At 42.5% G+C, this 72,089-nt stretch overlaps 2 long non-coding RNA genes across 2 annotated transcripts; both read left to right on the top strand.

The window, feature by feature from the left end:
* Positions 1 to 19,218: 19,218 nt before the first annotated feature.
* On the top strand, positions 19,219 to 27,601 carry LOC146892647 (uncharacterized). Its single transcript, XR_015004145.2, has 3 exons — positions 19,219 to 19,336; positions 23,664 to 23,755; positions 24,488 to 27,601. It is a non-coding gene; the product is annotated as an uncharacterized LOC146892647 (long non-coding RNA).
* A 3,079-nt stretch (positions 27,602 to 30,680) lies between these two features.
* LOC148120703 (uncharacterized) lies at positions 30,681 to 36,705 on the top strand. Its single transcript, XR_015739113.1, has 2 exons — positions 30,681 to 31,179; positions 31,531 to 36,705. It is a non-coding gene; the product is annotated as an uncharacterized LOC148120703 (long non-coding RNA).
* The last annotated feature ends 35,384 nt before the right edge of the window (positions 36,706 to 72,089 follow it).

Raw genomic sequence — 72,089 nt, 5'->3', positions numbered from 1 at the left:
TTCTGTCCCTAGAGGTCACCAATTTTTTGTTTAATGAGTCTTCCAGAAGTATTTAATAATTTTATCTATCTAATCTATCATCTATTTTGCAGTGCTTTCTACAAACTAGGCAAGCACACTACCTCTGAGATTCTACCCTAGCCTTTGTTTTTCTTTTTACTGAAAATAGATTCTTTTCTCACATAATATATTCTGATTAGGGTTTCCCCTCCCTCTACTTCTCCCAGTTCCTCCCCACCTCTCCTCCCATCCAAATCCACTTCATTTCTGCCCCTTTCTGTCCCTGGTGCAGACTCATGCAGGCCCTGGACATGCTGCCTTGGTCTCTGTGAGTTCATATGACCTTTGGTCATGTTGCTTTAGAGAATTTTATTTTCTTAGTGTCCTCCATCCCCTCTGGCTCTTACATTCCTTCTGCCTCCTCTTCTACGGGGTTCCTAGCTCATTTAATACATTCTTTAGCTCAGTGCTTCTCAAACTTTCTAATGATACTTTATAACTGTAATTTTGTTACTGTTGTGAATCATAATGTTAAGTATCTGATATGCAGCCCCCACAGGCATTGTGACCCATAGGTTGAGAATCGCTTCAACCCATGTGTACATGCTTCCTTAAATGCATACACATATATGCATACAGTGACAAACCCAGTCCATTTTTTTAAATCATTTGTTGGAGAGCTGGCTAGTCTGAAGTATATAGGTAGACTTGTTCTTTATAAAACAGCAAAGCATTTTAAGTTATAAATACTTGCAGAGGACCTGCCCCAGTCCCCAGTGGGGACTTTGAGGGGACTAGAGCCATGGTTTTGTGCTTCACAGTGTGTTCTCCGCCTGCAGCGGATGCAAAGTCACTTCCCAGCACCCATGTCATGCAGTTCACAAGTGCCTGGAAGTCTAGTTTCAGGTGGATTCAACAACTCAGGACATTGTGAGTACCCACACTCATATACAGATGTTCCACACAGACACATCTGCATAATTAAAGATAGAATATATATTTAAAAACATCACTTTAAAAAATAAGCACTTTTGGATTCTTCCTCCATTTTTCACTATAATGGGCACTCTCAGATTTCCCCTCAGTCTTTCGCTATAATGCTGTGATATGGATATCTTTGTAAGCACAAAGACACCTCCATATTTGAAATACCTGTTGTAGGAGTACTATGTTAGAAACACGCATAATTTTAATAGCAAATGCCTTGTGCTAATTACTCTCAGTATGGCAAAGTTGGAAAGGGGCTAGTTCCCTGAACACTGCTCAGGCCAGTGTGTTCCAAGCTCGTTGAACTTTGCTGAACCTGGGGTAGCCACAGTCCTATTGGTGGAGGCTGCTCATTTGTTTCCCAGCTCCCCAGACCCAAAAGGCTTAGTTTTCTCTAAACTGCCTTTTGCTTTTTGTTGGACAAAGTAATTTTGGGTGTTCATGAAGACCTTTTGGGTGGTCTTGGCCCATCAAACCACATTAACCTGAAAGGAATTCACAGGTTTTCATCCTCGGTGGATCTCTTTTCCAAAACAGCATATATTTAGACCTAAATTTTGAAGTCAAGATACCTTAAAAACACACACACACACACACACACACACACACACACACATATATATATATATATTTAGTTTAGTATCCTGTACAATGAAATGTCTCTCTGTACTTAGCTCATTCATAGCCAAAAATTCAAAGAAAACACAATAGTATACATAATTTAGACTCTTTGTGCATATTTCATCTTTATGTGGCTTATTATTCTTTACTCCTTTAATCTATGACTGTCTGCACTCTGTCTTTCTAAAGACTTTGTTTTATTTTTTTAAAACCATTTAGTTTTTATTTTTAAAAAAAGTCTATATTCCTTTTTTTCTCTCTACCAAGCCTACATACATTTGTCCAACATTGTAACCCATTTAGAGGTCCTTTTCATCTGAATTTGTCTTTATTGTGTATCTGAAATCCTTTTCTGACAAAATGCATTTGGAAGTGGTAAGTGGTGTGACCATGACAGTCCAGGATGATGGCTCCATCTGTCTCTGCCTTCAATATGGTGAAGGTACCTTATTACCAGCTCTGGGACTGCCAGGTGGGAACTACACCCACCACCTCAACTCTGGTAAATAGTTGACCCATGCTACCACAAACTAACTTACAGCATGCTGTCCACAAACCCCATTCAAGTACTCAGCCTCCCAAATGAGCCAGAGGTGTTTGTGCAACTTGAACAAATCAGGAAGCCACCATTTCTTAAAGAAACCACACAGTTTTTTTTGTCAATCAGGAAGACCTCTTTTAAAGGAGTGGTGGCAACCCTGCTCGCTGCCAGCAAACAGAGCCCATCTGAAAAACAATGAGGTTACAAAGAAACTATGCTTGGATCCCATTTCTGTGGGTCTCAACGCCCCCTTTTTAAAGCTTTTTTTGGGGGGTCTTATTTGAATTCATGCCCCAGATGGTGGGCGCCATTCTGTTGGTAGAGGCTGCTCATTCGTTTCCAAGCTTCCCAGACTTGAAATGATCACACAGAAACTATATTAATTGCAATACTGTTTGGCCAATAGTGTAAGCATATTTCTAGCTAGCTCTTATATCTTAAATTAACCCATTTCTATTAATCTGTGCATCACTATGAGGCTCATGGTTTACCAGTAAAGTTCCATCTGCTGGCTTTCTCCTCTGGTGGCTACATGGCTTATCCTTTACTCCACCCACTCTCTCTATATGTATATCTCTTCCAGCCTGTCTATATTTTGTTAAGCCGTTGTCCAAAAGCAGCTTCTTTATTAACCAATGGCAATAAAACATATTAACAGCATACGGAGGGAAATTCCACATCACAGTCTTTCAGATTAATGTTTTTATCTATATTTCTTCCACATGGATGTTTAACATTTCCTGTAAACTGAGTCTCATTTTTTAATTTTTGTTTCATTATTTACTTATTCACATAGCTGCATTTATCAAGATATCTCTTCATAATTCTCACATAGAAGTAAGAGAGAGAGAGAGAGAGAGAGAGAGAGAGAGAGAGAGAGAGAGAGAATCAATAGTCAGCCTGCCAAAGTGAAAATTAATCAAAAGTCAAACATCTCATCGTGATCAACAGCATTATATTTTCCTTGGTTCCTTTTCAAGTCCTGTCTCTGTCAGTTCTCTCTAAGCAAACCTAACTACAATCATATAAGTGAGTTGCATCTCCTAGAACAGATCACAGAATCTGCTTGACCTACACAGACTATGGCAGGCCATTCTTTCTGCCTGAAACAGATTTTCAGTCTTGACCTGAGACATGTTTGTATTTCGTGCAAAACAACTGATTTAGCCACTCTTTATGAGGTTTCTCTGCTTGCCATCCTCCCTGCCCTCATCATTTATGCCTCATTTCCCACCAGTCTCAGTGGTTCAAGCCACACTCTGCAAGTCAGGTGATGAAATCTTGCTTCTGTTATTCCTTTGCCTCATGACTAACCTTGGACTTCAGATCCTTGACTGTAAAATAGGTCAGCAGAAATTCCCAGGAGGACTGTTTTTAGAATTAAATGAGCTAATATTTGTAAAAGCATCAAACAATGCCAGTGCTAAAATAGTACAGGACACACTGAATGCTCTTATAAACTAAGTATAAGCATGCTGAGGTTGAGCCCAGCACCAGGCTCAGCAGCAGAGTACCCCTCCAGGAGGCAGTTCAACTCAGTTTAGCTGTCACTGTACTTCCTTATTTTTTTTTTTTAGCTCTCAGATGTCTCAGAAGACCAGGCCAAATTTCAGCATATGGTACATGATCATTTTGCTCAATTGTAAATAAAGACTTTCCTTCCTAAATCCCTAATTTTAGTTTAAATATACCATAAAATGCAAAATAGAGTTAAGAAAGATTTCCAAAACAAAACAAGGTAAGGATGTATGTTGTCTATAACATAAGTAAGTATAAAGTCTATGTTTGATTGCTAAATAAATACTGAGGAAAATAAGTAGAGTAGAATTAAAGGAAAGGTTTTGGGAGGATTTCTACTGCAGAAGTCAGGTAGAGAAAGAATGTAGATGGCAGAAATCCTTCAGGAGAGTATTCCAAAAAGGGCTAATACCTCCCACCAGGGACCCCTTGGAGGTCCCTGAATCTTAGGTAACTTCACCCACAATCTTACCAAACATACTGGAATGTACCCACAGCCAATATAACTCAGGGGCAAAATATTTTCTAACTTGGCTTTTGAAATGATTCCTATGTTAATAACTCCTTTGATTCATAATTGGTTACAATTTTTATATAATTATATTTCTAAATAATGAAATTATTTTAATTATTTTATAATTGACTAATGATTTCCTTCAGCAGTCACTAGGCACCCATGAGAAAATTTAAGTTAAAAACATCCACAAATTAGTTCCACTGTAATGAGATGTTTGTGAATATTAAATTTAATAACTAATGAAGTTGATGTCTCCGCATATTTTTAAGTTCATATATTACAACGTTCAATGAAAACTAAGCATTTCTTTGTTTCCTTTCCCTCTGGGTGCTGAAACACTCTTGGGCCTTTACCGAGACACTATTCCTGTAGAGCCATGATCACAGGTAGGGCATGCCTGCTTGCTCCAAGGCCTGGAGGCAAGTGCAATCAAGTTTTACGCTGAATATGGCAAACTCATTGTCTTTGCTGAAGCCAAGAATCTATGTGGAGGATTAGTTGGATACATACTTCTTAAGGGAAGCAGCCGTCTTTATAAGTAAAGGCCTGTTACAAGAAAAAACAAACCTATTTAGGCTGGGGAGTGTGGGGGACATGTTACCTGTTCTCATCGCTTGCCAAGAACGCCATGCCCTCATTTCATCTCAGCTCCAGACACCAAGGCTGGCATCTAAACCACTGTTTTCTACCTGGGCACCATGGTGAGCACCTGTCATCCCAGCAATGGAGGGCTGAGAGAGAAGATTCTGGATCCAAGGCCTGCCTGGCCTTCCCAGCAAGGCTCAGTTTCAAATAACAACAACAGAACAGCAAATATCTATCAAACATAATAAATATATGTGATCGCAAAGTTAGTTTTCACATCTTCTACAAGTTAATTGTTCTAGCATTTTGAAGTCACTTAGAGGTTTTGCTCTTTTTTCTTCCATTGTCATTGGGTGAGACAATGCTTGTCATCCCTATCCTTGGTACTGAGGCTGAGAAAAGGTTCTTTCCAGGTTCTGGGAAAAGAACGTCTGCGTGGAATATCTGACCTGAACATAGTTATGAGTCTTGGCAGGACCATATACATATGTGTGTATGTATATATATTTGGCCTTATGATGGAGGGATCAAGTAGATGTTTTACCCACCTCTCGGGGAAGACATTGAGACTCATATTATGGTGTTTACTGGAATTCTGTAAATCTGGGAACCTGAAGTCATGTGTATACTCTTCTCATTTCCAGAGAAATGAGGAAAACAGCCCAGGTGAGAAGAAAACATCAGTATGCTCTACAAAGACACAGGTAAGCCATGGTCTAAAACCTACCATTGATTTCGTGCCCAATTCTTGCTACACTTAAGATTTGCATAACCCTGGGGAGTTTTGGGGGGAAAACCAGAATTCCAGCCCTGAAGCCAAGCCAAGTGTCCAATGACTAGAGACTGGGAAAGCTGCCTTTCCAGTGCAATCTAGTTTCTGTTTCCCAATGGCATGGAAAGGACAGACGTGTTCTGTTCTGTTCTGAAGTCCTGGAACCTACTCTTAGTGATTAAGTCATTACGTGTGAGGACTGAAGGGCTAACGGGAGTTTAGTCCGCAGTAAATGTGGTGTGATTTGTATAATGAAACACGGCCCTTCTTTAATTACTTACCTCACTTCTTGTGAGCATTCTCAAGTCAATGGTTTTACTTAGGAGCATGTCTAGCAGAGTGATATTGCTGAGAAATGCTTCCCAAAACCTCTTGCCCACACCTAAACAGCAACTCATTAAAAACAATGAATGGTATTTCACAATCAGAGTGGGTGTACTCCATTTCACCAATATGTAAATAAAGGAGTGGCCGGGTGAGACAAAAGGGACTTCAAGAAAGCCTACCCCATGTCCTGGGACACTGTGCGGAACCAAAGGTGCTTGGTTTGGATCAACAGAAAGACAAGGGATTCTTTTTCTGGGAGTCACCCATGTCCAGAGGGATATCAGAATGTGGACTTCACAGCTAATTCTGTGTGGAGTTATTATTCCAGCCCTCCTTCCCCCGCAACCCGCCCCCAAACAAAACCAAACCCAAACCACGCACGCACGCACACTGTCCCAGAAACTGAGAGAAGACAAATGTTGCACTTGGGTCTTAGGTCTTGACTTCTGGCTCACCGTTCTGGTGTGAAAGCTCAGTAAATCAGCATGGCCCCGGGGAGCAGACCCACAGATCCAAGGAGACAAACAGGGATCCATGGAGACAAAGAGGGATCCAAGGAGACAAACAGGGATCCAAGGAGACAAACAGGGACCTGGCAAGGAGAGAAAAAGAATGGTTATAGCAATTCAAACGTCAGCGGCTAGCACCGGGTTTTGGGTTTTCTTTAAAATGGGAGTCCCACCCGGGCAAATTCTGCCTGCCCTGCAAGGCTTTCTGCAGATGGTGTCCCATAGGGCTCTGCAAACAGCCCTGTTGTTTTGCAGTTCACCCTCCCTGCTGCTGGTCCATGCCTGTGATGCTCTCTGCCTTTTCTGACAATTCCAGAATCTGGGCCAAGGCTGTGTCTCTCTTTACTGGCAGATTTGCTAACTCCAAAGGAACCTAATTAACACTGTCTTCCTAATTGTGCATCATGTCCTTGAGCAAGGGACTTAACCTCATTGAGGCCTGGTCTCCTCAGTTGCCAAGTGGAGTTAATAATAGGACTTGGCTCACAGGGCGTTTAGAATTCCCTGAAATCATCCACTTACTTCTCCTGTGTCTAAAACACTTTACCGAGGACCTGTGTGCTGTGTACACTGTGCTAGATGGTAGGGGTACAACTTAGTAAAAAAGGACACAAAGCTCTGACTACACAGAACTTACATTCCAGTGGGTAAGACAGACAAAAACCAGCAAAAGACTAGAGTAATGCTGGGCGGTGACACAGTCTAAAATGCAGGAAGCCTGGTTAGGGCACAAAGGGCAACAGGGAGCTTATTTGCAATAGGATAATTATCAAAGCCATCTTTGAGCAGGAGGCAGATCAACAAAGATCTGCTTGCCTAGTAACTAGGACATCTATATTACTTCCCAGGTTCTCGGCTTCAAGACGTTAATGGGTGCTTAGAACTATGGAAGGTGAGAACTATGGAAAGGTCTTTATTTTATTTTTCAGATGTATCTCCGAGAAACGTTCTGTTTTATTTTTAAATTTTTAATCTACATCTTTATTTATTTATTTATTCATTCATTTATTTATTTATTGTAGGCATAGATGTATGGGCATAGGCAATTGGCATGGCGTGCATATGGAGGTCACAGGATAACTCATGGGCATCAGGTCTTTGGTTCTTTCTTTCTATCATGTGCATCCTGGGGACCCAACTCCACTGGTCAGGACAGGTTGCAACTGCCTTTGCCTGCTGAGGCATCTTGCCAGCCACGACTAAGCGATATTTTAAAGTACCATCTTCGGCCACAAAACATAACTGTTTTTCTTTTAATTATTATATCTCATTAACACAATTCTTCATGCTACCTTACTACTCAAAGGAAGGCCAAAAACGGACATTTTGATTGTTGGTCTCTTAAGCCCACAGATAACCTCAGTACTTCAGAAGGGCACAGATAACCTCAGTACTTCAGAGGGGCACAGTCACTGTCTTTTCCAGACAGATTAGGGAAGGAAGCAATGAGGAGGGACAAGGGGAGTATTTAGTAGATGCCACCTTGCATCACCCGGCAGCACAGGTCTCCCACTGGCAGGGAGGTAAGCATCGATAATGTCGGAGCATTCGTTCAAGCTGCTCAAGAATATTGATCCTGCACAGAAGAGAGTTCTGTTAGGACAATTCTTCTAAAGCGTTTCTTTTGTACATTGGCTCCATGTTCAAAATCTTGGGAAAACATTGTGAACTTAATTTCTGTGCTAGAGATTTGCAGCCTTAGTAATCAGTTAGATTAAAGGGCCCGAGAAACTCTGCAACCGGGGAATCTAATGAGGCTTAATCACCCCAAACTTTCTTGACTATAGAACCCCTCTCTTCTTTGAAGCTTATATCTCTGAACTTTTCAAAATGCTACAAGAAAGGAAGGCTGAAAAACTGAATGAAGTCACAGCATCTAAGAATGCTAGAATCTTCCACACAGTATGGGGAGTGGGCTCTCAGCAAAGAGGGCGTGAATGACTGGATGTAGCACCTGTCGGTTCTGTAGGAAGTTTACACTCGAACATTTATGAAAGTGTTCCCATGTAAAGTATCATGGAGACACTGACATTTTACAAAGATTCCAGCATTTCTTTTCAAGGAGCTTATCTAGAAATTGTTCTTCCAGAGGATATTTTAAAGTACAGCGTCCGAACCATGTCAAGATATGCCCATTGTGAAGTTTGCTCAAGCCAATCTCAGAAAGCATTCAGCTTCAGCAGACGTGAACAGCGCTTTACCAAATGCGGGCAGCATTCGGGAGACCCCGCTGTATCGTCCCTTCCTTGTTCTCTGGACGCCAGCATCTTCTCTCCACCGAGGGGGAGAGGCGCGCTTATTGACTGCCTGCTCGGAACTGGATGTGACATGTAGCTTCTCGTGCGGTGCCAAGGTGCACACCCTTGGAAGTGTGTCATGTGTGTAAATCTTATCTGTCATGTCTGTTATCTGATGGGAGAAGGTTAAGAAGCGCTGAACCAGCGCAAACCCCATGTTTTACACTTGAGAACACGGAGGCCTAGAGAGGTAACAGAACATGCCTGGGTCTCTCAAGTGCAAGAAACTCAGAGCTAAGATCCAGGTGTCCTATTCCCTGGCTCAGGACAGCCCGGCCTCTTCTCACGCACCCGTTTTGGGTCAGCGCCCCTAAAAGCAGAGCTTAAGAAGAAAATGATAACTTAGCTCTAATGGGGTGAACATTACACTCCTGTCCATCTAGGATTCTTTTTTTTTCAGTCCTTAGAACGACTAAGGCTCCAGAGTGGGTCATTCTGCTCTTAAACTGGGAGATGTCCACCAAGCATTGTGTTTTTTCTTTTTCTTCTTAATTTTACTTTAGCTGAACTTTTTAGGAACAGGTTTTATTATTTGACAATCTCATATATGAATACAAATCATCTTGTTCATATTCACCCCTCTTCCCTTTCTTCTCTTCCCCCTTAACGTATCCCCTCCCATCTCCCTGTCTTTTCCTTATCCTTATACAACTCATTGAGTGCAATCAGTGCTGCCCATTGGAATGCTAGCAGATTTGTTGGTTTGATGTTGGACATGTGACAGTAGTTGTAGTGGGTTCATGAGTGTGATCGCCGTGTCTGGTCCAGACAACATCATTGATGGCACTTTTTCCCATCTTTCAGATCTTACGTTCTTTGTACTTCCTCTTCTAAAATGAACCATGGTCTTTGGCAAGGGAGTTGATACAAATGTCCCATATAGGGGCTAACACTCCACAGTCCACTATGTTTCTGTCTTACTTGCATAAGATACAATGACTTATTAAAACAATTCCAAACGTCCCAGTTGACTGGACGCCTAAGAACTTTGCAATGCAGCAGGTGTTACCTCCTACTCCTCGAAGTATGTGTACCTTGCCAAAGCATCCAGAAAAATACCACTTTCCCATATGGCCTCAGTAACCTACAGGAGATCAGTGTAGTGATGTCTACCATCTCTGCGTAGGTTAGATCTTTAAGGGTCACACAGCAGGGAGAAACAAATGCATCCCCGAGACAACACTGTGAATGTGGTAAGCTATTGCTCATCCGTCTGCACGCCAACAATTCCAGCTCCTTCAGGGCTTTTTGATTTGTTTTGCTTTAGTTTTTGTTTGTTTGCTTGTTTGTTTTGTGGTACTGAGGACAAATCAATTCTAGGCAAGTATATTGGTTGTTTAGATAAATTACATATAATATATATAATTATATAGGTAAATTATATTTATATACTATATGGACATGTATTTACTTTCTCTAGTAAAAACCAGCTATAGTAGGGGGTGCTATTTGGCTAAATATACAGCAGTACTGATCCCCCTAAACATTTAGCTGTCCATGAGCCACTCTGACAAACTCTATGAGGATGTTTTGAGTATGCCCTCCCCTACATAATGTTTGTCTACAAGGCAATCCGCCATTGCCTGGAGATAGAGTCTTTTGCTATTCTGTGTTGAACAATAGGTGTAGGAGGATTTCCCCCAACCTTTGCAACCATAATTGTGTGCATCTAGGGATTCAGTACAGTTCTAAGATATTCTCAGAACTCTACTTCCTACCTGTTGACCCGCTCACAGATCAGAATAAGCTTTGATCTGAGACCCAAAAGTGTTTGGAAGATTCCTCTTCCCCCAGGATACAGTTATCTTTGCAAACACCTATTGCTTCCATTTGTGAAGAACTGGGTGAATCATAGCAAGATGCTTGCCATAAGGTCCCAGTGCTTTATTAAACGGGATAAACCAACACTTCTGTATTCAGTGGATCCTGAACCTAAGGATTGACTCAGATCTGGAAACAGCAAGAGATCCTAATTTTCTGTTGTGATGGCTGTTCCCTGCTTTCTGCTCATCCATTCTCAATCTTATTTAATCTTATATAGAGGGCAAATGTTCTATGTGTATATGTATATGTTCATGTATGTGTGATGTATAGGTGTGTACTTTGTGTGTGTAATGTTCACGTTAAGTGTCATCTTAGTTGGGGTTTCTACTGCTGCAATGAATCACCGTGACCAAAAAGCAAATTGGAGAGGGAAAGGTTTACTAGGTTTATACTTCCACATTGCTGCTTGTCACAAAAGGAAGTCAGGACAGGAACTCAAGCAGGGCAGGAGCTGATGCAGAGGCCATGGAGGAGTGCTGCTTACTGGCTTGCTCCACATGACTTGTTCAGCCTTTCTTCTTTCTTTTTCGGGGGAGGGATGGCTTTTTATTTGGTTTTTCAAGGCAGAATTTCTCAGTATAGCAGTCCTGGCTATTATAGAACTCACTTTGTAGAACAGGCTGGACTCCAACTCATAGAGATCTGCCTGCCTCTATCTCCTGAGTGCTGGAGTTAAAGACATGTGCCACCACTTCCCGGCTTCAGCCTGCTTTCTTATAGACCCCAGGACCACCAGCCCAGGGATGGCACCATCCTCCATCAATCACGAACTAAGAAAATGCTTTACAGCTGGATCTCATGGAGACATTTTCTCATTTGAGGCTCTCTTCTCTCTGATCACTCTAGCTCACATCAGGTTAATATAAAACCAGACAGTACAAGTGTCTCCCTCAATTATCTCCCTCCCTCACCACTTTATTATTTACTTTTATATTTATTTTTTGAGACAGTATCTCAGTGGATCAGGGATGCACCAATTTGGCTATAATAGGTAGTTAACAAACCCCTTAAGATCTTCGTGTCGTCTGCTTCCCAACCTCGGGGTTACAGACATGTTTTACCATACCCAGATTTTTACATGGTTGCTAGGAATCAAAACTCAGGTCCTCATGCTTGTATGCCAAGCTTTTGACCAGTTCCTAAATAAATAGCTTTATTGCCACAGTCTTTCCTGTCCTTAGAAACTGCACGTCTCATTAGGTGTTTTCATTGACTCATTAGGTCAGACTTCTCTGGGTAACAACGTCGCTGGCAATATTCACAGGCAAATGGTTCCCCATGCTGGAGCATTATCACCAGGCTCTACTGTCCAGTCCCCTATTAGCCTCCCTGATGCTGGAAGCCAGTTTCCGGAACTGTGTCTTCTATTCTCAGCCCCAACCTAGAGACAACAGCCTCTGCGAAGCTTCTCGGTGGATCTAGAACCCACCCTTCCCAGAGTACTTCTTTTCACCTTGGTAAATGGGGGAAGAGTCATCTGATGGGTTTTCCAGTCTTATGCAACTAACACATTCATTTTTCTGACTCTTAATCCCTTGCTCTGCAGCAGCTCTACAAGCTCCCAAGCAGATTGGCGTCTCCATCACATTTAATGCAACTGATCACGCTCCTAGTCAGACTAGCTTGACTAATGCAGTTTTGACAACTGCTCTCCAACCCTCCTCCTTTGCTGTGCACCCTCGTGTCCCATTCCCTGTGCTCCTACTGGGATGCACTGACATGCTGACCAGCTCTTGGACCGCTTTTGGCCTATAGTACTTCCCCTCTGTTAACAGGCCTGGTACTTCCCAGTAAGCTGATATTTGACCCTAATTATAGGGCTGGTGGCCTGAAGGGAATATGATTGGCTGATCTAAGAACAGCAAGCATTAGATCAAATGGTTTCCCTCTGTGTATTAATTTTGAGAAATGGAGGGAGGATTATCCTCCTAGGGGGTCATTTATGTAGACTAAGGGGGTTCAGGAATTCTGAAATCTGGGATTCAAGGTTTTCCAGTGCATCCCAAGTCTGAGGGTGTTGCTTTTTTTTTTTTAATTAAGGGATATTTGCTTAAACTGAGGGTTGTCTGTTGCGGAGTTCTGCATTATTAACAACCAGGCTCTATTTTTTTGGCTCTGTCTGCTGCCTGGCTGTAGGAGGTGCAAGCTCTAAGTGACATCAAAGTTATTCTCTGCTGCTTTAAATTGCTTGTTAACCTGAACCTGGCATTTTCTTCCTTGTACGAACCGATGACACATGACAGCAGTCTCCCCATGTTATCCTCTTAAGGTGATTGTTTGTTCCACCTCTCAAATGTCAGAGATGCTGCATTAGCCAATGCATCACCTACTTGCAGACTGGTCCACCCCAAGTGAGACTCATGCCACTGAAGCATGCTAAATACAGTGAACAATTGGACCAATGCTAGAGGAGTCCTTGTCCCCATCCATCAGTGAGTGAGCTACCTCCAGGATCCTGTATTTACAGTTCACCTTCTATGGCCACTACTGATGCCATCTTACCTTAGATGGTGCCTCCCAGAAGCAGAGGTTGAACTGCGGATCTTTTGAGAGCAACTTACCTGTCAGGAGAAGGAAAGAGAAGCAGAAGAGAACATGGGGTGGGAGGACCTCAGTAAGACTAAGTTTTGGTTGAAGGCCAGCAGAAGTCTGGGGCTGCAGCAAACTCTTTGTCACAAATTGTGCCAATTGACCAGACATCCTTTGGGGAGAGATGTCAATCTCTTGAATCTCCATGTCAGGCATTGGCTTCTAACTGTTTGGGCTGTGTGGGGGTTCTGGCCTATGAGTGAGGCCACTTTTGTTTATCATAGCTGACCTTATTTACAAAACTTAGGCATGGGTATCAGCTAGGGGAGCTGGAATCTAGGAAGGGCACTGATGGAATGCACTGTGGATGACTTCCGTAAGAAACACTCTCTGAGTAGGCAGTATCAGTTGATAGCCAAAACAACATTTAGATGAAAGTTGGAAACTTGGCAAATAAAGTTGATGAGAAATACTGACTTTTATTATCAAAACCAAAAATAATATCTTTAAATTGATAATAAAATTCTTTACAAAGAATTTTCATACTTTCTCATATGGCTTATAAACTACTTTGTATGACATAGAAAGAAGCAAATTTTTTTTATAGATTTGCAATCTAATATATTACCTAACTGGGGAAAAAACAGGGTACAAAGTATTAGTCATTTTCATTACTGTAACAAATATTTGAGATAATCACCTTATAAGACAAGAGGTCACTTTTGACTCACAGTTTTGATAGCCCACGTCCACTTGGTTTGTGGCAGAACAGTGCATCATGGTAGAGAGCAAATAGAGGAGAGTCCCCTCGCCTCAGGCCAAGATGTGAGAGAGAAAAGCTAATGTCTCATTTGAGAGCACACCCCACTCCCCCAAAACAAGCCCCCACTTCACCTCTGAAACATCTCATCATCTTTCAGTGTCGCCAAGATGAGGACCAAGCCTTTAACACAAAAGCCTTTGGGATACAGGGCAGATACAAGCCGTGGCAGAAAACATGCCTGTAATAAATGCTGATGCTCTAAGATTGTCTAGACACAGTCATGGAAGAAAATTATGATGTATTTTAAATCAATGGCTCTCAAAAATTTTCTTCTGAGGACCACTTTATATTCTGGAAATTATTGTTTCTTTGTGAGCAAAAGCTATTAATAATGAAATTGCAATCAGAAACGTAGATAATTGGGCCGCACAAACATACAGTCTGTTGGAGTTCTGATGCTATCATGATCCATAGCTTCATTGTTTTGTACAATCATTTGGAATAAGAGTCGGCAGACAGCGGTTTGATGCCACGAGATGATTTCTGGTCCTCTGGACCACCTGAAAGACCTCAAGAATCACACATCTGATGCTCCCAAGGGGCATACCTTTTCACTGTGTCTCCAAATCCTCACCACTCAATGCACTTAGCAAGAGGCCTCTTTTACAGGTTAAAGGACACTCGACGAATTAGTTGCAAATTCTGGTCCTGCTTTACCACGTTTTAAATCTATAGCCTTGGGGAGTCACTCAGCCTCTCTGAGCCTTAGTTTCCTTGTGTGTCACATGGAGCTAAAATCCCCCATCTCACAGGGCTGTTGTGGGGATTTAACGACTCAGTTTGAGTCCCTCTTTCAATTTCCGATGTGCAGTGGTTGTCTAGGAACTACGGCGTCCTTTCCCCTTAGTAATCAATCACAGTAGCAGGGTTCAGAAGGGCTCACTAGGCTGGGCAAACAATGTTTTGCCTTTAAGAAGGCAGTCTACATTCCTCTAGGGTTACATGAGTCACTTGGGCCATCCTAGTGTCTAATGTTTAACTCCTGGCAGGAGTCCTCCATGGACCCTGAAGCGGGAAGCAAGGGAACCTTCCCTACAGCCAGGTGAGACACACACATCCCTACTGAAGCAGTCACAAACCAAGCCAAGGTAGCAAGAGAAATTTTGGGTTAAAAAAACAAAACAAAATTCAAAGTACAGAAGTCTCCTTGTAAAATAAGAGTGGCCTGCCGGAAGCAGCTTTTACTGAGAGAACTCTGCAGTGTGTCTGTCTGTCTGTCTGTTAGGTATCATAGGCATCTGAACATGCTGGTGATCCAGCTCACCTAGGCTCATCCCCTGGGATGCAGTCCTTCCAAGGCCTCTATCTCCCCAGACTGGTCAGATAATCTGAACATTGAAATCTACAGAAAGGCCAGGCTAAGCCACTGTAAGGAGAGGGGAAGAGCTGTCAAGGAAGAGGGTGTTAGAAGGACTTGGGAGTCCGGTGTCCACAGGGGTTGTGAAGTTAGTTCTGCTGAAGGGGTGTCCATTCTCAGTCAGGACCTATTCTAGACTCCATATGGTGAGCTCTGGAGACCAAGTTGCCAGCCGCTGGTCAGAAAAAGAACAACCCCAGTCATGTTTCTGGATTGATGTCAAGGCAGTCAATGGTGACCCAGTATGCGTGGTAGGCTATACCTTTCTGTCCTCCCTAAGTCAAAAGTAAAGTCAGGACATTTGGTAGACCTGTGGTAGATATGGTCTCCACTATCCCTTCTCTCCTTCATCAGCAATAGAACCTGGTAAGGGAAGTCCTTCTGTCTATGTGTTGCTTTTATTGGCTAATGAATAAAGAAACTGCTTTGGCCTGTGATAGAGCAGAATAGAGCTGGGTAGGAAAACTAAACTGAATGCTGGAAGAAAGTAGGTAGAGTCAGTGAGAAGCCATGTAGCGGCCAGAGTAGAAAGATGTGAGCTGCCAACTGGAACTTTGCTGATGTGGGATTTCCCTCTGTAAACTGTGATTACTACTATTGGATAAAGAAACTGCCTTGGACCTATAGCAGGGTAGAACTTAGGTAGGCAGGAAAAACTAAGTTGAATGTTGGAAGAAAGAAGGGCAGAGTCAGAGAGAAGTCATGTAGCTCTCCCAGAGACAGATGCCGGAACTTTAGCTGGTAAGCCAAAGCCATGTGGCAATACACATATTAATAGAAATGGGTTAAATTAATATGTAAGAATTAGCGAATAAGAAGTTAGAGCTAATGGGCCAAGAAGTGATTCAATCAATACAGTTTCTCTGTGATTATTTTGGGGATCTGAGAGGTCGGGAAACAAACAAGTGGCCAAGTGTTCTCCTTTAACACCTTGCCGGTAAGTCACGAGCCTCATATAAAATATAAAATAATAGAAATGGGTTAATTGAAGATGTAAAAGATGACTAGAAATACACTTAAGCTATTGGTCAAACAGTATTACAAATAATATGGTTTCTGAGTGATTATTTTGGGTCTGAACAACCAAGAATGAATGAGCAGCCTCTGCCAATAAGAACCCCTTCATATTTTAGTCAATATTTGGTTGTCCTGGATGTGTACTACATTTCCCAACTTTCCTTTCAGCTAAACTTAGTCACAAGACTAACTCATGGAATATAAGAGACATATGTGTAAACTTCATAAAACATTAAAGGTAGAGTAACTGCCTCTCCCACCCAGTAAGTTGTAATTCAGATATTCTGCCTGGGACTAGTGCTGTTATTCTGATCCATGAGGTGGGATCTTGATATTGTAGATAAGACAGCATAAATCTAGGAGGATTCTGGGACTCTGAAAATTGTGGCATTGCCATAACAGCTGGCAACACTTAATGAACTACGCTGGAACAGGTTCAAAGCCTAAGTTTTCTAGTTCCCTAAAAAAAAGAATCATGGAGCCTAATGGTATTGAGTAACACCTTTTAAGAGATCACTGTGTCTCAGGCCTGTCTGAGGCACATTACATGCATTAGTTCATTTAATCCTCACAGCAGTCCCATGAAGCAAGTGCTGTGCTACGCTTGTCCCGGAGATGAGGAAAGAAGCATGAGGCAAATCAGCAAGCTTGCCCAAGTTCACCGGAGCAGATAGTAGAAGTCTGTCTGATGGCGGATGACCAGGCTGCAAGCCCACTCCTAGCCACACATGACCGAACTGTAGTTGTATTTGAAGAGCACAGCAGATTAATACAGGTGGTTCCTGCTCTTACCTCCTCTCATCCAGAATTAGACTGTTCTAACTGTAAGGTAACTCTTACTTTCTGTAGCAGCCAAGAGGACCGTGTGTGTGTGTGTGTGTGTGTGTGTGTGTGTGTGTGTGTGTGTGTCTGGGGGCATGTTTTAAACCATGGGATCCATGATGGAATTGGAAGTATGGAGTGAGCAAATAAAAAGGGAACTTGTTTTTAAAAACTGGGTATCATATTCTAAGAGGATCATCACTAGACTTGATTTCATCAATATAAGATTTCGGGGCATACAATCTCTAAGATGCCTGTGTTACATTCTACACGTGCTGCTGGTGGGGTGAACTCTTGAGGTGGGTATGGTGGAGATACCCTCTCCTCACATCTGCACTCCTGACTAGAAACTTCTCAATGCAGGTCACATCCTCCCAGCAGGTTTCCAGAGTCTGTGATAAGCTGATGGGGATAAAAAGGCTGGACTCCTTGACCTCAATTCAAGACCAGTCCACAGGGCTACCCAACCTGAGGATGTGCACTTGGCCAGCTTCCTCATCTACCCACAGTCTGCCTTCCTTACTGCCATGCTGGTACAGCATTTGAGACCTGAGCCCAATAAACCTGCCCATGGCATTACGTACCAGAATCAGCTTCCAGAGCGCATATTGTCATATATATCCACAGGTAAAAATTCAAACCAAGCCTGGGGTCTGTGACTCAGCTGGTAAAGTGCTTTAGCAAGCAAGCATGTAGAACTGAGTTTGAGTCCCAGAACCTACAGACCCATTCCTTGCCCCTTGGAGCATTATCATATCTATAATAACATGTTTTATCATTCTTTTTCCAAATGGTTTAAGATTGATGAAGTCAAGTTCTGTGTTCACCTTGTGCATGAATGTATGTGACATCTAATAGTCCTTGGCACGTAGTAGAGGAACATATATATATATACATATACATAATTATATTAAAATTATAGTATTAAATATATCATTCAGATATATATCTTGGTGACTAAAGCTTTTTGGTGTCCTTTAAATTTTATTTTCTTCTGAATTGTGATGAAAAAAATACACAGAACATACAAATTGTCATCTCAATCATTTTTAAGTGTACCATTCAGGCATTAGGTACATTTACATTTTATATATATATATATATATATATATATACATGCATACATACATATAAGAAGGGTAGAAGAGTTTCATCATACAGATATTTGAGACTAGACAGACAGTCTTTGACTTTTTGAACCTTGCACTTGAGAGCAAGTACTCAAGCAGTAACACAGAGATAGAATGACAAACTAAGGTAAGCCCCTTGAAGGAAAGAACGGATGTGCTGAGAATGTGGCTGAGAATGTGTAGTATATGGTGGATTTGGCTGATGAAGGTGGGGATGGCAGGAAAGCACACCAGAGCCCCAGCTCCCCAAAAGAAATGATGCTTGAGCTTGGTTAGATGGATCTGGCCACCTGGAACATTCACGTATCATTTGGGTATCCATCATCTGTGGCTGGGTGACAGTGCAGGGCAAGGAGCAATAAATATCCCATACATTGCGGATGCTTGTGCCTCGGTCTTGACCTTCTACCCACTAGATGTCAGTAGTTCCACCACCTGAGATCTAGCTATGACAATCAAAATGAGTGTAAGCATTATTAAATGTCCCCTGTGGGACAAAATGCAGCTGAGACTCAACTGAGCTGGGGAGGAGGCAAGCTGCCTGAACAGGGACATGTGGGGAGGGGGGGTGGAAAGAGGATGTATTGGCAGAGGCCATGGGTAGGAGAGCTAGGTTCCTGGAGCTTCCAGACTGCCTGGCCAAGGCTAGCCAAGGCTTTCAGAGGCAGAAAGGGCTGGGAAAGAAGTAAATTGCTTTCTGGATAAGAAAACAGAACATAATAGGGTGGGGGTGCAAACCCACAAAGCTAATGACGGGCTCTCCTGGCTAGAATCACTGGAATCTAGAAAATGAAAAAGCTTCCATGAGTCCAGAGCCCTGAAACAATGTCAATGGACCTGGGTGATTACGGGTAGCCCATCTATCTGGTCTGGTTCCCAGGACCGACGAGGGGATGACTTATGAACCTCTGTGGACTTCATCCCATAAATCAGCAGACACTCCCCAGTATTTGCATTGTTAATGGCAGTACCTAGTCCTCTGGTGTTGCTGCAGAGACTTGTCCTGCAGCTACCTCCTCTCCTGGAACTGCCTAAGCCAGTTGGCAAAGGGGAGCAGGCTGCTGGGTGATTAGGTCTGAAGCTCATTTTAAAATCAGAAGAAAAATAAAGGTCTGGCAGCAGAGATGGAGGCTTGTTGTGCTGGTGAGCACCTCCCACAGGTGAGGGGGTTACAGAGCCCTAGAGGTAGAGCTGACCTGGGGAGGGACCCCAGGATCACCAGCTTCCAATCACCTCTTCCCCTGCCAGAAATTTCCCAGCTATTTCTCCACTGGGTCATTGTATAAAGCAGAGATTTCCCCAAAGCCAGCCCCTGTGGTACTCGCTTCTTCTACTACCCAGTACCTGCTGGTATCACTGCTTTAGTGATGTGAATGTGAGGCTGGTATTAGAGCATCTGGTGAGGATCTCCAGTGTCGATACCCCAGCTCGTGCTCCAGATAGCCCCACAGACTGCAGGGCGTGCACTGGCCCTGGGTTTTCCGCTTGCCTGAGGCTCTACTGCTGTTTGGCAAGACATTGACCCCAATAGTTTTCATTTAAGATATTTTATATGTTTTCTTTACAGACTTCTTTTTGCATTAATCTTGATCCTTTTGAAGCATTGTGTTTAGGCTGAGGGTATAGCTGGCTAGCATGCACAGTGATTTGGGTTGGATCTCTAGCAGGACACATACATCTGTAAATACGTAATCATTCAGATATCTATCTTGGCGACTGGAGTTTTTTAGTGTCCCTTCAATTTTAGTTTGCTCTGAATTGTGCTGAAGAAAAAATACACAGAACGTACCAACCGTCATCTCAATCATCTTTAAGTGTATCATTCAGGCATTGGGTACAGTTACATTGTTAGACAGGCTTGTTACAGCTCATCTTCTAAGTTCTTCCCCCAAGGAAACCCTATGCCCATTAAACTCCAACTTCCCATTTTCTACCATGATACTTAACAAACCACTTTTCTGTCTTTGGTCTCCATGAATGTGACAACCCTCAGTACCTCACATCATTAGACTGCTGTGATATTTTTATGGCTGGCTTGTTTTAGTTAACATAATGTCCTCAAGGGTCATCCACATTTTAGAATGTGTCAGAATTTACTTCCTTTTTAATAATGAATAATATTTGTGTATGTGTGTATGCTTTTGTACCTATGTGTATATTTTCTGTGCAACTATTGTTTCTGTGTATGTGTGTTTGTGTACACAGCCCTTCCTTCCCTCCCTCCTTCTCTCTCTCTCTCTCTCTCTCTCTCTCTCTCTCTGTGTGTGTGTGTGTGTGTGTGTGTGTGTGTGTGTGTGTGTATGTGTGTGTTTTATTCATTTATACACTCAGGGATACTTGCTTCCCTCCTTTAGCAATAGTGACTAATGCTGCCATGGACAGGAACATATACGTTTCTGTTTGAAATCCTGCTTTCAATTCTTTGCTGTTCTATACCCAGAAGAGGAATTGCTAGACCTTTAATTTCCTGAGGAACTGTCCAATTGTGTTTTCATCACAACTGCACCATTTTACAGTCTCACCAATGGTGAGCAAGGATTCCAATGTCCATATCTTTACCAACACGTGTTTCTTTCTTTTCCCCTTGCCTTTTAACTATTTTTTTCATAGTAGCAACCCTAGTACGTCTGAGGTGGCACTGTCCCTTCAATACTGCAGCTGAGAAGGGTCTCGCTTGATGCCCTGGAGTCTGTCCGGTTCACTGGTGCACATCATCACCTGCTGGGTTCTGATCCTGTTGGTTTTTCATCCCTTGCTTGAGGAGATGTAGGAGAAAGAACTGTGATTTGGAGTAGGAACCTGGCTTTGCCACATACTGGTCATGTGACTTTGGACAAAATGAGTAACCTGTGCTTTAGTTTCCTGATCTGAAGAAAGAAGGTAACTTCTCCCCTTACCTGAGAGTTGTCATGAAGAGTAAACAGAGCAACACATAGAAAAATTCTTAGACATTATAAGCCTGATATCTGTGTAAGTGATAGCTATGGTTACTGTTTATCTTCAGATATAACTTACATTTATAAATATACATATTATATGTTTTTAAATATATATATTACATTGGAAAGATTTAGATTTATAAAAAGTTGCAAAGATCAAATGTTCCCATAGGCCCTTCACCTAACTTCCTCTAATATTACTGTCTTGTACAAGCATGTATATTTGTCAATACAAAGGAATTAACATGGGTACAATATTCCTAGCTAAGCGGCTTTCTCTGACATTTCATTGATTGTGCCATTAATGTCACTTTTTTATTCCATGACCCAAACCAGAATACCACATTGCATCCAGGCTGAGCTGTGTGCCGTTTGTTTTACTTTATATTTGTTATTTGCCTGAACGGTGGTTTTAGAAGCTGGGATTAGAATGTCTTTAGGCAGAACATGGCTCTTCACTTGTTAGACTTTTTCAGCAGTCTCAGTGGTCAGGAGGCTGTTTCAGCCTCCTGTGTTTACTTGCTTGGAGATGTGTGGATCTGTCATCCCAAATCCAGTGACATTCTGTCCTGTCCCTTCTCAGAGGCTCTAACTGCGTGAGCAATCCTGGGTCTCCAAAACCCACCCTGTTGAAAATTATATGCTCTCAGAGAATTGGTCCACACGAGCTCTTCACAGCTAAACATCTTAGTAGAAAACACGTGATGCAGAGAAGGTCCTGTGTGAATGGTTGAAGTGCCTAGAAGTAAAACGCCTGCAGGGGGAGCGGTCCTTCCAAGAGAAGGCTGCCAGTCATGGCTGCTAGACTGGCCTGTCTTTTGGTGTAGGCCCTGCTTGAGTTGGATCTTGATTCTTTCTGCTCAGATCTGGGTCGCCACACTCAAAGGGGCTGCTGGCATCATGGGGTTCTGAGCCTAGAGAAAACTACCACATGTCTGGTCTCTAGTCTCTCCCTTCACTCCTTGGCCTCCTCTCCCCTTGAAGAATATAGTTCAGAACCTTAGTAACCAATAGGGGGAAAATACCTAGGAAACAAATACCCAAACTACCTCAAACAGTTCATTAAAGACTTCGTGTTTACCTCAAGCAAAGTGCTAAGCAGAGATTTGAAAGTAACAACCCAATGTCTAAGTGACAGCAGCTGTAGGATTCATTCTATCTTCTTCTTCTTCTTCTTCTTCTTCTTCTTCTTCTTCTTCTTCTTCTTCTCCTCCTCCTCCTCCTCCTCCTCCTCCTCCTCCTCCTCCTCCTCCTCTTCTTCTTCTTCTTCTTCTTATTCTCCTTCCTCTTCCTTTCTTCCTCCTCCTCCTCCTCTTCTTCTTCTTCTTTTTCTTCTTCTGCATTTGACTTTGAAACAGACCATCGGCTACTAGCAGCCAACACTAGCTTTACACATCTAGATGTGAACACTCAGAGTTCACGTTAGATATCTTTCATGTGTGGATATTCACTATTGGCCAAAAGCACAGATGGCCAGAAAATAATGACAATAAGTTTGATTAAAAAAAATTCTTCTTCTTACTTGTGGGCAGACCTTACAGGACACCTCCAGTTTCAGCCATACAATTACCTGGCACCTTTCTTAGCGCTACCTACCATGCAGTTGGGCAATAGAATGGATCAGAAAGGCCACGTTGTGAGCAGCAACTTTGCAGCCACCGACTGGCTGTGTGAACTCAAGTTGCTCAATCCTTTTGTGTCTCACCTTCACCTGTCAAATGGGGATAATTGGAGCACCTGCCTCCCAAGGTCGTTGTGAGGTTAAATGGAAGGCAGGTGAAGCAACTCCTGCGCATGCTTAGTGCAGCACCTTGCAAGTATCACGTCCTCCCGACTTTTAGCTGTTGTTATTTAGAAGGTTCTGGAAAAGGCAGCATAAGTTTGGAGGCAAGGTAAGAGGTCTGAGAAGAAGGTAAAAGAAGCCCTCTTGAACATGGACTGCCTTCTCATCGGCATGAGCAGCTCCCATACTGAGTTACTCACTACTTCGGACTCCATTTGCCCGACGAGAAGGGTTAACGAGTTCAGAGGGTCCACCTGATGTGGTGCTGGTCATGTGGAAAGAGAGTTAATATAGTTGACCTTGAAACCAAAACAAGGTATAGTTAGGAATACGAACCCAGCATCAGAAGTCCGAGGAGAATCCGTCTGCGTGCCAACACAGCTAGCTACGTATGGGGGGCAGCATGCCCGGTGCCTGCCTCACTTACGTCCTGGCTTGTAGCCCATTTTTATGGTAGCTCCAGAAAACAGGCACGGGTGGGGATACAGATTATGCCCCGCTGGGTTATTGGGGGTCCTGTAGCAGTATTTTTGAAGCCTAAGAAAACAACAGGAAAATACCTCCCTGGAAACAAAGACCTTCTGAGCCAGCCTGTGTCCCTTGTTCTTTGTGAAACCTTAAGCCTCCCATTGCTTCTGTTTTACAGAGGAGGAGGCTAAGAAGCGCACGCACGGAGTAGAAAGGTGGGGGTTGGCTTTGTGTGTTTTAGTTTATGATATTAAATTAAGGGAAGGGTTTGCTGTTGTCATTGTGTTGTTTTTCAAGCACTTTGGAAAGACACGCGGAGACACACAACAGCTGAGTCAAATGGACTGGAAGCCTGACAGAGCATCCTCAGGAATCTGAAGGGTGAGAAGGTTAGCAAAACAGTGACCTCACGGCTGACAGACAACTGGAAAGTACCAAGCAATGTGGTCAAACTCCTCAGAGGGCCCCGCCGCAGTCCTTGCCTCGGCAACCTGCTTTCACACCGGCTGTGTCACGCTTAACATCAGCTTAGTCACCCTGGGGGGAGTGCCATCTAGCCCCTCAGCAGGATTGATTCTGTGGTTCCCTTCCTTCTAACTGGCTCTTTGCCTAGTCTCCAATCTTTGCCACCCATTCCCTGGCAGACCAATGAAGTTAGATAGTCAGAGGGACCGGGCTACAAATAATACTCTCCTGCATGAAAGCTATGGCCATGAAAGCAGCCTGCGCCCATTCCATGCTTGAGACTGTTCCTTCTGCTCCAGTTGCCGGGTAAGCTGTTGTATCTGGCTTGAGCAGGCAATCAGTGACCTGCAAAATGGCAACAAGTCAGATGGGGGCAGGATAAGACAGGTAAGAAAGCTCAGGGATAGGAGACGCTGCCGTAGGAGCGGGGAAGAAAGAAGCTCCGAGGTTTGTTATCTTTGGCCCCTTGAACACTTCTCCACCTTGGTGAAGCAACCTCGCTAAGTGGCTGACCTACCCATACCCCCCACATGAAGTGTGTGGAACAAGTTCACCTCCTCACTCCCCTCCCCTGAGGATGAGGTCACCTCCTGAGTTCTTTCCTGGGTTTCTGAGTGTAGTTGGCAAACTGTTTGATCTCCTGTCTCCTTCTGTAGGTGACCTCTGAGTGGCCTCGGATGGAAGCTGATAGGACAGGGATTCATGGGCAAAGAGCACCGCGTCTGGGAGCTGGGCACACACTTCAGCTAACCTCAGCAAGTCCCAAACTGGATTCTCCCAGCTGGTCGTCACATTCTTGCTTCATCCCACTCAAGAAAGGTGGTTCACGAAAGCGCTGAACGCTGCCGATCGATGGATTCATGTTGTGGCAAGTGACCGTTTCCTCTCAAATCGACACCACCCCAGGTTTTAAAACACAGTCCCTTCCCCTCGTAGACTCTTAGGACTCGTGATACAGGCAGGGAAGTGCAGCAGACCAGGAAAGGCCAGAGCAGCCCTCTCTGGTGCGAGTTCAGGGACCTGCTTCACTCTGTGTGTGAATGCACACGTGTATGCCAGTCAGAGGACAACCTCTGTTATAATTCCGGGGACACCATACACCTCTTCTTGGAGATTGAGTCTCTCACTGGCCTGGAATTCACCAAATAACTTAGGAGGGTTGACCACTGGGATCTACCTGCCCCGTGGCCTTCTTAGAGCTGAGATTGCGGCATGAATTACCATGCCCCGTGGTTTTTATTCTTACCTATTTTATCTTATTTTATTATTTTGCTGATGTGCATCAGTGTTTTGCTTGCACGTGTGTCTGGGCACCGTTGGCACTCTTGGTACCTGTAGAGGCCAGAAGAGGGCATAGGATCCCCTAAAACTGAAATTACAGATTTAAGTCACCATGTGGGTGCTGAGAACTGAACCTTGGTTCTCTGCAAGAGAAACAGGTGCTCTTAGCATCTCTCGGTACCTACCCCATTGTGGTTTTTGTTTGTTTGATTTTATTTTTATTTTAATAGATTCTAGTGATCAAACTTGCACCTGCAGTTTGCACAGTCAAATACTTCGCTGAGCTATTTTCCCCAAGTACTCCTGCTTTATTTTTTATCACTAAAATTCAGTTGTGAAGACACTGTTTCTAGTGAAGTTTCAAACCTGCATAAATAAAGATAGATAGATAGATAGATAGATAGATAGATAGATAGATAGATAGATAGATAGATGAGTTACACTGGGATTAAACTGTAATAGTACCTTTCCAACCTTCCAAAGTTTCCTTGTACCTTTTACGGGTTGAATGTATCTCTCCAACCTCTGCCCCAATTCATATGTTAAAGTTCTAGAACTCAGAACCACAGAAGATGACTTCATTTGGTGACGGGTTCTATACAGAGGTAATAAAATTACACAAAGTCATTAGGGTTTGCCCTACTCCAGCCCTACATGTGACCTTATAAAGAGAGGGAAACAGAGTTTAGATGTCTGTAATCCAAGCCCTTGGAAAGCAGATGCAGGAAGATTGCAAGTTCGAGGCTACACTGGGCTATACAGCACTACCCTGTCATGGAGAGAATAATTAGTCTGTAGACAGACATGTGAAGGAAGAATTTAGTGCGAACTGAACTTGGTGATCTACAAGTTAAGGAGAGAGCCCGAATAAGACTTACAGCCTCCAGATCCATGGTCTAATGAATCCCTGTTGCCTCACCGCGTCATTTGTGGTACTCTGTTACATCCGCCCAGGAAACTGGCATCTACCTTCTTCATCACCAGACACCTCCCTTGACTCCAGTCTGGGAATTATTCTGTGTTCTTTCCTCTATAGTTTCGCATCATTCAGAATGAAATCACAGACATATTGTGTGTAGCCTGAATCTAGCTTCCTTCATACTTCATAACCCTTTTGAGATTCGCCCACACATTTTTTCAATGATTTTCGTTGCTAAGAAGTATCCCATTGTATGGATACAGAGTTTGTTTATCCATTCACCAGTTGAAGGACATTTGGATCATGTCCAGGTTTTGGTTATTGTAACTAATGCTTCTGTAAATGCTCATGTATGCAATTTTTGGGTGTGAGTGCGTGTTTTGATTTCTGTTGGGCAAATACCTAGGGGTGGGATCCCCAGATCATATGATAAGTGTATGTGGAAATTTGTAAGAAACTGTCAAGCCGTTTTCAAAGCTACCATTCCACTCTCGTGCTCCCATCGGCAGTGGGAACACTGGTCTATATCTTCGTGGCACTCAATGGTGGGTTTGTTTGCTCAGGATTTGCCAGCCCACTAGGCATGCCCAGCTATCTCTCTGTGGTTTTAGATTTCACTTTGCTAATAACTAAGAACATCTTGTCGCATGCTTATTTTCCATCCCTGTAACTCCTTTTGTGAAATATTTGGTCAAGTCTTTTCCTCATTTTTGATTGGGCCATTGACTTTATTATTATTGAATTTTGAGAAAAGTCCTTTATCAATTACATTTTGTTTTTCAACCAGTCTTCGCTTTGCCTTTTCTTAACGTTGAAGAACAAGCTTTACCTTAATTTTTTTAAGTTATCATAAAAAGTCATGGGTTCATTATGACACATTCCTGCATTCATGTCACTATACTTGGCTGTAGTTTGACCCCTTCCACCACAGCCAATCCTCAGGCCCTACATTCTTTTAAAAGTTTGTTTAAAACTTTGTTAAATCTTAGAATACTTTCAGTCTTGATGTATACCAAGTTATCAATTATTTTATGACTCGTTTTAACAAATTTTGCCCAAAATCACAAAGGTTTTCAAAACCTCCACTTTCATCCTAAGTGGACAGGTGTTTTCATCCTAGCCGGGTCATCTCCTGTGAAGTGCGGACACAAAGCAGGCAAGTGATTTTCCAACATGTTGGGGTTTAGTTTTTGTTTTGCTTGTTTGTTTGTTTGTTGAAACATGTTCTTATTATGTAGCCCTGACTGACTTAAAATCCACAGAGATCTGCCTGTGTCTGCCTCCCAGGACTAGGATTAGAGATGGGCGTGCATCACCACCCACAGTTAACTTATAGAGTTTGAAAGTAAATGAACCTACTTCCCCGGGTCCATACATAACACTGTCAGATGGTAATGTCCCTCGGGCCCAATGCTCCTAAGGTTCTAGAACAAGGAAATCCATTTCACATCCACACAGATCTCCTGAGGACCACATGAAAAATAAGCTTAGTTCTGAGGATAAACTGAGGTTCCACGTGTCTAAAATGTTCTAGATGATGTTCAGCTCTGGTGTGAATGCCTCACTTTGAATGAGGGATAAGGCTCCAGAATCTTCTGTATGCCAAAGTGGTGAGTCTACCATCATCAATATAAGATGTTTCGTTTCTCCATTGTGTTTCTTCCAAGGATACCAAAGTGTGTCTAGACCAGCAGCTGGTTTTTCTCCCTCCTATATTCTGCCATAGTCCCCACCTAATCGATAAGTCCATTAAGGTCCAGGATTGAGCCATGTTCACCAGAACCTGGAAGAATCGTGTTCAAATGATTGCTACAGCTAGCTGGAGAGTGGTGCCATTGCTATACAAGACCCTGTTCTGTAACATCAGAAACCCAAACTGCCGAAAGGAGTGTGGGAGGGAGGGGGGTTATTTCACGTAACTAAATGTCTGAGGTGCAGTCACCCAGACATGTGGGTGTTTGGATAAGGTCTATATGAATATGGTTCTCTGAAAATTCTCATTCTATATTCCTCTAAGTCCATTTCCCTCCCAGGCTCTGTACATGCCAAGGCAAGGAGGTCACCAGTTGGTCAAGTACTACCTTTCATTGGTTAAACCCCTCCAACAGAAAGACAGCTCCCTTTTCTCAATCATTTTGGTGAAAGCCCTACATTTGGGTTCATTAGCTTAGCTCAGGCCGATGCCTGCTCAAGCGACAGAGACTCTAGCCAGTGTGAGTAGTAGTAGCTGTGATTTGCTGGATCCAGCCCAGGTGATACCTTGAGCTCAAGAGGGAAGTCAATATCACCTGTACCACAACGGGAAGTTTGAAATGATACACTAGAATCATTAGGAATCCATATGCATGAAAGACTGTTTTTACTGTGTGTTTTTTTTTTTCCTTTTAAAAAACTGGAAGAAAGAATCTTTAACTTGGACCACCCAGAAAACACTACTGTGGTGGCTTTGGGGCCACTATCCCTTCTTCAGTCAGAGTCGGTCTTCCTGGGTCTCTCGCCCCGCCTCCACCAGCACTTCCAGCGTGGCTCTTTCACCGCCAACATGCAGGGTTGCCATGACTGCCTTTCCCAGTCAGAGAAACCCACCCACAGGCCAATGCTGGTGACTTCTGCTAGCACCATCCCAGAATGATCTGGATTCCCAAGCCGCAACTGCCACGCAGGCAAAGATAATGAATGCTATACATGAGGCACTTCAGGCACTGAGGGGGTTTAGTCCTCGCAAGAGAAGAGGGTCTCCTCGCTCTTGTGAAGTCTTTCTGCCGGTTCCACTGACCCACAGCCACAGCCAAGGTCATAGCCCTCTAGCCCTGAGCAATCCCCTCGGTATGGAGGCGGCGGCTCGAGAAACAGGTGGCGCCACAGCTGGGCTGATTAAAGGCATCGTCAGGACTGTCTTGGGAAGTGCCTCTGAAGAGGTGTGCAGGTGGCAAACCTTGCTTAATTATCGATGTGAAAGGCCTGTAAACTGAGACCTCAGGAGGGGAACATTCCTGCTTTGTCTCCGGCAGGCAGAAAGGGGCTGGTTGGGGCCTGAGAGCCATTAACTTCAGCCATCTGGGGCGGGCGGTTAGAGACACCCCAACCGGTAAATCTGCAGACAGGCCTGCGCGACGCCCCAGCAAGAAGAGGAGGATGGCCCTGGGTATGAAAGAGCCAGTTCTAGCCAGAGGCAGGAACGGCAGTTGTGGGACCTGGTTGATGTTCTGTAATGTCAGGTTAGGCTGATAGGGTATTTTATTGAATGGTATGAATTCCAGCTCCAGTAACAGTGCCCCAGTGTCAACAGTGAATGTAAATAGATTATCTTATAAAACAAGAAAACATGTGCACAGTGTCCCCACCTCCCCCCTGCCTGAGCCCATGAGCCATGAGACCACACTTGGCACCTGCAGGATCCTCCCCCTTTCTCCCGCAGCCCACACAATGGCACCCTTTATGCGCTGCCTGCCAGGCTGCATGGGAAGGGCACGCTGTGTGTGCAGTTGGACCGCAGGAGGACTGTGCACGGTAATCATTAACCCGAAATGGCATTTACGATGATGAGGTGGTAGTGCGTGCTGCTCTGCCTTCATCCATCCAGCAAACAGAATGTACTGACTGGAAACAGGTAGGACCAGTTACAGCCAGGCCCTCAGAGACACAGTGTTCCCCTGAAGAGTGAGCCATGCATAATGGGCCCATTGACTAGGGCGGCAGGTGCTCGCTTTCTGGTCAGCTCCAATACAGGCATTGGGCTTAGAAGTCATAGGCATGGGTTTCTATCCTTTTCTTGATTTTTAGACAGGCTCTCAGTATATAGCCCGAGCTGGTCTGGAATTCCTTACGTAGTCCAGAATAGCCTCCAAGTTGCAGTCCTTCTGCCTCAGTTTTCCAAGTGCTAGGGGCACAGGTACATGCCACATCCAACTAGTTCCTAAGCAGGAACTAGTTCCTGGGGAAAGAAATAACCCAATCTAGGCTAAAAGCTTCTAAAGGAATCCATGAGGAAGCAATGGCTGGCTAGTACCCCCGGGGACTGCTTAACCGGAGCGAAGTATTGTTGCCTTTGCAGAAATAGCTTAGGAAACAGAGGCCAGAAAGTCTTTAAGAGTATCTGGGGAAGAAGAGGAGAAAGCAATGAAAGAGTTAGGTAGTTTCTGCAAAATCACACAACCAGGTTTGGCAGAGACAGGGAGAAAGTGTGGCTCCCTGTTTCTTGGGTACTGGCCTCTTTGCAAGCTGAAGTGACAATGACCTGTGTTTGGTGGCTCAGTGTTAAACAAGGCTTCTTACATGCCAGGTCCAGACTCTGAGCCTTATTTATGCCCCTCACATCTTACTTGGTTAGAGAAGAAGTCGGCCATGACAAACAGAATTATATAGAGGGGGTCTCAGCCCAGCTCAGCAGCCTCAGTGGAAAGACAGACAGACCCTTTCCTGTCCTTGGGCCTCACTGTCCTCCCTGAAGAGAGAAGGGCTAAGGGCAGCCATTGCCACAGTACTCACATTCAGCAGACAGCCCCTGCTGAGTTCCTCCTGCGGTCGCGGCCCCAGCACCCGGTGATGAACGGGGAAAGAGGAAAGACATTAAGTAAGTCAGGAAGCACTGAACAGCACCCTAGGGTGGACCTCGCGTTTCTCTCCCGGGGAACAGATTTGAGCACTCCTGAAAAGAAAAAAAAAAGTGGCCTGAATGCATTCATTTAACTCTTCAGAGTCATATCCTGTATTTTCAGAGTTGGTGACCTGCCCAGGATCACAAGGAGATTGGGCAGCAGGTCTGCGCAGACTCGCTTTGCTCACAGACTATCAATTTGAGTAGCCCTCCATCAGCCGCGGTCGTCTCGGCAACAGGAAGAGGAAATGCCGCCATTTTCCGTGGACAAGGTGGGATATCACTGGCTGAGTCCAGACACCGTGTGCATTACCTACATCATCTCACAGATTTTTAAATGTTCCTCCAAGCTCTGCATCAAAGCTCAGAGAGCTGTGTTCATCAAGGTTCATGGTTTCAAATCTAAACTTAAGCAGTGTGCCTACAGAATCTGCCATCTACTCAGTACAGGGCACTCCTTGTTGCGAGCCGGAGGGATTTGGACCCATGGCTATATGTTGGTTGCTTTTTTTTCCTGCGGTGTCAAAATCCCTGACAAACAGCAACTTAAGGTAGGACATTTCTTTCAACTTACAGTTTAAGGGTGCAGTTTGTCATGGTAGGGAAGTCATGGCTGCTGGATCAGGAAGCAGGTGGTCATGTGGCATGTGTAAACAAGAAGCAGAGGGCTGCTGGGCTTGCTTTCTCCTTACTCAGTCTGGTTCCCTAGCACATGGGATGGTACCATGCACACTCATGGTGGGTCTTTTCTCCTCAGTTCAACCTCTTCAGATATAATCTTAAAGGTGCACCCAGTGGGATTTCCACAGTGGTTCTATACCCAGTCTGCCTAACAAGACTAACAAACAGTCTCTGATTTAGACTCAAGTTATGATTTTTGTTTTGTTTTGTTTTGTTTTAAGTGATCTCAGGATCCCAGAAAGCAGAAATGAGGGCAGAGGAAGGGGAAGAGGAGGAGAAGAGACAGGAGAAAGATGGACAATGAGAGAAAGAGGGAAGAAGAGGAAAGGGAAGAGGAAGAAGTACGGAAGAAGAGGAAGAAAGAAGAGAAGAAAGGGGGAGAAGAAAAGAAGGAGAGACAGCAGTAGAGGTAACCAGAAATACACCCCAGTGATCCACCTCCTCCTGTCAAGCATCAACTTCCACAGCCTACACAATTTCCCAATAGTCCATTCAAAGTGGATCTAAGTCAGAGCCTTTGTGATCCATTTACCTCTCAGTGATTGGATCTCCCTGTGGGTGTCAAGCCTTCCACTTATGACCCTTTGAGGGCATTTCATATCCAAATCATACCGAGGGGCAATACATTTAGTTTCTATGGTTCAAATAATAGTGGCAACCCCCTTAAGGTGCATATGTTGGCTTGGTTGCTGGGTTCACTATGGGGAGACATTGTGAACCTTTAAAGGATGGAATCAGATCAAGCAGGATGCTCTGTTGTAATGTTCAGGGCACATGTCTCCAAAGGGGATTGTAGGACTCCAGCCCATTGCCTTCTGGCTCATGATACGAACAGTACACTTTGCACCTCACTGGAACACTAAAGCAATTCCACAGGATGATGGTCTCCAAAACTATGACATAACTAAAGCATTTTCTTTCTAAGTTGGTTGTTTTGGGTGTTTCACTATAGTAGCTTCTCTTGGCCACACTACGTGGTACCCATCCTATGGAGACTTCTCCAGATGTAGCTGGAGTCCAATTTCTCTACTTCATCTCTATCACAATGACTCTAGGTGAACATTATCATCTCCAGCATGGAATTCCAAAGTCTCTCCACCATTCCCTTTCTTCTAAAGCCCCTTTACATCCGAGAACTCCAGTGATTGTTTTGAAATGTGTGCCAGAGCATGCTGCTTCCCTGCTTACAGCCCTTCTATGGTATCTGGGCTATAACAACATTCATTCCTGTCCAAGACCAACAAGCTTGAGTCGTGATTTTCTTCTCCCACCTCTAAGTGCCACTGTGCTCTTGCTTTCCCCAGCTGCACTCTACCCATGCTGACTTTACTTCTGTCGTTGTTGTTCAAACATTGCAAGTTTGCATTTTCTTCTGCCTGGAACACTTTCTGGCAGATCTGGCATTCCCTTTCCCAACACTGCCACCTCCTCAGCCAACAGGGACCATCATGGGTGAAATGGCTTTCCCACAGCCCAGCTGCTCTCTACCAGGTTAATCCACTTGGGTAGCTACATGGAAGTTATCTTCTTGTTTCCTTGTAAGCTTTCTCTCAAATCACATTGTAATGTGTGGCATACAAAAGTTGGTATTTTTCATGTAGAGCAATATGTGTTTAGCTCTGAAGCCATTCCCTCATATAATTTATTAGTTTGTTGAATGAATTCGAATTAGTTTTCACTTTTATTCCTGACTTGCTCTTGAAGGTAGTGCTAAAGAAGAACACACATTAAGCATCCTAGATATAGGTGGTGTGATAGCTCAGGAGATGAAAATACTTGCAGTCAAGCCTGGCAACCCAAGTTTCATCTCCAGAATCTCCATAATGGAAGGAGAGAACTAAGTCTTGCAAATGTCCACCATAGTGTGTTAACACACACACACACACACACACACACACACACACACACTGCAATTTTTTAAAAAATCCCAGAGTATGTGCTTACGAAGAAGCACACTTGAATAGTCCAGACACTCCCCTAATCGGCCAACCTTAGAGTCGCTAGAAATTTCCTGGGAACTAGCTGTATCTACTGGATCAGAACATTCAGGGATGGTCCTGGAGACTTCTGGTTATTGGCAGAATATAGACCAGTGTGGAAACCACTAGGAGCCAAAATTCCTAGCCAACTGAGTGTTTTTGCCTCTGCCCTTGCATCTGAACTTCGGGAAATTAGTCCCAACCATAGAAAAATACTTGGCATATAATGATATTTATCTCCTCTTATTTATGAAAGTGAAAATAACCTAACTATCCAAAAGTAGAAGAAATGATTAAGAAAACCATGATGAGGTCACTTGCTGGGTATTGGAACTATGGCTATCCATGTGCTTATTTCCTATGTGGAAGCGTATTCATGTTTTCATTCTAGAGTGTAAATTGTGTGACTGGTGTGAGAGTGGTCCTCTTTAGCCTCATTTATAACCTTGGCCAAATAACTGTTACCTTCCTTTGAGCTTCAATTTTCTTATTTTTAAAGTGAGGCTGCTTATACCTGGCTTATGGAGTTATTATAAGGAATAAGTCAATTCACACAGCTCAACATTAGATAGCCTTATTATGTGCTTCTACTTAAGGGGAAGAGAGGGCTGACATTAGAATACTAAGAATGACAGTTCTTAGTTCGTTAGAGCTGATGTTTTCTCCATTCTTCGGGGATAATGGTTCCACTAGCACTATAACTTAATAGACACAGTGATACTCAGGTCCCCAGCACTGGGGTGGAAAGCAAGCAGAACAAAGATAAACACTGCAAGGAATGTTAAAATAGAAGATTTGAGGTTTGTATAAATTATACCTGCATGGGTGCAGCAGCTATTTGGTCATGCCTATATCCAGCCACTGTGGGGACAAACCACAATTATCACCTAATTACAAGAAAAGTCTGACTGTAGAGCACATGCTTCTTGCTGGAAACCACATTGCTTCTCCCAAAATGTTCTTTTTTTTATTGATTTTATTGAGCTATACACTTTTCTCTGCTCTCCTCCTTTCTTTTTCCTTCCCCTTAAACACTCTACTATGGTTCCCGTACTCCCAATTTACTCAGGAGATCTTGTCTTTTACTACTTCCCATGTAGATTGGATCTATGTATGTCTCTCTTAGTGTCCTTATTGTTGTCTGGGTTCTCTGGGATTGTGAATTGTAGGCTGGTTTTCTTTGCTTTATGTCTAAAAGCCACTTATGAGTGAATACATGTGATATTTGTCTTTCTGGGTCTGGGTTACCTCACTCAGTATGATGTTTTCTAGATCCATCCATTTGCCTACAAACTTCAAGATGTCATTATTTTTTTCTGCTGTGTAGTACTCCACTGTGTAAATGTACCACATTTTCCTTGTCCATTTTTCGGTCGAGGGGCATTTCCAGGTTCTGGCTATGACAAACAATATTGCTATGAACATAGTTGAGCACATGTCCTTGTGGTATGATTGAGCATTCTTGGTTATATACCCAAAAGTAGTGTTACTGGGTCTAGAGGAAGGTTGTTTCCTAACTTGCTGAGAAATCTCCATACTGATTTCCAAAGCAGCTGTACCAGTTTACACTCCCACCAGCAATGCATGAGTGTTTCCTTGACCCCACAATCTCTCCAGCGTAAGTTGTCATCAGTGTTTTTGATCTTGGCCATTCTTACAGGTATAAGATGGAATCTCAGAGTTGTTTTGATTTGCATTTCTCTGATGACTAAGGATGTTGAGCATTTCCATAAGTGTCTTTCAGCCATTTTAGATTCCTCTGTTGAGAGTTCTCTGTTTAGGTCTGTACTCCATTTTTTTTATTGGATTATTTGTTCTTTTGATGACCAATTTCTTGAGTTCTTTGTATATTTTGGAGCTCAGACCTCTGTCTGATGTGGGGTTAGTAAAGATCTTTTCCCATTCTGTAGGCTGTTGTTTTGTCATATTGACCATATCCTTTGCTTTACAGAAGCTTTTCAGTTTCAGGAGGTCCCATTTACTAATGTTTCTCTCAGTATCTGTTCTGCTGGGGTTATATTTAGGAAGTGGTTCCCTGTGCCAATGCGTTCAAGTGTACTTCCCACTTTTTTATTCTGTGAGGTTCCGTGTGGTTGGCTTTATGTTGAGGTCTTTGATACATTTGGACTTGAGTTTTGTACATGGTGATAGATAATGGATCTATTTTCATTCTTCTACATGTTGCTATCCAGTTATGCCAGCACCACTTGTAAAATATGCTTTCTTTTTTCCATTTGATATTTTTTGCTTCTTTGTCAAAAATCAGGTGTTTGAAGCAGTGTGGATTAATATTTGGGTCTTCTATTCGGTTTCATTGGTCTGTTTTTATGCCAATACCAGGCTGTTTTCAGTACTGTAACTCTGTAGTAGAGTTTGAAGTCAGGGATTGTGATGCCTCCAGAAGTTCCTTTATTGTACAGGATTGCTTTGGTTATACTGGGTATTTTGCTTTTCCATATGAAGTTGAGTATTGTTCTTCTGAGGTCTGGGAAGAATTTTGCTGGGCATTGCATTGAATCTGTAGATTGCTTTTAGTAAGATTGCCATTTTTACTATATTAATTCTACCTACCCAAAAAGGTGGGAGATATTTCCACTTTCTGGTGTCTTCTTCAATTTCTTTCTTCAAAGATTTAAGGTTCTTACCATACAGGTCTTCCACTTGTTTGATTAGAGTGACTCTGAGATATTCCATGCTATTTTTGGCTATTGTGAAAGGTGATGTTTCTCTAATTTCTTTCTCAGCCCATTTATCATCTGTGTATAGGAGGGCTACTGATTTTTTTTTTAGTTAATCATGTATCCTGCTCATTATTGAAAGTGTTTATGAGTTGTAGAAGTTCCTTGGTAGAATTTCAAAATGTTCTTATATTTCCTCTGCTATCACATTATAATTCAGCCCAACATGATGACTTTTAGCACCATGGATATTCACTGAGTGCATACTGAGTGTCTGCTTGAAAGGAAACAGCCCTTGCTGGCTCCCCAGAGACTTTGCACATACCCACACAACCCACACAGGTAGAGGTTTGAACTGCAGCTTAGCTGAGTAAATGTCTATGCTCTTCTCAGAGCCCCAGAGCATGTGAGGATGTAGAGATGTACTAGGACCATCTCCCACTGCCTGCCACAAGTCACATAGCAGTCATCAGACCCCTTTGGGTTGCTGTTGTCACTTTCTTTGAAAAAAATAATAATTTACTTGATTTGATATATATGTGTTTCACCTGTATTGTTTATGTAACACATGTGTGCCTTGTGCCTCTGGAGGCCAGAAAAGGGTATTGGATCCCCTAGAGCTCTTAATGGTTGAGCCATCACTCTAGGCCCTGGCATTGTCTCTTTTGGACAAGGATCACCCAGGGTGCTCTTTGGCTTCTTTTCACTGTGTAAATAATAAACTCTCTAAACATGGTGAGTTGTCTCTTTAGTTGTGAAATCCTGTACACCATGGCCTTTCTCTTTTTTTAAAAAGTGTATTCTTTTGTGTGTGTGTGTGTGTGTGTGTGTGTGTGTATGCACATGTGTGCATGCGCACAAGTACAGGTAGTACATGTGTGTGATGTTTTTTGTGACATGTGTGTAGTTATCTGTGTAGGCCAGAAGAGGGCATCAGATCCCCCAGAGCTGGAATTAGAGATAACTATGAGTCTCTCAATCTCCCAGTGTGGATGCTGGGAACTCAACCTACAAAGTCTGAAGGGAAAAAATAAGAGCTCTTAACCACAGGGCCACTTCTCGAGCCCTGCCTTTCCCCCTTTTGTCAGTAACATCATTTTATTATGCTCTCATGGAATGTATATTTCAGTGACAGGCTGCAGAACTGGACTCAAAGAGAAAGTAGGTCTGTGTGGCAGGAAGTTAGATGGAGCTAGAAATAAGTAGAAGGAAGGAGATCAGTGTTTTAGGTTGAGAATGGGTAGTCACATTCAGGGGAGTCCATGGCAAATGATTGAGTGCTCTCAACAGCCAGAGGACTGTTTAGCCAGAGGGAAGAGCTGGAGCAATAAGCTCAGAATGTTAAGGAAGAGCTGCTGAGTGGAATGAGGAAAGGCCAGAACAGAGGAAGGAAGGGAGTGAACAGAAAGGCAGAGCTTATGAAGGGCTATGTGTGCTCATGTGTTTGTGTGTGTTTGTGTGCGGGTGTGCATGCGTGTGTGTGTGTGTGTGTGTGTGTGTGTGTGTGTGAAGACAGAGGTCAATGTTGCACGTTTTCCTTGGTCACTCTTCACTTTGTGTACTTAAGCTAGCAATGGGCAGCTAGCTAGTCTATGGTCGAATGTGTATGCCAGGATACACAGTGATAGCAATACGGAATAAAGCACAATTCTTGACTCTGAATGTATGTGATCTATTAGGGAGAAGAGAGAACCCCTAATCTAAGAAAATAGAAAGACTGTATTTTAGCATTACAGTAGATTTTTGTTTTATAGACTGGAGACTATAATCAAAGATTTACATTGAAACAGAAACTGGGAATTTAATTAGCTATAAAGAATAGGTGTGACGTACATGAGTCCTTTGGGCACAGAGCAATTACATGAAAGTCTCATGGTGAGAGAGAACCAGGCAAGTTTCCAATAGGAAGACAGTCTTGAAGAATGGAGTCCTCTATTGGGAAACGATGGGAAATGAGAATTAATGGGATCAACATACAGGATGCTAGAGCTTAATGTCCCATGAAATGTAACTTTCTCTCTCATAGTACAAAGGGTGACTTTTCCCTGTCCAATTGTCCAGATATATCAGTGTTGTCTTTTTCTCTGTTGCCATTTCTTACTCTGGTTATTCAACTTGTTAAGTGAAGCAGGATTAATAAAAACACAGAGAGAAATTGGGGTTCAGCCTGAAGGTCAGAAAAGCAAAACAGCAGGCCACTGGCTGTTACCTCTATCTCAGTCTGAAATGGCCATCCTGCCTCCAGGAATCTCAGAATGAGACTGTGTCTGAGAGCTGTCTCCTCCTGTTTTTTAATCTTCTCTAGGGCTGAGATTAAAGGCAAGAATCACCCAGTTTCTCTGGCAGCTAGTGTAACTACTGGGTTTAAAGGTGTGTGTTACCTCTGCCTGGTCTGTAAAGCTGACCAGTGGGGCTGTTTTATTCTCTGATCTTCAGGCAAGCTTTATTTATTAAAGTACAAATGAAATGCCACTACAGTTAAGGTTGAGTTGCAGGGGTGTGTGTGTGTGTGTGTGTGTGTGTGTGTGTGTGCTCGCGCGCGCGCATCTCTTGTCAGTCCTATGATCTGAAAATACTTTCTTCTGGTTGATTATCTCTGTACCTTCTTAGTAGTATCCTTTAACACACAGACATGTTTAGCTTTGATGAAATTTAGTATTGTTTATGATTTCTTCTACTGTTTGTGCTTTTGGTGTTATTTCTCAAAACCCACAATAGATGTTATAATTTAAAATATTCAAATTAAATTAGAGTAAACTCTTTATTTGACACAAAAGATAAACACCAAGAGACAATGTGACTATGCATAGAGAAAATCCTAAAGGATTTATTTTACAAAAATAATAGGATTCATAAGTGAGTTTAATAAGATTGCAAGGTAAGTCAGTGCATAAAAGTCAATGGGAATGGCAAAGAGGTAAGCGCACTTGCTGCTCTAACCTAAACTCAGTTCCAGAGCTCACTGGAGGCGTCTCACACTTACCTGTACAGTTGACTCCAGGGGATCTGACACCCTCTTCTTCTGCACTCTGTGAGCATTGGCACTCACATACATACACTGCGCATAGCTACAGAGACACAAAGACACACACAATTTTAAAATAATTTTAAAAAATCAATTTTTTTCTATGCCAGAAAGAAATTAAAATTGAAGTGGATGAACAATAGTATTTAAAATAGTATCAAAACTGTGAAATACTTGGAACTGCTTTGAACAAGCTATATACTAGACTTTCATGCTGCAAATCTTAAAACACTTTAGGATATAATCTAAATAAAAACAGAATTATACGAAGCACAACAGTTTGAAGGCTGGCTACTACTATGATACTAATTCTGTCTTATTTGATTGATTGGTATTTGATTTGATTGGTATGATTCTAGTGAGATAGACTGTTTTTATACAGAATGACAATCAAATTCCAAATCTTATAGTGAATAATGAAAGATCCATAATGGCCGCAATGAAAATTTAAAAATAAAAATCCAGAGAAATTGCATTATCTGAGCGAGTACTATATTCTTCTATAAATTTTAGGAATTAGGGCTGGTGAGGCAGCTCTGTGGGTAAGGATGTTAGCCACCAAGCCTGATGATCTGAGTTTGAGATCATGAAGTTTGAAACATGCTAGAAGGAGAGAACTAATTTACACAGTTGTCTGACTTTCACACATGTGCAGTGGCATGCATTTGTGTGTATGCACGAGCAAACACACACACACACACATACACTTGCTGTGGGACAATGGTCTATACCCTGTTACGTATATTTTAAATAAATGCTGATTGGCCAGTAGCCAGGCAGGAAGTATAGGCAGGGTGACCAGGCAGGAAGTAGAGTCAGGGCAATGAGAATTCTAGGAAAAGGAAACCTTTTTCTGCAGTCGTGACCCAGCCTCAGAGGAAGCAAGATGTGACCAACTCATCAGAAAAGGTTCCAAGCCATGTGGCTAACACAGGCAAGAATTATGGGCTAATATAAGTCATAAGAGCTAATAAGAAGCCTGGGCTAATGGACCAATCGGTTTATAACTAATGGAGACCTCTGTGTGATTTCTTTGGGACTTAACAACTGCGGGAACTGGGCTGGACAGAAAACTCAGTCAACACTCACACATACACACACACACACACACACACACTAAATATAAGTTATAAGGATTATAGTAAGACATTAGAATTGTTGTTGAAACAGGGTCAGGTTAATCATAGCCAAGAATGATTTTGAACTCTTGATTCTTCTGCCTACCCTTCTCAAGTATTGGGATTACAGATCCATGCCATATGCCTTGCTGTGTGTTCATAATACAGAGATAGACAGATGAAAAATAGAACAGAAGGACACACACACACACACATTTTCATTTTTTTCTGGAATAGAAAAAAATTGATTTTTAAAATTATATATTTTTAAATTATATGAAAATTGATTTCAAAAAAGATACCAAAGTAATTTGAGAGAAAAGAGTAGAATTTTCATCACAGTGGGCGGCAACTGCTGAATATCCACACAGAAAAGCATTGACCCTTCATTCACCTTATACCATATTCAAACAATTAAACTTGGAGGGGATTATCGACATTAATATCAGATTTAAAACCACACAAGTTCCAAAGTAAAACAATTTTTTGTGATGTTGAATCATGCAAAAACATCTTACTGTGACACAAACCCTGCAACTCCTTGTGTGTTTCATTCATGCTCACCTAACAGGATACAGCCCAAGTACTTATATATAGCTGTTCTTAGATGCAGCTCACGATACAAAGAAACAAGCTGGCAATGCATGAATCCAGTTATATGACATTTGGAAAGAGACAAAAACATACACTGGTAGATATCAAATATGTGATTACTTAGGTGTGAGAGGAAGACTGAGTGGCAGAGTCCCAAAAGAACTCTTTGAGGTGGTGGGTTGCTACCAGTTTAATGATCATGACAGCTACCCAGCAAGGCATTTTCCAAAACGTATGGAGATGTATGCTTTAGAAGAAGAATCTTGTTTACACACCATACTTGATTTGCAAGTGATTTCAGTCATCAGCAAGAGATAACTTTCTTGAAAGTGAGAGCAAGGAAGTGCACATTGACCGGTGGGGAAGTCTGGGTGAGGGGAAGGAAGCAAAAGTATTATAATTTGTTTTGCAAAATTCTCTGATGATGGAAACACAAGTGGTAAATTTGTTGTTGACAGGAGCCGTGCAGTGTTGAAAGCAAAAGGTCATTAGCACAACATCCCCAACTCAGTGGGAAAGTTTGAAACCCAGATTGTGGTACCGAGCTCAGGCAGAGCATAGACCATCCTGGAGTTGGAGCGAGAGGAAAGGCATGGCATGCAGGCGAAGATGCTGATAGTTGTGGAATCTGGGAACTCTTTCCTCATCCTCTGCATTTTCTCCATGAAGTAGAAAGTCATCAGGTGAGAGATGCTTTACTCTTAAACGGCTACTCAACCTATGGCTGACTGCTTCCGGGAGTTTCCACAAGACCAAGACTTGCATAGGGTTGTATCACCAAGAAACATTTCCAAAGCAACGAGAAGACCAGCAAATAGGACCACACGATGACTCTCTGCTGAAGCCCTTTTCTCCTGTACTGCATCTCCACCATGGCTTACAAAGTTCCACGTGACCCAGATCTTTTCAGGTCTTCACACCTCTTAATATGCCCTCTTGCCCCTGGCTGGCCACACTGATCTCTATCAACCCATCACAGTGCTGTCTAGCTCACAGGGCTCAAAAGAACAGTCCATACCCTGATCTGTTCTTTCTTCTGCTTCCCAAAGGCTTACCTCATCTCATCTTTAGAGCACTGCATAGTTTCCAGATTCTCAGACCTTCCTTCCCTGGCTATAACACCTGATGATTTCCGTAGTCCAACTGCCAGACTTCCCATCATGATCTAATTGCTTTTATTCTGCACATGTTCCCCATAGCCTTTTGAAACCCTGATATGGGACAGAGAACAGTCATATATACAAAAGATATCTGTATCTATTTATGGAACCCTGACAGCATGGCAACATTCTCAGGAAATTAATCTTTATCTATAATAAACAATCCAGGAAGACAGCCTACTAAAAGTAAAACTTGCAGAGTGGCAAATTTCGCTCTGTAGTGACAATGTAGGAGGCCAAGCAACAACTTTCAATGGTAGTTGTTGCCCTAAATGGTCAACACTTGATTAATAGTGGAAAGATTCCATAAGTTTTGTCTCTGCGGAACAATTAGAGAAAATCAAATGTTTTCCCCTAATCAATCACACAGGTACCTAACTCTAATATCTCAGCCAATTCAGTCTCTCCATACCATCAGCGTCCAGTCAGGAATACTTGATGCTGTTCCTTTTCCCAGTTTGAATTTCCCACTTTTCCAGACTTACACAATGTAATAGTGACTGATAGTCCTGCCTCAGTCTCCCTGGCAAGTTCAAAACAAGTGGCTTTTGTTTCTCATATGGCTGGATGTTTATTTCTATAAGACTACAGATGGGAATGAACCATGTTTTGCTTATAACTGTATCACCAAGCGACGATGCCTACAAACATTGGTAAACACTTGGTAAACACTTGTAGAGTGAATGAATGTCCGACATCATGAGCTGTATAGGGAATCCTTCTCCATGCTGGCTTCACATTCACACCTCACTGTATCAACTCCTAAGCCCTCAAGTGCACTTTTCTCAGTGAGACCCCTGCCTGTGCCCATCATCCATTCCCTGCATAACACAACTAAGATCCTTTCTCTTGCACAAAACTGATTTTCAGGTCTTCTAACTCTCAACCCCATTCCCCCCTCTCGTGTGTGCACCACATTCCACCTCATTTTGTATTTATGTCTTGCCCTTCACTGGTTTCTACTTCTTTGGGGTTAACAACTGACTTTTTTGTACCATTTATATTATCCAGAAACTACTGTAGTAGTTGACTCTCACCACAGCCCCAAGGATAATATATCTTACAGATGTGGAAACTATGAAACAGAGGCATGGAGAAGAATTCTTGCCCAACGTAATAAATTCACAAGAGGTAAAGCAGAGGTCTAAATTCCATTCTGTCTGACATATACAAAATGTGATCAAAGTTGTACACTCCTCATGATACTTAAACTACTGTCCAATGCTGCATCCGTGATACCATTTGTTTCATGAACAAAGAGAAAGGGAAACGGGTACTTTGGAAGAGATATGGGGACTGAATGAGTTGAATTAATGACCCCAAATCCTAACCCGACTCTACTTTGACAGTAGGGTGAGTATTTTTTTTTCTCCTGGGTTACTTCCTATGCCCCATTTTACATTGTTTCTTTGATGGGCTTTTAGGCTGGTTCCTAAGATGAAACCAAACCATGGCTAGGGAGTATATGGTGATTAAAAGTGAGTGGCTTTTTCCTTATCAATACATATTCACCGATGCATATCTGTCCAAGCACTATTTAACAGAGTGCTACTGGGAACTGGTCCCAGAGCCTTATGCGTGATAGTCAAGTGCTCTACCACTGAGTTACACCACTAGCCTTCTTTACACACAGTCCTTTCAGGTATGGGGCTGTGTGCTAAGGTGATGACAGCACCAATTACACACATGGCATTTCCCTAGCAATTTGTAAATAAAGAACCATGGCATACCAACCCAATGTAACCACGGGCCTTCATACCCTTGCTTCATCAGTTATGATTAAGTGATTTCATGTAACATAGACTTCTATATGTTTTAAAATGTATCCTGGGTAGATCAGCAATGGAAACATCTTTTGACTGCCTAAACATGAGATGCGATGACATCTACAAGGTTGTATTACCAGCTACTAAGCAAGGCAGGCATCTTTAGTGGCAAACTCTTAAAATTAAAGCTAAGGATTCCTAGAGACTTTACTATCAGTCATCTAAAGATACAATTTGAGCATGCTCAAATGTATTTTCCTCACCATGTTAACCTTTGGAACAAGACCTTATGACCTTGAGCTAGGAACGCCCCAGATGTGTCCACCATTCCAAACACTTCCTAGGCAGTGACCTTAAACTGAGTATTCTCACGAATATACTTCTTCACCAAGTGTGACCAGAATGTGCCTGCCCCCAAAGTGTTTGCCTATATGAATAAGCATAGCACACACACCCAATAAAATCCCATTGGCTTATTTTTTTCATAGATGTGTTGCTTTGGAAACAGTTCCTTTATTCTTATGTGTTACAGGTAAAAAGATCTCTCTCTACTCTTTCATTTCTGGTACATGATTGATTTCAAATTTTATTTACCAGGACTTGAATGTGGTGATGGTAGCTGCAAAAATATTAATAAACTATCTCAAAAAAGATTTGAAATCTCTGAGGAGAGTTGCATGAAGAATACGAGTGTAGTGTTGATGGAAGGACTCTTCTTGGAAGAGGTGCAGGTAGCATCATATTTGTCCTGGAAGCATGGAAAATTATCATGCGCGGTAATTATAATCCCATTATCTACGGCAATGGAGTCTAAACTACCAGATCAACTGGCATAGGAAGTCCCTCAGGCTCATACGTTGGCAACACTTCTCCCCTTCAACGCCATTGTGTCAATAAGACTTACTTCATGAAAGAGATAAAGGGTTGTATCATTATTTAATTCCTGGGAACTGTAACCCAGAATGACCGTAGCTACTCAAAACATGTGAATATATAACAACATAGACAGTATGAATAAGTGTACGCTTTAATCGGCAGTGAAGAAACCCAGAACTCTGGAGACTTTAAACTTTAATTTTCCTTCAGCATATTATTTTTTTTTACCTTTATAGTCTTTTTTAGTGCACACAAATTGTTTTTAACATCAGGAAAATTTTATTTTATTCTGCTTTGGCTGGGGCTAACCATCCAGGGCCCCCACACATCTGGGCTCACAGGAAGATATCCATAGCACGCCTGGCTCCTTGTGGTGCTGGACAGGCGAATCCCATCATGGTGAGCAAATTGTGGTAGAGAAATGGAAGAGAAAGAGAAGCAGAAAGGTTTATGTGCTATGAAAAGAGGCAGACATGAAATGCAGGTGGTAAGGAGTAGGCTTCCCACCTGGGGCCATGGTGAAGGGTGAGGAGTAGGCTGATGTAAGAGGTACGCTTGCTACCCGGGGCCATGGTGATGTTCAGGCCAGGCTGCTGCTAAGAGCCATACCTGGGTTTGTGGTCCTACAGCAGCCAGGGTCTGAGTAAACATCAACAGCTTCTGTCGCAACCTGAGACTGTGTGGTTGCCCGGGGTCTAATCAGCCACCTGAGACCATGTTGGTGCTCAAGGGCCATGCTGCAACCAGGGCCATATAGACCTGAGTGGCACAAACTACTACCTGGTGCCATGGTCACATCTGGGCCAGGGCTGCAGCTGGGGGATGTCTGGGTCTGTGGCCCTACAACTGACGGGGCATATGTTGATTTTCGAGGCTCCAATTACCTTTGAAAGCTATTCAGATGCCCAGGGCCTTTGACCATGTTGATTTCTGAGGGTCACACTGCCGCTTAGTGCTGTGAGTCACAACACTATACAGGAAAAGTACAGCTAACAGATCACTAGACACACTCATGGGAGTGGATTCCAGTGAGAAACCTGATTTGCAGGGCTTCGGGAGCACCTGTCTTTTGAATAGTCTCTGTCAATTCTGTAGAAATCTGGTGAGGCCATCCATGGCTTTCCCTGATTCCATAATGATTCACCCCCAAACATCCCAGCAGTGTATAAATCATTCCTTAAACCTGATTTTTCCTGTACTGGCAACTGGGTGACTTTCTCCCACACTGTGGGGCCCTGATCTGAAGCATTCACTCAGCCAAACCCTTGTTCTCATGGTCAAATCTATACAAAGCTAGTCCCCCACAATTATCCTTACCAACAGGACTTTTGACAAAAAAGTGAGCCTTCCAAATATGTGGTCACATAAGAATCTTGACAGGGACAGGCATTGAGCAGGGGAGCCAGCATGTCTGCTACTCTTACTGATAAACAGGTCTGGGTGGCCCTGAATTCTCTAGCAGCAGACTCGGGAAGGTGTAACCTACTGGCCTTTGCTACACCCTAACAAGCTATTAAATATTCTGTACTCACTGTCACCTTTCATCTGACACAAGGTCTTAGTCTAGGAAATTAACTGTTTGCACCTTTACCCATAAAATGTACAGGAAAAAAAAAAACTTGGGTCCCTAAACTAGCCCCAAAGAAAGGAATTCCTTCTCCCCTGGGGCCAGCAGATACAGCACCTCCACAGCACCATGTTGGCCTAGGGGCCAAGTGCCATCCACTCTCTTCCCAGAAGGCAATACTGGTTGCCATGGCTACCACAAATGCTATGTTCCCAGTCACTGCTGGAAGTGCTTAGAGAGTACACAACACTATAGTGTTTTTCTCCCTCTTTTTCTACATTTACCAGTTACAAAATCTAGCTTAACTAACCACACAAATGTAGTTAGCACTCTTTTTTTTTCTTCTTCTTAGAATTCTGTACTGATTTAAAGCCCCATTTTAATCCTCCTGGTATCTATAGGGGAGCTTCACAGTCAGGTCCCTTCTGGGACTTAAGGTGCCTAGGTTGTCATCCTCCATCCATCTTGTTAGCCCTAAAACATGCATGCTTGGTACCATTGTTATCGCCTATGGAATTGCTAACTATGTCTGTGTGGGTAAATAAACTGGAAACCTTGTGGGATTGGGAGGAACCTCAAGAGTGAACATTGAAAGGGACCAACAAGGAACAGTGAGGAACATGGAAAGGGAACATCAAGAGAGCATTGAAGAAAGCATAGAAGTAATAAATGGGGCATGATGAAAGACTTATGTGAGTTCATGTAGCTACCCTCACACCTTTCCAGTCAGTTTTCGCCAGCTATACTGGTCCTTCTGAATTCTGAGAGGTTCAGGGGGACTGGATCTCAACATAAACCTGTATAGCTGAGGCCCATGCCAGTCTGAGTGGCTTTCACTGACACCCAAGGCAATAAGTCGACAGACCCGACTACTGTTGAAGACCATGTCTGGGTCCCGGGTCCAACTGCAGTTAGGGTCTGTGTTGATATCTGTGGCTCATGTCACCTTGGGGGCCATAGGAAGTGTGTGTGGTGAATGAGAAGGCCATGCGGGGCCGGCCTGCCCTTTGAAAGAAAGGCCCAGAGAAAGCTGGCCCAGAGAAAGCTGGCCTTGTCTCTCACTGGACACTGTAGCAAGAGAGCTGGCCTTGACCCTCACGGGAAAGATGGTCCCACTCCTCACCACAAGTGAGCGGAGCTGACTCCACCCCATTGCCTGAGGTGGGTGTCCCAGTGGCCTGGACTAATCAGCTCAGCTGCCACTGAGGCCCACAGGTGGGCCTTTGGTTGGCCCACCCTAACATCTGCCCCGTCTGGTACCTGCTGCAGTTCTTGAAGGGACTGGTCCTGAGGATCAATACCTGAAGAATCTCCATGGCTTAGGGCAGGCATGGGATATCCCAGAGGAATTCCAGTGAGGATCAATGATGATGGTGTGCCAGAGACCAGAGGCTGGGAGCCAGACCAGCGATTTATTGCAATGAACGTTTGCTAGTAAAGCTGATTGAACAGTGTAGTATACTATGGCACACTGAGACCCCCCAATGCCACCAGGACAAATGAAGAGGTATTGGAGAGGCAGGAAAAAAGAAGAGAAGAGGTTTTTGTTTGTTTGTTTGTCTACGTCATTGCTATGTTTTGGGTAGATTTTCTTTAACTTTTCTTTTGTGGAGGGGTGTGGGGAAGGTGTGAGGGGACTGAAAGTCAACAGAATTGAGGTGCATGATGTGAAATTCCCCCAAGAATCAATAAAGAAGCTAAAAATAAATACAATGGTATTTTACAAAAAAATCTGGAAAATTTGCTTACAGTATTAAAATATATTGTCAGAAAGGAAAAAATTTCCTCTAAGAGTAACTTTTGCTTTATTTTTCATAAAAAAATTGTGTTTCACATGTAGAAGAATGAAAATAGATCCATTATCTATCACCATGCACAAAATTCAAGTCCAAGTGGATCAAAGAGCTCAACATAAAACCAACCACACGGAACCTCATAGAAGAAAAAGTGGAAAGTACACTTGAACGCATTGGCACAGGGAACCACTTCCTAAATATAACCCCAGTAGCACAGATACTGAGAGAAACATTAGTAAATGGGACCTCCTGAAACTGAAAAGCTTCTGTAAAGCAAAGGATATGGTCAATATGACAAAACAACAGCCTACAGAATGGGAAAAGATCTTTACTAACCCCACATCAGACAGAGGTCTGAGCTCCAAAATATACAAAGAACTCAAGAAATTGGTCATCAAAAGAACAAATAATCCAATAAAAAAAAAATGGAGTACAGACCTAAACAGAGAACTCTCAACAGAGGAATCTAAAATGGCTGAAAGACACTTATGGAAATGTTCAACATCCTTAGTTATCAGAGAAATGCAAATTAAAACAACTCTGAGATTCCATCTTATACCTGTAAGAATGGCCAAGATCAAAAACACTGATGACAACCTCTGCAGGAGAGATTGTGGGGTCAAGGAAACACTCATGCATTGCTGGTGGGAGCAACTGGTACAGCTACTTTGGAAATCAGTATGGAGATTTCTCAGAAACTTGGGAAACAACCGTCCTCAAAACCCAGCAACACCACTTTTGGGTTTATACCCAAAGGATGGTCAATCATACCACAAGGACATGTGCTCAGTTTTGTTCATAGCAGCATTGTTTGTCATAGGCAGAACCTGTAAACAACCTAAATGCTCTTCTACTGAAGTCTGGATAAAGAAGATACAGTACATTTACACAATGGAATACTATACAGTGAAAAAAAATACTGACATCTTGAAATTTGTGGACAAATCGATAGATCTAGAAAACACCATATTGAGTGAGGTAACCCAGACCCAGAAGGACAAATATCACATGTACTCACTCATAAGTGTTTTTTAGACACAAAGCAAAGAAAACCAGCCTACAATTCACAATCCCAGAGAACTAGACATCAAAGAGGACCCTAAGAGAGACATACATGGATCTAATCTACATGGAAAGTAGAAAAAGACAAGATCTCCTCAGTAAATTGGGAGGCTGGGGATCATGAGAAAGGGTAGAAGAGGAGGGGGGAGAAATGAAGGGAAGTAGGAGAAAATATATCGCTCAATAAAAACAATTTAGAAAAAAATTATGTTTCATAAACATAAAATCTGTATGAAAAAGAGAAATATTCTATTTTTCATAAATATTTTAAAATTTGTGATTTAAAGTGTTTTCTAAGACATGAGCCAGTATGTTTTTGTACCTGATACCTGGCCAGTAGCACCCAGGCTGGAGACGTTATTGGAAGCTTGACAGTATTTCCTTCTAAAACACTGTGGAAAGTTGCCACTTATGTTCGGAAAATGTTCTCACTGGATTTGGCAATACAGATCAATATCTCCATGTGTCTGTCATTTTCTAGCTAACAGTTTCTATGTGCGGTTACAAGTTTCTCTCTTGTTACCGGGAAGAGGTGGGGCAGAAGGGCCAGAAAGGACCTTAACGAAAGAAGAGAAGGGGAGAGGATAAAAGGAAAGAAGAAGGAGCAGGGATGGTTTCTAAGTAAATGTGTCCTAATCTAACCTAGCTGATGTAGGAAGGACCAAATTGAGGGCTGGAGGAAATATCATTGGGAAGGACTTCCGGTATTTAACAGTCCTAAAGTCCAAAAGTTTTGTCTTGCTCTTGTTAGAGACGAAAGGATATGTTAGTAGGGGAGAATTTTAACCCATCCCCTGAAGTGGAAGCTATAATAGTAATAGGCACAAATTATAATTGGTGTTTTTAAAATTGTTTTTAAAACAGCAATTACAATTTTTAAAGACTTATTGGGAAATACGCATTCCAAATATTTTGTTTGTTAATAGTAACGACAAAGAAAGCTCAAAGAAGTTATATTTGGGGTCACACAACCAATTTTAATCAAGCTGGTCCTGGCACCATGCTTTGAAACACTCTTATTCTTTACTACACAATTCTGCCTACCATCCCCAACTGACTGCCTCTAATGTCATAGATATAATCTTAAATCATCTTTCTATTGATGCTTATTTCTATCTAGCAGTAGCTGATTTTGTAACAGAAGCCCTCTGTATTTCTGTGGGAAAGAGATCCTGATGGAAAGCTGATTGTGATAATATGCACACAGCTGCACTAAAGCCCTCTAGAAGGTGACTCAGAAGGTGCCATGAAGGAAGGGACTTAATGCCATCTAGAATGGGCACACTCAATGCTGCTTAGTGATTAGGAAGTCTTTTAAAATTCATATTTCAGACTTATCATCATCACAAACAGATTTAAACCTGATGTTTAGGGTTGGGGGAAAGCGTTAGTGTTTTGTTTAGCATGAGATTAGAAGCTGAGGAGGGGTGAGTTTTATTTTCTTTGGCAGAAATTAAGAGGTGATGTCCTTCTCTGGAGTTCAATGACAAGATCTTGAAATGTTGTCTCATCTGAGGAAAACCAGATTGTTCTAATGCTTTTAATTTCACTTTTGCTGACATTAACACTGTTATAATTCTCTATTGGCCAAACTAGGGCAAGAAGTGGCAGAAAGGAAGGGAGTGAAGTGGTGTGGTGGTATGGTGTGGTGGTGTGCTGGTGTTGTATGGTGATGTGGTGTGGTGTGGTGGGGTGGGGTGGGGTGTGGTGTGGTGTGGTGGTGTGATGTGGTGGTGTGATGTGGTGTGGTGGTGTGGCGTGGTGGTGTGGCGTGGTGTGGTGTGGTGTGGTGCTGTGGTGGGGTGGGGTGCGAACGTACATGTGTGTTCATGCATGCATGTCTGAGTAGTAGTAGTAGCAGGAGTTGGGTCTAGTGGCTTTAGATTTATTTCTATTTTTCCATGATGTCTCCTCTTTTGTATAGCACTGTACATTGCCAAATCAGGTTTGGCAATTTTTCCTTTATTCTTTTGGTGGGGTGAAAACAGGAAAAAATCATTTCCTGTTGGTTTGGCTCTGAAAACATGAACAATCCTGGTAGAAACTTGCTGTAGTTCTGGGAATCCTGGGCACCAAGGTACTTACTGAACATCTTTGCTACTGAACATGTGGCTACTGATTGGATTTGGCAGGAGGAAGGCAGTGAAGAAGAAGAACTGGATGGAAGCAAGTTTGGACACCAAAAATCCTAGAATGCCTTTTTAGAATGAAAATAAATAGTTATCATTATAATATAGTAAAAGAAAAAATTAGTTGCTTGGTACCAAAAAGTTCATATGTAGCCTCCCTAGAAATATATTCCTCCTGTTCACCTGAGTACAGCAATTTAGCTCTGTAATGTTTAGAATCAAGCTATGAGCAAGCCATTCTCAGAAATAAAATCCAAAATGATAGGACATTAGCTTAAAAGGAACTGATGGTTGATTGACCAATGGAAGTAGTCTAGGCTGAGGTTAGTGGACATAGATGATCCAGCTGTGGTCACCTGATCTTTCAGGAAAAACCAAGAGTTGATATCCAGTTTTAGTATTTGGCTGCCTAAAAACTCCAGCACCTCCAGATATGGGGAAGATACTAACACCAACAATTTAGTGTAAAAAGTCAACATTTCCAGGTTGACCAGATGCCTGTACTACTGTCTGGGCTTGTTAGTCAATGACCTCGCGGCTCTTCTACAAAACAAGACAATTCAAATGACTCCATTGAATGTGAAGACATCCCCCCCAAAAAATCCTTTTGACGAAATACAATAAAGTCAAATGATTCAGTTCCTTACCACAAGTCTCATCATGCTATGCTTATCTGTGCATTTCATTCCGGCAAGAGTCAGCATATCACCAAACACAGCCTTTCCTTGTGGGAGAGCTAGTTGAAGTGGTGGGATGGGCTAATTGGTAGAGAGTGCTTATGAGGTCAGTGTCTTAGAGGTATATGGCACAGGTGATAGGATCATCGGATACCAGGGGTAGCATCTTCCAGCAGATAGCTGGAGAGATGGGCACAGGACCCTGGGCTCTATAGGAAATGTCTTTGAGATTCTCAGTACATGAGTACAAACCCAGCACATGGAACAGAGTTTCATCAGCTGGCACAGACAAAGTCACAGATTTTACCATGCAACACACATGTAATAGTCAAAGAGAGATGGTGTTAAAAGAACATAGCAAATTTATAGAAAAACAATATCTTAATTTGTAATAAACTACAAAAGTTTCTGTATTGAAGTGTCATTTGTTCAGAATTTCATTTAGTGGTTCTAGTGGGCTTGTCTCCAAAGCAATTTCCCAAATGTTAGCTCTTCAGCAGTGACAGCTCTGGGTTTTGGTGTCTTTGTCTCAAAAGTAAGACTGATATATCTCCTTTATGATGGGAACATGGTAAGGAGAAATAGAATGTCTCAGGTCTATAATGAATACAAACTAAACATTATTCTACACATGAATACCAACTAAACATTATCCTAGATGTTTTTTGTCCTCACATTCATTTGCATGGCACAGTAGGGACAATACTTCCTGGACATAAAACTAAGTAATAACAACACACCTAACATCTGTGTGCTACCTTGGGGCAAGGCATTGTTCTAGCCCCTTTAAATGATTCCTAATCCATTTGAGCCACCTTGAGTCAGGTACTGTTAAGACTGTCATATCACAACCTAGAAAACTGAAGTCCAGCCTGCTAGATAATGGAGCCAGGACTGGAACCTAAGTGGTGACTACCAGATCATTACCCACAGGCCTGTGTTGGAGACAACACATAAGCACAGTGTTGAACTCACTGACTTGTAATAATCAATACATATCACTCCACAAATGATGATAGACACAATTACTTCATATTTGACTCGCTAAATATTTATTTATAGTTTGTCACTATAGAATATTGCATCAATTAACCCCTAGTATTGTTATATCTGCAGTCCTTTTGGCAAAGAAATGATCACTATGACATTCATAATGAGAAAATATCAAGTGTATATGTTAGCCATGGGAATTCAACTACTTGTTCTTGGTAAAGATATGAAAATACCATGAGAGTATTGTACATGTTAATTTTGTTTATATCTATTTGTATACTATTTATATATTATAAATTCATATATGTATTGACTTACAGAGTTATAAACATAAAACTGGGTGCATAGGACTTTGGGGGACTGTTGGTGGGTCTTTTCAAAAGAAATTAATTTTAGCCTTTGTACCATGGCCCAACTTCTGTAGAAAGTGAGAATCTCCTTGATGTATAATATAATATGCATGTCAGTTATGAATAGGAGACTGGCAAGAGCCAATGATAACCTCTTCCCATTGTTTGTAGAGAGTATTTACTTAATTCTCACTGTGTGCCAGGAACCATGTTAAGCACTGAGCATGGATAATCTCATTTAATACTCACAAAACACCTGTAATATAGCTACATTGAAAACTCATCCTTTCTTTTTACAGATTGGCAGAGAGAAGCATGAAGTTATTGTGTAGATTATTGGAGATTACACCTCCAGGAAGTGGCAGAGGTGAGATTCAGGTGGTACAGAGTCCTAGGAAATGAGCTTCCATCCACACTACCAGCCCCCTACTCTACTTTTTAAAACAACACAAAGCTGGTTTCTCTAACATTAGAGTCTGGAAGGAGACATGGGTTGACTCTCCAGGTCTCAGCCCCCTTCAGTGGATTAGCAAAAGCTACAATACTCTATATGAAGAATGTGTGTCAAGAGAATGAGAGGAACCATCCGTGAACGTTTCTTATTCTACAGGCATGTACTTTATCTTTAATTTTTATCAGAACACTCTAATATGGGTAATTATTAGCATTGTTTTATAGGGAAGAAAATGGAGACTTATAGGGTTAGGTGACTTGCCCAGGATTACATAGATGCTTATACAGAAGGGAGGCAAAACCAGAGCCTAGAGTTCATCCTCATTGTATTACACAACCCTCTGACTGTGGGGGGAACCAACTCTCTGCAAGAAGATGTACTTCCAGCAGCCTTAGTGATCCAGGGAACACAAGACACTTTGACTTTATCAAGTTAACAGATCAATGTTAACCTAATCTCCTGTCTGTCTCCTGGTCTGTCAGGATGGGAATGGGGGTAAAAGGAGGCTTATGAAGATCATAATAAAATTCATAAATTGCGTTGGTCTTCCTAAAATAAAAAGTACAAGGTGAACTGGCTGATTATGACCTTGGCCCTAGTTTAAGTCATCAATTTGCTCAAAGCCTAGAAGTTGCTCTGTTGGCTTCTTTTATGCTGTCCTTTTAGGTTGGCTTGCTTTCTTCTCAAAAGAACCATGAATCAGGGTTGGGAATGCAGTTCAGTTGTAAAGTGCTACCCACTGTGTTCAAAGCCCTGGGCTTGATCACAAACACTACAAAAAAAAAACAAAAAACAAAAAACAAAAAACAAAAATCCACAATGCAAAACTACCATGGCAGACAGAGAAAGAGGAAGTAGTTCTTCCATTAGCAACAGAAGGTTCTGACTGGTTACAAAGCCACTTTTTCATTACCCATTTCTTCTGTTCATCAATAAGTATTCTACCTGTAGGCTACCCATATCTTTCCACTGAGTACTACCCTATCGCAAAAGACCCCATTGTGTCTTGCCTGGAGGTTGACTTGTCTTATAGTTTTGCTTTGAGAATTTCAGAACTCTTCAGTTTGTAGGCATGCTAGGAGGGTTGGCCATCCCATGCCCTAGTGTTTCCTTAGCAACATCCTAACACTTCTCAAAGCTCTCCTCTTTGCTATCCTTATTTTTAACCTAGTCCACAGAACATTTTTTTTTTATTTTAAATGTGTTATGTCCTACCCTTAAAATCCTGCTTCAGGATAGAAATTCAAATGGAATGGCTTCCAGATCCTGCCTGCTGTGGGTCTTTGCTGTGCCTCTGACCTCTCTACTCACTTTCTGCTCCTCCAGTGTGCTGTTAGCATCAGGCTCTGCCCTCCACAGTATCTTTGCCCTCACCCTCCTTGGCCTAGAATGACCTTTAGCCACCTCTTCACATGTAGACACTAGAGACCATGCAGATGGATGATTCTTTAATGTCCACCTCTAAGAATTGGAGCTCATTGCCTCCTTAGTGATCATTTAGTCACTAGTGCCCAGCATAGGAACTGACATCCAATAAAACTCATGAAATAATTACTAAAGGAATCAATGACTGTATGAAGGAAGTGAGCATGGATGAATATAGACTTGCTAATGAAACTGATGTTCTATTCAATTGATTCCATGGTCTGAAAAGGTGGGTTTCTAGGATTTAAGAAGCAAGGCCCACAGGGTTGGATGCACTGCAGAGTTCAGGGTATAAAGAGCTTCATATGCCATGCCAATGAGTTGGGAATTTTTTCCAGAGGACATTGGAACCTACGAGAGATTTTGACTTAGTGGGTGACATAGCCTATTTACAGTCTGGAAAGGTAAGGTTGGAAAGATAGGTAGGGGCCCACTTGGCAAATGGGACATTCAACCCAGGGCAGAGGCAGGAATTAGGGTGTGTGTTTGCAAAGTGTCTTGTAGAGCCAGCAGGGTATTATTGCTCCCTTGGTCAACTTTTTTGAAACAATCGACCAATTATGAATCAAAGGCCTGCATTGCTGCTCATAACTAATTGTTTTTAAAATGTATTTAATCACAAGCTAGAGATTATATGAAGGCCTTAATTGATGTCAGAATTTGCTTCAAATGGGAGTAAGTCAGCATTGCTATCTGTCCAGAGTTGAGTTTTATGACCTATATCACTAGACTCACACTTGGAGAGGCACACTTCTACCAACAATGACATTAATAACCAGAGCTCATGACATCAAAGGGACTTGAGAAGGTGGCTGCAAGGAGTGAACAAGTGTCAAGTACAGTAAATATGGAAGAATTGGAATGCTACCGTAGAAATAACGCTGGGATAGAGATAAAGCCTTCCTAGACAGGGCGCCAGAGTTAGGATCAAATAGCTCCAGGTTCTCAGCAAAACAGCTATGCAACCTTGAACAGGTGACACAAATTCTCTGAAGCTTAATGTCCTTATCTGTAAAATGAACAGGTTGCTCTGTCATCTGGTTACACACCATCTCCTTCTTCATGCTTTTTAAAATTTAATTTGTAGAGCAAGTTACCAGTCTTTTCATTTTTCAAGTCTGAATTTCTTCATACTGCAGAACATGTCTTTAACACACTAGGTAACTAACAACTATCCCCTGGAGCCTAATTCAGAGTTCTAGAAGTCTATAATTACACAAGTACTACCTAAATTGGGAAGTAGAAATTCTATAGGATTTCAGAAGTTTGTAAACTCTAACACACCTCCTGGCATGGTTTCCAGCCGAGCTATGGAGTCTTCTTCAAGAACGCATAAGATGTATAGCTCCTTTTTCAATCAGGCTGGACTGAGAGTTCCCTTCTGCGACTCTGCCACATGGTCTGTTGTCTTTGCTGCCACACAAACCATATTATACTGGACATTGATGTATTTGTCTGTCCTGCTAGGTTGTAGCTTAAGAGCTTGGCTTGGTATTTTACAAGCATCCAACGCAGAGAGTTTGGATGACTCCTGTCTGACCTGATGCTTGACATTGGTTTGCTGAGCTACAAGCCTATAGGATAACTGATTTCAGAGATGGAAATGTATGACCTAATCAAGAGAACACTCAAGGAGGGACTTCCTCCTTCTTCCTTTGTGTCTCTTTGCTGAGTGTTGTATGTTCTTTGTCCCAGTCTAATTTCAAAACCCATATAGTATCCTTATATATAATCCATCTATTCTCCATTTAAAACCTTTCTTAAAGGTATTGCTACTAAAATACATTGTTTTCAAAATCTATCTTTAAAAACAGCAGCCCGCACCCCAGTAGTCACCAAGATGCTTGAAGTTCATCTCTGCAATTCTTTTATCTGATGTGGCTTTTCTCTTCCCACTGTCCTGGCCCAGGCCTATCGCCTGTGATTAATACTTTATACTATGGAAAACTTCAAATGTACATAAAATAAACAGAATAGTAAAGTGAACCTCCATGCTACTCTGCTTCTAGAATTACCAATATCATAACATACTTCATCCCTTGTCCAGGAAATATTTTTTTCATACACCAGCAATTCAATTTTAAATACTATTGAATTTTTAATGCTATTTAATATTGAAATGCTTATCCATTTTTTCTACTAATGGAAATTTATTTGGGTTTGATCATATATGCAGCTCCCCCTTTTTAGGACTTCATCTGATTTCTATTTGATAAAGCCTAGAAGCACAACTGTATCATGGAATGAGTTTGTATAATCTGAGTCGATGTATAATATTCTAATCTTCTTTTTCTTCCATCTGGTATCAGCCTCCAAAGTCTGAGTACCTACCAAATTGTTCATGAAAAGAAAAATACTGTTCATATAAAAAAAATCTGCCATAGAAGTTCCAGTGATCTCCTGTTGTCTGTGAAATGAAGGCAAGCCTGCCTGATTTGACTCCCTGATCACCTACCATTTAACAATGTCAACTGCCTGTGTTAATAGCCTAACTCTCTCTGTATGTCCTGGGAACTGGTCACTCAACCTCTTTGAACTGAAGACCTCCGTCTCCATAACACCATCTTACTTGACTCTATGGGTCCCTGTGGTCCTCATTGTGAGCTCAAGGTCAGGCAGTGCTGGGAAGGTATACATCTCACCTCTCTAAATAAAGACACAGAAGAACACCTGGGAAGTCTCTTGCTCCCATTCCAGCCTTACAGAAAGAAGGAAACTAAACCATTTCTCCAGATGCTGAATTTCTTCTTATTTTGTGAATTTTACCAAATTCACTGGGTTCAGAAATCCCACACAGCATATGCCGTGGACAGCCTATGACGGGAGTATGAGTGGGACTTTGGCAAGACAAAGGCACAGATGGCTTGTTCCAAGTTCTAGTTTCCTTCTATCATTTGCTGCGTACCCTTGGGTCAGCTCAACCCTGGATCCTTGTTGCCTCTTTTAGACACTAGGGAGACAAATGACCTGTGATTTAATCACTGAAGTCAAAAGCAAAATTGCCCATGAGCTTGAATTTCACAAAATATTCAACTTGATCTTTCCTTCTCCATCTTTCCTTCCTTTTTCCATTTGGGAGGGCTGGATCCTCCATTTTTGAGGAGAGGTGGACTCAGTGTGCCTCGGAGTGATTGAAAGATTGCTTCTTTTCCCTAAACTGTGAAAGCCAGCAGACCAAATGGGGTTTGAACCAGTCGACCAGCCCTCACCTAGTGTTAGGAGGAGTTGATCTAGAGCAATGGGTTTGCCTAAATACAGCCATTTGCCTAAGGTTGGAATTCCTCACAGGTTCTAGAATACCTATGTAGCACACAGTGGTTCAACTGTGTCCTAGAATCGAGATGTGTTTTTCTACAGAGGAATTATAATTTCTGGCCACAGCTTAAAGAGACTTCATTAGTTCTTTGGCTCTACTTGCTCACCTGTAAAATATGAGTGATAAAATATCTACCTCATAGGCTGTAAGAAAACAAATAAAACAATGAATTAAAAACATTCAGACCAATACCTGGTATGCTGGAAGAACTCAGTGAGTATTAGATATGCCTAATGTATACCTTTGTTTGCATGGGGGATCTGGTGAGATGTGAATTCCACACTGTGCTGTATAAAATTGTTCTCATATCCTCATCCTAAAAAAAGATCAAAATTAAGTTGTGAGTCTATATATGTGTAGCCTTTGTCCTCTATTTTCCTAGAAATGGATTTTTTAAGGTAAAAAGCTCCCCTATGTCAGTCACTCAGTCTGAAGGTTCCACCCATGCAGTTCTCTACAGGTGACAGCAGACATGGGCAGGGGGCATCTCTTACCATGCTGGGAAGAAGGGCCTGAACCAGCAAAGTCTTGGGACGCTCAAGCTTGACGCTGCTGCGAGCGCCCTTCGTGACAAGTGAAGAAGAGCACCAAGAAGCCAAGAAGGGCTGCAAACAAAAGCGGGGATTGTTCAAGAAATGGACCCTTTTCAGAAACCCTCAAAGCCGTCCTTTCACAAAGCCTGGCAAGCTTACAGTATCGAGCCTGGGTAGGAGCCAAGCATGGCTTTAATTTATTATTGCCAAATTGTTTGTTGTCTTTATTTGCCAAGACTTACTAATTGAACTCTTGTTGGTCTGGCTGCCCCTCCAGAGAGTCAGCCTTTGTCATCTGCTCTCCAAGACTTTCTGTAAGAGGTGCCAAAGAAATGACCCTAGTAGAAGCTCATTTCCCTTCCTGGTTCTGGTTCTCCTCCTTTTTTTCAAGCGTGTTATTGTTTTTATATTTTATTTTTTCACAGTTCCTCCCCCGGTAAGCATTTAGTCTGAGTTAGAATGAAGTTCATTGACCCAAGCAGAAGATTCTTGTTGAATGGCAGAAAAGCCTTCCAAAAGAACTGTAGGGGGCTTATTGCCTCGCCCTTCCCATCATGCTTCAGTGACAGATTGCCACCCTCAGCTCCCGCTGTGTGGAGAAGGGAAGAGCAAGAGAAGCAGTTCAAACTGTGATCCAAGAAAACCAGCATCAGAATTTGTTACAAATGCACCTTTTTCGGCCTTGCTCCAGGGCTACCAAAGCAGCGATGCATTTCCGCAAGGCTTCTGGGTGGTTCTAATGAACACCAAAGTTCCGTGTCACTGTTTCTCAATCTTGGCTCAGTTTGTGCATTGGAGTGGATGAGTCTTTGTAGCTTGGTAAGCTCTGTACACTGTGTGACATTCAGGAGCATCTTTGACTTGTATCCCTAGATTCTGGTAGCTTTCCTTCCATATCCAAATGTGATAACCAAATATGCCCCCAGTCATTGTCAAATGTCTCGGGTTATAAGAAAAAGAATTAACAGGCCAAGTACATGTAATTCCTCTATGCTCTGGGTTTTCGACTGAGCCATATTGACAAATGACTGCCAGATCCTCCAAGTGAATCCTCAGCCGGTGATAATGAGGAACACAGGGAAATGGATCCATAAGGCAGCTTCCTACAAACACACAGAGGTTTTGATCACGATAAATCTTTCTTTTGAACCCAGCCTCAGGCAGCACACATTGCTTTGGATTTAAGAGCTAGTTCATTTCCTAGATTACCTGATATATCCAACTCAAAACAAAAACCATAGAGTTTGGCCTCCTTCTTTCATTTTATTTGCTTGCTTTCTCCAGGGAAGAGCCGGAGGCACTGGGTTCATGGTGGGTGCTTGTAACATGCCAAGATGTGAAAATTACACCTCCTAACTCGACCTCTCACCCCAAGCATGGACGGGTTCCCTTAGAATTTCCTCTGTGGAACAGAGCTCATTCTTGTTACTCTTGAATTTGTAGGGTACCCAAGCCAGGCCATCAGCTAAGAGACATCATCACCCTTGCTGGATTTTGATCATTGCATCTTCTTCAGAAAGCTAAAATGTGCAAAGAACAACTTGGATGAACTCAACCAAGTCAACAGGCAACTGGACTTCTAAACACTAATCGAAAGACATGGTTCATTTAATCATTGGGTTGGACTTTAACGAGCACCTTCTTTGTACCAGCGCCGTGCTGGAGCTGAAGATTATGAAGGGACCAGGCATCCTCTGCCTGGGAGAGCTTATCGTCACACGAAGGCGGAAGCCATTTCCAATGGGATAAAAGGCCCCATAGAAGAGAGTGCTCCCTGCACTGTTGGACTATGCTTCACCATGGAAACCCCTGTGCTTGCCGTGTCAGAAGGACTTAGTATTTGTTGAGTGACTCCTCCAAGGAAATCATGCACTGAGAAAAAAACGAAGTCTAGCCAGTGTCAGTGCTGCTCTGATCTTAAATGAAAAAGCCAGAGGGGAGAGTGGAAAAGCTACTGCCGACAGAAAGTCGGTGCCAGAACAGCGAGATGGAAACACATGCAAGGCGGAAGACTTGTGAGAAGAACTGTTTGCCCGCTTGTCTGTTTCTGTATTAAAAATATGCCTCCCAGACAGTGGAGTTTTATCATGATTTTGTGCTTAAGGAACGTGAAAGGGCTTGGCTGGGTTGGTTCATCTCTCATTCATTTGGTGTCAACTGGTATGGCTGGAACTGAACATCCAGGTTCAAGACGGCTTATTCATGAATAACTGATGCCTTGGTGTTCATCGGCTTCTCTCCCTCACTAGGACTTGCTCTCTAGGGCTTTTCCACATGACTTAAATTTTCTATACTATGGCAATCTCTGTACAATTGGAGTTTTTCATATGACTTGAATTTTCTATACTATGTATAATTGGAGTTCTTATTTGGCAACCAGTAGCCCCAGAGCAAATATTTCAAAGAGAATATTCCAAAAGGCCCAAGAAGAAGTCAGCAAGCTTCTTACACTCCAGGGTGGGAAAATTTTGAACATACTTCTTCTGGATCTTAATAATAAAACAGGAACTACAGTTAATCCAGATCTGGGAAGACAGGAGAAATAACCTCTTCCCTTACTAGAAGAATGGTTTCCAAATACAAGGAGGGAGGGGACTTACTGGCAACTGGTTGGTCAAGTGAGTTCCAAGAGTTGAGAAAGTAGAATCAAGACTGAAGAACTTGGGGCAGCAGGCTAAGGGGGAGGCAAAATTCCCAGGACTCTGAGAGAAGGTGGGGGAGAATTTAAACCCAGGTGAGAGAACTATGGGGTTATTTAACTGGCTTCACTTTAGAATTACTAGTCTCTGGCAACTGTGGAGCTGGGACAATAGGATGACCCTGGAGGCAAGAAGGCAAGCAATGGGGATGGCTCTACGGCCTGAAAGAGCAAACTTTCCAGAATATGATGAAGGATAGATAATAGAAGGAGGAGTCTCAAGGAGAGACATGAGGGAAATTCAAGATACCTGGGGGTTCCAGAAGCCTCTCCCAGCTCAATCATTTCCCTTTCAGAGTGAGAAGAAAGACCTTATTTCTTTTCTGGGCTCTTGATGGGGGTGGGGCAAATGGCAGCTGGCAACTAAGACTGCCCTCTGAGGCTTAATAGCCACACTTCTTCAGGTTTGTTAGGAGAACCCCGAGGAAAACAAACAGGATTGGTGTGAAGACCATTCAAAAAGGCTCCCAGAACAAAGACTCCATTTGGCAGCTGTTGCTCAGAGCTGAGTGGAAGAAACAAAAGAGTTTGTTGAGCAAACATGAAAGGAGCCTAATTGATGCAATTAAGGTGAAATTAAATAAAGGAAGGTTTTTAGCCCCTAAGTTCATGGAAAATTTTTCACAAGGGTGTCACTGGGCTGGTCATTTGCTGCTTTTAAATAAAGGGAGGCACAGGATGTGGGAAATTGGCCTATTTGACCCTTTGGAGTAGATCGGCTGTGGTGATGTGGAAGACACGTGTGCAGTTGTTGGGCCCTGGTGTCCGAGCCTTGTGTCGGGCTTGATGAAGACTTGGCTATGATGGAGGACCATAAGCAGCCACTTGGGAAGAAGAGCAACAAGACTCCGGGCTCCTGCTATCATGACATCCTGCTTGTTCACCTCATTTTACTGTCTGAGATAACCTGGTTCATTCCAGGGTAAATGGTACTGCTCATCCCTCCCACCCCAACACCCAACACACACACACACACACACACACACACACACACACACACACACACACGTGCACCTGTGTGTGAATCAAACCACATAATGTTATCTGAGTCTCCTTGAAGTAAAGCTTCTGGAATGAAAATCAATATGGAGATATCCCAAATTTAAAAAAAAAAAAAAGAAACAAACCTATGTACCTTATATGTGTTCCCCAGCACTTTCCAGACATCTTAGAACTATAAAAGGAATGTCTGAAATCAACCTGAATGTGGACATTTATTTAACATGCAATTCCACACTATTTAACACACACTAGATTTTTCTTCAAAACCGTCTAAGAATCTATGAGTTAGGGATACTTTCATGCACTTTCGCAGATAAGGACTGGGAATAGAGACATTAAAGGGCTTCTTCAAATCAGTGAGTAGAATTTGAACCCAGAACTCCACAGGCTGTCTACTGTGTCCCTAGACAAGACTCTCTAGAACAGTCATTAAGAGGTGGCACATAGGGAAATGGTGAAGTCCCTGGGAGCATGGTAGCAAGTGGGGTGTGCATTCCACACCTGTCCCAGGCCTGCCCACACTATTCAGCACTGACCTCCACTCCAGTCTCACTCCCTGCTCTAGGGGTGGATAGGGGGCATCATCTAGAAAGACTGGAAGGACAGACCATTTAATAAATAACATCCGCATGTCAGGGCTCAGACCTTTGGAAGCAAGCGTGGATAAAGCTAAAGATCTAGATTAAGATGTAACTCAGTTGGCAGAGTTGTCTACCTAGTGTGCAGGAAGCCCTGGGTTCAAACCAAACCCAAGGTAAACTGGGTGTTGTTGGCACCCATTTGTCATACTAGGAAGATGCAAGTGGAAGCAGGAGGATCAGAAGGTCAAGTTTATCCTCAACTATATAGCAAGTTTGAGGCCAGCCTTGGCAATGTGAGACCATGTCTCAAAAAGTTAGATTAGAGAAAAACTAGAGGCTTTTAAAAATATAGAAAGATAATGGGTCCAAGGAAAAGGCACAAATGAATATAATCCTTAGAAACTGTTTTTGAAGTAAATTTTGTGTGATTTTCTCATTTCACAAATGATGAAAGTCAGTCTGGATCGATAGTTCTTAAATTTAATCTTCATTAAATATGCCCAGGAACGTATCAGAAATGGTGGTCTTGACATTGTTGCTGGAACCTCACCAGAGATTATGAATCCATCAGTAGTTGCTTCATGAATTTTAGAATGAGTTCAAGGATCTTTTTATCTACAGACTTTAAGACAGGAGTCTTGTCTTCAGGTAATTCCAGTGCAGGTGGCTCATGGGTCACCCTTAGAAATCCATCGATCATGGAAGAAAGCCACGGGTTCGTTTCAGCATTGTGTTGCAGACTACACTGAAAACGCCGACAGCCAGGCCATTCGGTAGCTGAGGATGAGCATGTGTTAGGGGCTCACAGTACATTTCCCCGTTTGGTTCCCTGCCCTGGGTTTAATGTTTTCAGGTAAGCTGAGAGCACAAGCTGTTGACCTTCAGGAAAACCAGAGCAGAAAATCAGAAATCAGAATGTGCCGAAGGCTTATCTTCAGACCTTTCTGGGCTCTCACAGAAACAGGGCAAAGACAGCTTAATAGTCCTGAATCTGAGGGGCACGGTCTGTTCATTACAAAGTTATTGAAAAACTTTTTTTTGAGACCAGGTCTCACTATGTAGACCAGGCTATCCCTGAACTCACAGATATCTGCCTGCTTCTGCCTCCTGAGTATGGTATTAAAGGCATGCACTACACACCTGGCAATCAATATATATATTCAGGAACTTCTCTGAGGTAGAATTTAAATATCATAAAAGTCATTTATTGTTTCCAGGAATGGTAGCACATGCCTATGATTTAAGCACTTAGGAAACTGAGACAGATCATGAGTTTAAGGCCTGGGCTTCATAGTAAGACACTGTCTCAAAACACGTCATGTAGGTTGAGGGAGATGGCTCAGTGGGCAGAGGTTTCTGCTGCCAAGCTTGAAGACCCGAGTTCTTCCCTGGGAGTCACACGGTAGAGGGACAGGACCTATGCTTGAATATTGTCTTCTGCCCTATGCACTCATACCATGATAGCCTTGTACACACAGATTTTTTTTAAAAAAAAGTAAATAAAGCGTAATTTAAAATAAAAATTCATTCATTAAAATGGAATCTTGCTAGACTAGGGTTCCAGATGGTTTTGAGTCACCACGTGTGCTCTGGGAATCAAACCCAGGTCCTCTGGGAGAGCAGCCTGTGCTCTGAACCTCTAAATGCATTATGAGCGTCATCATTATCACTTATCCAGCCCCTAAGGGCTCCACTTCTTCTTTTATTCTTCTCTCATGCATCACATCCCAACCTCAGTTTCCCCTCCCTCCACTCCTCCTAGCCCCCCCATCTCCCCTTTCCCCCATATCCGCTCCCCCTCCATTTCCCTTAAAGAAAAAGAGTAGGCCTCCCAGGGATATTCACCTAACATGGTATAACACATACAATAAGGCCAGTCATGAAGCCTCTTATCAAGGCTGGGCATGGCAACCCAGTAGGAGGAAAAAGATCTCAAGAGCAGGCAAAAATTTAACAGTTCTGTAGTGATTATAGTGAATAATATCACCACCAACAAAAACTAAAATAACAGAAACTAACAATCACTGGTCTCTAATATACCTTAATGTATAAACTCAACTCACCTATAAAAAGACATAGGCTAATAGATTGGATATAAAACAGAATCCATCCTTCTGCTGCATACAAGAAACACATCTCAACCTCAAAGACAGACATTGCCTCAGAGTAAAGGGTTGGGAAAAAAATTCCAATCAAATGGACCTAAGAAACAAGCTCACAGTGTAGCTATCCTAATAACTAACAAAATAGACTTCACACACACTTTTTTAATCTTAAAAAATATTTAAGATCACAAAGGCAGACTAGCTTACCGTTTTCTTTCTACATTTTATGTGTGGTAGACTATGGTCTAGTTACTTAGACTCAGTTTTCTCAACTGTACAATATGAAAAGTCTATTTGCCTTGTGAGAAAATTATGAAAATTAAATCAGCTCATTAGTGAAGCATTTGAGAGAGCACATATGATCACTGCTTCATTATTGTTCTTACTGTATCTACCACCTAGCCCAGTGCCCCCAAATCTGTGCAAATGAGTGAATAACAGATTCATCATCTTCTCTGGACTCAAGTTGGTCAGAGTGATCCTAACTAACTAGGTTGGAAACTGTGAATTCCTCTTGGTTCCTACTTTCCACAGAGGAAATCATCTCTAAGTACAGGAAATATATGGGAGCCCAACTGTGACAATCGGCTGATCTGAGTTGTAAGATATGAAATGGTCACATTGAGGTGTTAAGGTACCTGGGGAACCCCAAGATGCTGTTCCCCAGCGTCACTCTGGGACAACTTCTTCAGCTTGTTTTTCAAGAGCCAACTCTTCCTAATGGTAGAAGCTTCCCACCATATTCTTTGCTTCTTCCGCCCCAGGAACATCCAATGCTCAGTCTACTTGTTATGTAAACTTTGTGGTCAATATTGAAAGCTTTTGGATTTTTCTCTAAGCATCCCCTTTCCTCTGGCTGACTTCGGGCAGCCTGGTGAAGACGGCACTGTGAAGCAATTACCTCGTGTTTAAAGTAACAGGTAAGCGCAGATCTTCCTTCCAGCCTGGTGTCTAACTATGTCTGTGTTGGGAAGAGGAGCACATAGTGGAAGAAAAGGAACCCCAGAGCATCCTGGTTCATACAGAAGAATCCACAGAGTGCCAGGAAACCACAAATCAACCCATGAGGCATGGGTTGCAAGAGCAGCTCAGAAGGAGAGGGTAAGTCTATTTAGCACAGAGAACAGGACTTCATTTGATTGTTTTCTTCTGTGCCCTGGAGGTCTGCAAACTTCTGAAGGAAGGCACAAACAAGATCTGGAGCCTTCCTCCTTATCAAAATGTCTTTATAGGCCGCCGATTTATATCTTCAGTCTTCATAAACAGAATACGTCATCATTGACTTTCTGGACGTTCCCCATGTGCTTACTTAGATGCTCTCTGGTGACAGCATGCCCCAGAGTCCAAAGCCAAGGGAGAAGTAAGTGATCTGGACTGGGAGGAAGCAAAGGTGTGAGCCACAGAGAGTGCTAGGGATCAAGCATCTGTCTTATTTCGAGCTATCATGAAAAGGAAGTCCCATTTTCTGTATTTTAATTTTAAAACTCCAGAATACATCTTTGTCAAAGTTTAATAACTAACATTTTTGAGTGTTAAATATATGTTTGACACTTTCCTAAACCCTCTACATATATAAATTAATTTCATTCGTTATTTCAGAAATATCTCTTGACTGTGGGTTAAATAACAAAGAAAGTCTCTATAAAGAAAACTGGTAAATATTTGGGATGAATGAGCAATGCTGCCATTCAGGACTTGCCTGTCATGGAAACCAGGTTTGACTTCAAAAAGACAGAGCAAAGGGAAACTTTGAAAGGCTCAGTGAGGAATACATATAAAGTCATTTGTGCCAACAGCCAATGGTGTCTAAGGCTCAGGAACAATGGAGACACTAGTCTGGGTTAGACCACCTTATTGAGTGGGTGTTCTTGCAGAAGTATCAGCTGTATCAAGTCGCACTAGGTTTTGTGCAGTGGAGTACCTCAGTAGGGTATATTAGGATAGTACTCGCGGACAAACACAGGAAGACATGATCCCTTTCTTCATAAACTTCTGTCCTTAATATACTCTTGATAAGTGACTCCATTTTGATGATGACAGTGTTCACTGAACCCGGGCATTGTTCTAAATCCGGAGGATACAGCAAAGAGCAGAGACTTCAGAGACCCTTTGTGGACGTGCACGCCTCTGTGTTTGTCAGTTCACAGATACACAAGAAGAGTTGACCAAATGTTAGAAGGCAGAGTCAACATAGCCGCAGCAACAAATAAAGCTGGGTGTGTGCGTGTGCGAAGAGGCACGGGACCTGGAAAGGTGCTGCAGCCTTCAGTCAGGCGTTCGGTGAGCACGTCCCTTCCAAAGCCTGGAAAAAGAGAAAGACCAAACCCAGCTAATGCTTCTGTTAGCTTTAATACTGAATCTTTAGCCAATTCTCTAACCACTAGTTTTGAAAGATGATTGAGCCGGAGCCAGCTCTAAGCAAGCCAAGTATGAAGTCAGCCCCCAGTCGCTGGCACTTCTCAGTGGTGAGTGTTAGAGCAGTTGATTCTTCACACCAACAGGGGAAATGGAGGTGTTCCTCAGAGAGGGGCGTTTGTGTTGACAGCTTGGAGAAGGATGTTGTTTAGACCCTTCACTCTAGATAGATCCCAGGATACTCTTCCTGTTCCGTAATTACCCTGTTCCTGAGACCTGAACATTTTCTCCAGTAGAACTGATCTAGACACTCTTATTAAGTGTTTGCTTGTGTAGAAGCAACGTAAGGGGTGAAGAGACCAGATGTCCCAGGTGCACTTGAGGGGCGTATTCCCCAGGCTTGTAACCTGGAAAGCATTTGTGACTTTGCTTCTACCATTTCAGAAGAGGGCTTGCATTGCTCTCTTCTAAGGTTTATCTCCTTCTCTTCCCCACCCTCCTCCCATGCTTTCTCTCCTCTTCTTCCTCCTCTTCCTTTTGTTCTTCTTCCTCCTTTTTGAACTAAGTTCTCACTTTGTAGTATAGGTGCCAGGTTGGCCTCAAATTTAAAGCAATCTTCTTGTCTTAGCCGCTAAGGTGCTGAGATTATAGATGTGTATAATCAGACTCCAGCACTTCTCAAGTCCACCAAATCTCCTTCCTCAAGTCTTGTGGCTCCATGTTCTCTACTTCCCTAGTCTGACCCAAGTCAGACGACTATGAAAGGTGTAATATCATCAGTCATGGATATCTTAAAAAAAATCAATCTAAGATTTCTTCTCCCTTAGTGCTAATTGAATGGTAGAGCATATTTCTAACTGAAAGAAATTTCAAGGATCAAGAAGTTATGGACTGAGCAGTGGTGGCGCATGCCTTTAATCTCAGTACTCAGGAGGCAGAGGCAGGTGGATCTCTGTGAGTTTGAGGCCAGCCTGCTCTACAAGAAATAGTTCCAAGACAGGCTTTAAAGCTACAGAGAAACCCTGTCTTGAAAAACCAGAGGAGGAGGAAAAGAAGAAGAAGGAGAAGGAGAAGCTGAGGAGGAGGAGGAAGAAGAGGAGGAATGGTAGTTATGGAACATTTGGAGTAAATGACTCTTACATAAATCTTTCATGAAGTAGATCCCATAGATAGCTACCTTCCTTCTTCTTCTTCCCCCTCCTCTTCCTCCTCCTCCTCTTCCTCTTCTTCCTTTTACATTTATTTTAATTTTATTTTCGTCTATATAATTATATGCCACATGTGTGTGGATGACCTCTAAAGCCTAAAGCTAGACAATGGCACCTATAGTCCCTGGTGGTTGTGAGTCAAACCATGTAGGTGCTGGGAACCAAACTTAGGTCCTCTGGAAGAGCAGCAAGTGCTCTTGACCACTAAGCCGCCTCTTTCGCCCCATAGCTTCTCTTTTTCAACTGTATAGTGAAATGCTTCCCCTGTAGAGACCACACAAGGATCCCCAAGTCCCTTCATTCTTTGTGTGTTGGACAGAGCACAGCAGAGGAGCTGAAAGGACCTGATTGATAAAGGAACTGAGGGGGGCCTGTCAAAGTCATTTCCATAATTTCTTTTATCGCTGTGTTTGGATCAAGCTCAATGTTTTCTAGTCTATTTGTCAATAATCATTAAAAATAGTTTTTCTCTATTCTTCATCATTTAGAATATTTTTAACCTCTAAAACATTTATTTGGTAATAATTATATTATAAATTATTGACATAGAATTAATAATAGATAGCTTTGAATAATTGATGCCCCCTTTTCTGTTTTGCCAGTATCTTTCTTTCTGGGAATTTACCCCACCTTGCATAACAGATACGTAGGTCCTTTCTCCCCTTGGTATTCAGATGAATACCCTGTTTCTCTGGATCAGCTCTTCAGAAGGTAGGTAAACAAAGCCATCTCCCAAACACCACTGGGACTCTTAGGATCCAAATCCTTTTTCTTTTCTGAGATCACCGGTGGTGAGGCTCCTGGAAATCTATAGTTGACAACAGTCATCTTTTCTGTGGTCTAGAGAGAGCTGGGGAAAGAAGTCAATGAATAATACAGGTCAATGTACAGGGAGGAGGGGATTTCCCAATAGAGGGGGCATCTAGGACTAAGCCCTGTAAAACCCTAGATACACCAGGACAGTTGGACACCCTAGCCTGGAGTCCCAATGATGTCATTGAAGCTCTAGTCCTTTGATGGATCAGAGACCTCTATTTCTGTACTTCTTAGTTTTGAGAAACAGTAATTTTTTTTTGTTTTAGCAAACCCAAGCAGACCCTTCTGAATCATTAAATATAGGTTCACTTGTTGTAGTTCAGTTGTTATAACCACTTGTTATAATGTGAATTCCAATAATCCAGATTATTAGAGCATCCACAAAAACCCAAACACTTTTAATATATTTTTTAATGTTTGTTACCATAGGCATTCTGAGAACTCATGCTGGAATCTACTAAAATAATTTCAGCCCCCTCGTACGGTTGCTGACCCTGAATTCCATTCTCAGCGAGCATTCTTGTAGTTTAAGATGCACACCTGTACACACTGCAACCTAAAAAATAATAGTAATGTTGTAAGGTTTCCACAAGCATGTCTTGAAACAGACACCCGAAGAATCAATTTGGAAGAAGAAATGTAGACATGGTAACAGACTGATGACCAGAGTCCAGCATTTGCCTTTTCAGAATTGACCTTCATGAATTCACCATGGAACCCATTCCTGGAGGCGCCTATGTGAAGGCCCTGAGCAGAAGCACAGAGGCAAAAAGATGCCCTGAATCCCGATGCGCCCAGTTCAAAGCAGATGGATCAGGGAGGGATTGGAGGAATGCTGTCTCCACCCCAAGGCATTACCATCTTTTTATTGCTCTCCCGACTTTATTGTTACTGCTGAGCACTGCAGCTTATTTGGCTATTTCCCTGGGTAGGGCAGATATTTCAACAGATGTGAGCCATGCCAACTATCACCTACAGAGAAGGAGATTACAGAGGAAAGAACATCTGAGAGGAATTAACAAAAACAAACAAAATGGTACGTCAGAAAGGAGAGCGCCACTGGGAGCTCATTTATTTGCCGGGGAAACAGATCAAGGGGCCCTCTCAGAGTCTCAGAAGTCTTCTCCCGCACGAATGTGTGTCTGCTCAGTTTTAGGTCCTAGAAGGGAATGAACAGAGAACTAAGGACCGTGGGGAATCCAAGATGAAGAGAAGATGGTGGCATTCATGGAACCTTAACGGCAGAAGTCATACAGTGTCATATAAGAGCCTGGGTGCTGAAGGTAAAGAAATTTGACTCCAACCTTCACATCCTCCACTGGCTGCCCCATCACCCTCATCTAATCAGTTCGCTTCTCTGATCATCAGTTTTCTCGGGGTTGAATGAACCTACACAAAGCTGCTTTGCAAGAGTATTGTTAAGATGCCCTCAGTGACTTACTTGAAGCACCTAGAACTGTAACTGGGATGGAGCGCTTGTCAGAAAACAAAGTCTGAAACACTCTATAGAGCAAACTTTCGAAGGTAGAATTGGTGACTTAAACCAGGGTTCATTGTTTACATAAATGCTATCAGATCTTCCTGTGCTCTGAGTCCTGCTAAGGGCAGAGGATTATTCCCTGGGAAGCAAGAGAGATGCCATCCTTCTCAAATTGAAGCTTCAAGTCTGGTGGAAGGCGCATAAAGCGAAGACCAAGCACAGAGAAGACCAAGCATAGTAGAGAGTAGGCCCAGGGTCCTGGGGAGGGAGGAAGAGTCTCAAGGGAGAAAGCACTGGAATCTGGAAAGTCAGGGAATCTCAGAGTTATCCAGTGTGGGGGTAGCCGCTTCCAGGGGCACGGCATTAATGAAGACAGAAAAATTATGTCAAAAACATTTAAAGGTAAAATTTCAATGAACTGGTAAAAAGTGTTCAACCAAAGCTTTACCGGGAAGTCACGTTTATGAACTACTGTCATTTTTTTCCTAACAGTCCTAAGCTTTGTACCCAGTATTGTGGATGGATTCTCATGGTTTTTCCATATCCTGCAGACTTCTGCCACTGTCAGCATGTGCATCTGTGTCTAAAGACACTTGCTTTAAACCATATAGCACACATTAGTCTTAAAGCATCAGGGGTCCAACACTTCACAGGTAAGATGTCTAACCAGATACACTAACACAGTCACCAAAATGTGTGGGACATGGAGTTTCATGAGTCCCAAGCCTCATGTGTCCCTCTGAGATTCCAAGTCAGTTGTCTGAGACTCAGTCTTGGGTATGGTACTTAGGAGGTACACAGAGCAACTCAGGACAGGAGTACTCTAAGCAGACTGGTACTTGTCCCTCTTCTCAGATTTCCCTGAAGTTTCTAGATGGCACGTACAAATCCTCTACATCAGGTCATAATGTCTCCATTTTCTGTCTCCAGTATGTGGCCAGTGGCCAGCATTATCTGGGGTAGAGTAGGTGCCATCTCTTTCAGTGAGTGTTTTATAGCTAAGACAGATTCCGTTTTAGCACAAACAGAAGATCTAG

This window comes from Myodes glareolus, chromosome 10, assembly GCF_982192425.1.
Source record: "Myodes glareolus chromosome 10, mMyoGla1.1, whole genome shotgun sequence".
NCBI lineage: Eukaryota > Metazoa > Chordata > Mammalia > Rodentia > Cricetidae > Myodes > Myodes glareolus.
This window is presented reverse-complemented; position numbering and strand designations above follow the sequence as displayed.